Source organism: Vitis vinifera, chromosome 2 (genome assembly GCF_030704535.1).
Source record: "Vitis vinifera cultivar Pinot Noir 40024 chromosome 2, ASM3070453v1".
Classification (NCBI taxonomy): domain Eukaryota; kingdom Viridiplantae; phylum Streptophyta; class Magnoliopsida; order Vitales; family Vitaceae; genus Vitis; species Vitis vinifera.
Window position 1 is genome coordinate 20,429,406 of NC_081806.1, and position 72,089 is coordinate 20,501,494.

At 35.1% G+C, this 72,089-nt stretch overlaps 5 protein-coding genes across 5 annotated transcripts; 1 reads left to right on the top strand and 4 right to left on the bottom strand.

Annotated features, from left to right (window-relative positions):
* Positions 1-21,955: 21,955 nt before the first annotated feature.
* Positions 21,956-26,645, bottom strand: LOC100264895 (uncharacterized). Its single transcript, XM_002270745.4, has 10 exons — positions 26,061-26,645; positions 25,814-25,976; positions 25,281-25,428; positions 24,983-25,060; positions 24,248-24,611; positions 23,786-23,898; positions 23,447-23,611; positions 23,145-23,284; positions 22,393-22,485; positions 21,956-22,283 (listed from the first exon to the last, which is right to left on the bottom strand). Exons 2-10 carry the CDS (start codon positions 25,912-25,914, stop codon positions 22,124-22,126), a joined length of 1,362 nt encoding a protein of 453 aa, XP_002270781.1. The 5' UTR covers positions 25,915-25,976; positions 26,061-26,645; the 3' UTR covers positions 21,956-22,123.
* A 5,556-nt stretch (positions 26,646-32,201) lies between these two features.
* Positions 32,202-35,455, bottom strand: LOC100249480 (upstream activation factor subunit spp27). Its single transcript, XM_002270671.4, has 2 exons — positions 35,002-35,455; positions 32,202-32,411 (listed from the first exon to the last, which is right to left on the bottom strand). Exons 1-2 carry the CDS (start codon positions 35,221-35,223, stop codon positions 32,286-32,288), a joined length of 348 nt encoding a protein of 115 aa, XP_002270707.1. The 5' UTR covers positions 35,224-35,455; the 3' UTR covers positions 32,202-32,285.
* A 3,696-nt stretch (positions 35,456-39,151) lies between these two features.
* On the top strand, positions 39,152-39,779 carry LOC104877579 (uncharacterized). The gene is made up of 3 exons (XM_019226530.2): positions 39,152-39,261; positions 39,351-39,446; positions 39,543-39,779. Exons 1-3 carry the CDS (start codon positions 39,190-39,192, stop codon positions 39,777-39,779), a joined length of 405 nt encoding a protein of 134 aa, XP_019082075.1. The 5' UTR covers positions 39,152-39,189.
* A 7,616-nt stretch (positions 39,780-47,395) lies between these two features.
* Positions 47,396-53,416, bottom strand: LOC100242608 (uncharacterized zinc finger CCHC domain-containing protein At4g19190). The gene is made up of 6 exons (XM_002270643.4): positions 52,934-53,416; positions 50,899-51,041; positions 50,627-50,752; positions 49,651-49,852; positions 48,502-48,616; positions 47,396-48,409 (listed from the first exon to the last, which is right to left on the bottom strand). The coding sequence occupies exons 1-6, from the start codon at positions 53,213-53,215 to the stop codon at positions 47,694-47,696; spliced, it is 1,584 nt and encodes a 527-aa protein (XP_002270679.1). The 5' UTR covers positions 53,216-53,416; the 3' UTR covers positions 47,396-47,693.
* A 4,603-nt stretch (positions 53,417-58,019) lies between these two features.
* Positions 58,020-61,605, bottom strand: LOC100247745 (ABC transporter G family member 14). Its single transcript, XM_002270497.5, has 5 exons — positions 61,185-61,605; positions 60,172-60,964; positions 59,443-59,619; positions 59,101-59,288; positions 58,020-58,883 (listed from the first exon to the last, which is right to left on the bottom strand). The coding sequence occupies exons 1-5, from the start codon at positions 61,347-61,349 to the stop codon at positions 58,233-58,235; spliced, it is 1,974 nt and encodes a 657-aa protein (XP_002270533.2). The 5' UTR covers positions 61,350-61,605; the 3' UTR covers positions 58,020-58,232.
* Positions 61,606-72,089: the final 10,484 nt, after the last annotated feature.

The window sequence follows — 72,089 nt, forward strand, 5'->3', positions numbered from 1 at the left end:
TTCTCTTACCTACTTTAGCATAATGACTCTTCTTGTTGTATGATTATCTTGTTTTCCTAGACATATATATTCTCATTTTGGTATATCTCATTCATCTTGACATGATTGATTCTATTTATTGTATATTATCTTATTTATCTCAACATATTGTTTATTCTTGTTATATTCCTATCTTGCTTATCATATTCTTGCCTAGCTTGTGTGTAGATATGAGTGATATACTTGTTATTTGAATGATTGCTTGGTGCATGACTGCTATTCTTCTATGTGATGCATGTATTGCTTGTCTGTGTGGGACACACATCTATACCCTTACCTCCAACTTCCTAGTCTCGATCAACTTTGTTTCCCTTGATCTCGTATTTGATATGAGACTTGTTACTTTGTTTGCTCTTCGACTAAGCTAGCGGTTAGGAGTAGGGTCTAGCGATGGGCTATATCGATGTGTGGGAGCATTTTAGAGGAGACCGACACATTGATGTTGATTGGAGTCCGATCTTTGAAGACCTGTATAGCCCAGAGCTAGGTTTCATGGATATTTGTGCGACCAATGTGTTTCCTCTTCTATTTTAACTTCATAAGTTTTTCGGATGCACCCACACCGCTCACTACGCACTCTAGTTAACCATTGAGTGTTAAGAGTTTTGAGAGGTTTCACCATAGGAAACCCCCTGGGATGTCGAGGTAGTGCATGTGTGGAGGTGATGACTACCTTGCATGAAAGCATCTCGTCTCTTCAAAGGGGTGCAGAGGGTTGCATACCCCTGGAGGGTATGATCGCTTCTGTTAGGGATCTTTTAAAGTCCACCCATATCCTTTTAGAGCCACCTTGACTTTGTAGGTTGAGTCGTAGATCCTTCGATTAGGACTCCCTCCCTACACGTGGGTGCATCTGAGGGCCTTCAGAGCCTCTGGGGTCACAGTTTGGATTCGATACTTCCTCTTTTAGTCTCCAGTTGAGAGTGCACTGAGATCAGTACGAGTTTGAGTTACGGCCGGACAGTTCATCTACACTTTGATGCCTTGCTCGTTTTAGTTTAGATTAGCATTTCTTCCGTGTTTTCTCTATGTCGTACCCCTATCCCATTTCTCGTATTCCAAGATCGACACTTTGCTCTCAGTCTGGATTTACTATCTTGGGTCAGAGTAGAAGGGAGATTAGTTTGATTTTCAAAGAGATCAGACATGGATCAGTAGGTTGTCACGATTGATCAGTTCACAGCTGCCATGGCTTTTATTCAGGAGGCTTTGGCCAGTCTCAGGCAGGAGATAGGCAATCAACAGAGCAGACTGCCCGTAGTTTAGGATGAGACACCTCATGACTCGTTGCCACCTCCACCACCACCACCTATTCCGATAGTGCCTCAGACCTCACCTTATCTGTTACATGGTCATTTTGAGGTCACCCCACCTACAGTCATTCAGACCATAGTCATTGATGATGCTCATGCACGTATGGACCGTATTGAGCAGCGTATGAGACACTTGAGAGTATCTGATGGTTCAGCTGTTTGGGATGATCTTGAGGGTATGCTAGTGGCCAATTTACCGGTCAAGTTTAGGATGCCTGACATTGAGAGGTACACGGGCATTGGTTGCCATCGAATTCACCTCCGACTCTACAACACAATGATGAGGGCCCACAGATTGGATGAGTCACAGATGATCACTTTATTCCCACTATCTCTGAGTGGAGTGGCCCAACGTTGGTTCACGTCTTTGGAGTCCTCGCGATGCAGGACATGGGATGACTTGGCCTAATAGTTTTTGCGACAGTTTTCATTTAATATTGTCGTAGATGTATCGAGGAGAGAGCTTGAGGCCCTGAGACAGGGATCAGATGAGTTCGTTTCTTCATTCATCTCCCGTTGGTGCAGGAAGATAGCCGAGATTATTGATAGGCCATCATAGAGAAATCAGATAAAGATGGTTCTGAGGAGTCTACAACCTAGGATTGCTAGACATGTGGTCGGGGTACCTTTCACAGGTTTTGGCTCTCTGGTTTTGGCCCTATATGAAGTTGAGGAAAGTATTTCCAAAGGTTTATGGACAGATTCTCCCCCCAGTGATGTTAAGGGGAAGAAACCAATTCGAGAATAGAGGTCAATTGATGTGAGCGCTATCAGTTCTACCAATCAAAGGCCTCTTAGGCGTCATTAGCCAGTTCTATAGCTTCTTGGGACTCACCATTCTTATACACCTCAGCATTACAGGTCACGGGCGTCTCATCATGCTTATGATCAGACCTACATGCCACCTACACTAGCACTGCCTTACCATGCTGTGTAGGGCACAAAAAGACCTCCTGTTTCATATTCTGCCACAGGGCAGCCATGCTATGCGACACAGTTTGCTACGAGACCTACAACATCCTATCCTAGACCCATAGCTCAGCAAACCTCTATTCCTTTTGCTTTGAGGACGCAAAGACAATTTTCCCAGTTGGGTATGCCGTTGAGCTAGGCTCTTCGAAAACTCACAGAGGCTAGATTGTTGACAGCTCTCACACCCAGACCATTACCTCAACCTGTCCCGCCTCAGTTCAGGATAGATCTACATTGTGCATATCATTAGGGGCCAGGGCACGAGACTAACCGTTGTACTACTCTAAGACATGCTATCCAAGATCTGATTGATCAGGGTTTGGTTCACTTGGGTTAGCCAAGTGTAACCACAAAACCCATTACCAACTCACACTACACATGTGGTTCCTCCTCTGGTCGATGGTGTACATTCCATTGACTTTGATGAGCTTGACGATCATATCCACATGTTGAGCTGGGATGATTCAAAGCCAGAGCCCATGGAATCGGATGAGATTTATGAGATAGGCGGAGTGACTTTGGGCCTTCAGATGCCCACACCATTCAAATTGGTGCCTGAGGCGACATCAGTACAGACGGCCACAATCGAACCATTGACTTTCCCACATTACAGTGCTCAGATGCCATTTGTCTTGATTCCAAATGTTGAGGAGGTTCAAACTCCATATGTTGATGATATTCACATTCTTGATATACGGTATGTTATTCATGGGGGTAGGGTGGTACGACAGCAGTCCCCCATAGCTACTAGACCCTTGGAGGGGACATTTACTCTTAAGGAGGTCAGGAAAGAGAATAACGATATTTTGAGATAATTACAGAGCACCCAGGCTAGTATTTCTATTTGGAACTTGCTAGCATCTTCTAGCACTCATAGAGACGCATTGATTCAAGTCTTGAGCCAGATCAAAGTTCAGACTACCACCATGCCGGAGGGTTGATTCACTTGGTAATGGTTGGCACAGCCACCTGTATAGTATTCTCTGATGATGACTTGCCGCCTGATGGTCTGGACCATACACCTCCACTGTATATCTCAATCGATTGTTCAGGCCGTCGAGTCTCATTTGTCCTTTTGGACAATGGTTCGACCCTAAACGTCTGCCATTTAGTTACTACCATCGCCCTCGGCTATGCGTCCTCTGACTTTGGTCCATCCACTCAAACAGTCAGAGCCTATGATAGTACTAGGAGGGAGGTTATGTGCACTTTGGAGATTGAACTGTTGATAGGTTCGACCACTTTTCCCACATTGTTCCAGGTTTTAAGGATTCCTACATCTTTTAACCTATTTTTGGGTCGACCTTGGATTCACAGAGCTGGAGCTATCCCTTCTTCTCTTCATCAGAAGGTGAAGTTCATTCACGATGGCTAGGTCATCACAGTGCAGTCTATGAGAGATATGTTTATTTCTTCTGATCCAGTACTTCAGATCAATCACAGTGATGATGACCTATTTCTAACTGGATACACATTTGATGAGGTGTAGGCCCTGGAGATGGAGGATTTTTGCCGAGACTTCGTGGCTATGTCGTTTGACCAGCATGGCAGCATAGTGGTACTCGACATGATGAGAAACATGTTTTATTTACCTGGCATGGGGTTGGGGCGAAGTCAGCACAGGCCTAGTGAGTTCATGGCTATCCCAAATCACGATGTACCATTCGGACTTAGGTTCATCCCCACTGAGGTCGATTATCGATATATGGCGCGATTGCTCAAGGAGAGGGTGAGGGCCCGATTGACTCACAAACCGTTCGATTATCCTATTCTCCCATACACCATGAGTTTGGCGGACTACTTTGTGAGGGCGTTGGAGCCACAGATGCCTTCAAATGGGATCATTGGGGGACTAAGCATTGTTCAGGAAACCGAGCTTTAGCGTCTTGTCCATCAGCTACAGTTGAGTGATGGAGCCCCTAGCATTTCGGCGTCTGCGTTGGCCACCCCATCATCTCCATATCGTATGAGCCTTATGACTCTCTACTTCCCGGATGAGATCGATGAGCATGAGACATTTGTCGAAATCGAAGACATAGTGGATGGAGCTGTTCCACACGACGAGTACATTGATGAGATGCTCACGATGAGTATGAGCTAGATCGATGGGACAATTCTACCCGAGGTTGCCGAGGAGATCCACACTACTCCTACTTTGGAGTTTTTCAATTGGTGATGTTATAGTTGTTGATGATTTGCTTGATGGCCCAGTTGAGGGAGCGTCCGACTTTATGGACCCACCTCTTTCATTTGATGCTTTATCGGGATTTGTCTCCCATTCTGACAATGTTCATGACTCTTCGTTTATGGATTTGAGCATTTTCGAGTATTAGTCTGTCTCTTGTGATGTTACTTTGTCTGTACCCTCTTCACCCATATCATAGATATTTGATATAGATAATGAGATTGCACAACATGATTCAAATGATGACTCATCTTTTGCTTCCGATCCAAACCCCATTGATCAAAGAGTTTCATCGGTTATAGGAGACATAAAGATTGTTGATTTCGGCACAACAAATTAGCCTAGGGAGTTGAGGATCAGATCAGATTTATCTACAGATGAGAGAGATAGCCTCGTCCAATTGCTCAAATCATATTTGGACGTTTTTGCATGGTCCTATGAGGACATGCCAGGTCTTGATCCATCTATCGTCCAACATCGTTTACCACTTCTGCCCCATGTCAGACCGATTAAGTAGAAGTTGAGACGATTGAACCATCGCTGGAGCTTGCAGGTGAATGAGGAGATTTAGAAGTAGCTTAGTGTAGGATTTTTATTAGTGGTTGAGTACCTTGAGTGGCTGGCCAATGTTGTCCCTACTCCCAAAAAGGATAGCAATGTGAGAGTTTGTGTTGATTTCTGATATCTCAACGAGGCTAGTCCTAAGGATGATTTTCCTCTCTCACACATTGACATGCTAGTTGACAGTACAATAGGTCATTTGATGTTGTCCTTTATGGACGAATTTTTCGGTTGCAATCAGATCCTGATGGCTCTAGAGAACATGGAGAAGACGTCCTTCATTACCAAGTGGGGTACTTATTGCTACCGAGTCATGCCATTCGGGTTGAAGAATGCAGGAGCTACCTATCAGAGAGCAGCGACCACCTTATTCCATGACATGATGCGTCGGGATGTCGAGGTTTATGTAGACGACATGATAGTGAAATCCCGAGGTAGATCAAATCACCTAGCAACTTTGAAGAGATTCTTTGAGAGGATCAGACAGTTTAGATTAAGACTGAATCCAAATAAGTGTACTTTTGGAGTGACTTTTGGGAAGCTCCTGGGATACATGGTTAGTGAGAGGGGCATAAAGGTGGATTCAAATAAGATCAGAGACATCCTTGACATGCTTGAACCGAGGACCGAGAGAGAGGTCAGAGGCTTCTTGCGTAGACTTTAGTACATCAGCAGATTCATTGCCAGATAGACAGACATCTGTGAGCCAATTTTCCGACTCTTGAGGAAGAGTCAACCTACTGTTTGGGATGATTAGTGTCAGCGCACATTTGAGAGGATTAGAGAGTACTTGTTGTCGCCTCCAATCTTGGCGCCTCCTACACTAGGTCATTCTTTACTCCTATACCTATCAGTCTTAGACGTGGCTTTAGGATGCGTGTTAGCTCAACTCAATGATTCGGGCAAGGACTAAGCCATTTATTATATGAGTAAGAGGATGCTAGATTATGATATGAGGCATGTCATGATTGAACGCTACTGCTTGGCATTGGTTTGGGCCGCTCGTAAATTGAGACATTACATGACTGAGTACTCAGTGCACTTGATATCCCGTCTAGATTCTCTGAGATATTCGTTTGATAGGGCCCGCTTTGGTCGATCGCCTCATGAGATGGTTGGTACTTATGACTGAGTTTGACATCCATTATGTTACTCAGAAGTCCATCAGAGGGAGCATTATTGCAGATCACCTAGCCTCATTACCAGTTTCCGATGGTAGAGTTATTGATGATGATTTCCCAAATGAGGATGTTGCTGCTGTGACTAGTTTGTCAGGTTGGCGCATGTACTTTGACGGTGCAGCCAACCATTCTAGATACGGGATAAGTGTCTTGTTGATATCCCCTCATGGTGATCACATTCCTAGATTTGTTCGTTTGGCATTCTCGGATCGACATCCTGCCACAAACAATATTGTTGAGTATGAAGCCTATATCTTAGGTTTAAAGACAACTCTTGAGCTCGGGATTAGACAGATGGAGGTGCTTGGTGACTCCAATCTGGTATTGAAACAGATTCAGGGCGAGTGGAAGACTAGAGATATGAAGTTTAGGTCTTACCACGCATACTTGGAGCTACTGGTTGGGAGATTCGATGATTTGAGATATACACATCTGCCTAGAGTGCAAAACCAGTTTGCTAATGCCTTGGCTACTCTAGCTTCCATATTGATATTCATGTTGATCCCATTGTTCGCCCTTTACTGATCGAGTTGAGATCAGTTCCTGCCTATTGTTGCTTGATTGATGAGGTAGAGTTTGATGATGACTTACCTTGGTACCATGACATATACCAGTTTTTGAGACTTGGCGCATATCCCGAGGCCGCCACGACCAAGAATAAGAGAGCATTGAGACAGTTGGCCGCCCGATTTGTGATATGTGGAGAGACATTGTACAGATGATCAACTGATGGGATGTTGCTATTGTGTTTAGACTATGCCTCTATCATCGAGTGATAAGAAAGGTTCATGCAAGAGTCTGTGGACCACATATGGGAGGACATATGTTAGCCCATAAGGTCATGAGGACTGGCTATTTTTGGTAGACTATGGAGATAGATTGTTGCCAATTTGTTCAGAGATGTCCCGAGTGTCAGATACATGGGGACCTTATTCACGTGCCATGTTTAGAGTTACATGCACTGACTTTGCCATGGCCATTTTCAGTATAGGGCATAGACATTATTGGGAAGATTTCGCCGAAGTCTTCCAATGGTCATGAGTTCATCTTAGTCGCCATCGATTACTTCACCAAGTGGGTGGAGGCTGCTTCGTATGCGAGACTGACATCATCTGGGGTTGCTAGTTTCATCAGATCACACATTATCTGTCACTATGGAGTCCCTTGTGAGTTGATCTCAGACCAATGAGTACATTTCAGAGTAGACGTTGACATTTTATTACAGAGATACGATATCCAGCATCATAGGTCGTCTGCATATAGGTCGCAAACTAATGAGGCAGTAGAGGCCGCAAATAAGAATATTAAAAGGATCTTGCGAAGGATGGTTGAGACTTCTCGAGATTGGTAAGAGAAGTTCCATTTCGCATTGTGGGCTTATCGGACTTCTTTTCGCACTTCTACAAAAGCCACACCTTACTCCTTGGTGTATGGTATGGAGGCAGTGCTACCAGTTGAGATAGAGATGGGTTCATTGAGAGTAGCATTAAAGCAGCAGATTCCAAAGGCAGATTGGGCGCAGGCTCGATTAGACCAGCTCAATCTCCTAGATGAGAGGAGATTGAGGACAGCAGACCATGTTCATGCCTACCAGAGGAAGATGGCCCGTGCTTTTAAGAAGCGGGTTAAGCCTAGACTACTACAGAGAGGTGATTTGGTTCTAAAGGTCATCAGAGGATTGATAAGAGATCCCTGAGGGAAGTTCAGACCTAATTGGAGGGGACCTTACTTTATAAGGGAGCTGACCCCAGATGGCGCTGCATGGTTGATGGATCTAGATGGAAACCGATTCTCAGAGCCGACCAACGTGGATCAGCTAAAGAGGTACTATGTTTGAGACCATGGTCGCAGGATGGGTGGCCATCATTTTGGTTAGCCATATACCTTGTTATTCCCTTTTGACATACAGACCGTTGCTAGCCCATTGAGCCTCGCATGTGCATTATAACATTTCTTTCTTATCGTCTTGCTCACATTTTTTTGCACTGGGATTGGGGCCCTTTGGTGTATGCATGCATTGTTTGGGAGTCTCATGAGTCTTGGACCTACAGGTGCATCTTTCTCTCATTATTTTTCCTATCATCACTCTACTGCATTCCATTGTATCTCATTGGTTGTGTTCTTCATCTCTTTTTCTTTATCCTATCTATTGCTTGTTTTGCTTCATATTCTCTCGACTCTGAGTGGTGATCCTCCTCAGTTCATTACATGGGGGATAGTCATATCATTTCCATTATCGATCCCACAAACATTGATTCAGAGATCCTTAGTTTGAGAAGGTCATCTCGTTAGAGAGAGTTTTTGTTACCTTAGCACTTGAGGGTGTGTCTATCTATTATTGCTATCATATTTAGGGTTTATTTGTTTATGTTCAAGGTATGTGCATCTGTATATATGTAATAAAAAAAAATGAATGAAAAGAAAAGAAAAATAAGCACATGTGTGTATGTGCATAGTATTCTCCATCATTTAGTGTGTATATTGATATTTGAGGGTCATTTTATCGAGTATGTTTGTTGTTGGAAATTCATATGTGAGCTTTTTGAGATCCTATTTTATTTGTATTCACTTTGTCATATTTCTTTGAGAGTGAGATGAGTGACATTCTCGTAGGGATTCTGAGTCATTGTCCTTTCCATCATTACGTTCGTTATTGATGTGACTTCACTCCATGTTTGATTTGAGTTGATCACCACTTTTATTCGTATGTTCATTGTTTTGCTATCATCCTTATCATTGCTTGTGATTTGGCCCATTCGTTTCACCCCCCTTGTCATTTTCTTACACTAGCCTATTCCAAGTTTGATATTTCCCTTGCATCATTCTTGCATATCTCATTATCAGTTTGATTTTGCTTCATCGTCTCATTATTGATATTGTTTTCACATTGGGCACCCTCAGGTCCATGGCTCACGACATTTTTTATACATATTTCATTTTATATATGAGGGCATAGGTTTTTCATCATTGGGTATTTGGGCCTAGTTTCCCTTCAATTCTATTACCTTATCACCCTGGCCTACGTTACATCCCGTGTCTTAAGACCACCTTGAGGCCATGGGATCAGATGTTGCCTTCGATAGTCCCTACTTGGACAGGTATTTAAGATTTGGTTGATATTTAGATATCATCATGCTTCTTCTTCTGGGAGACGCCTCTTTGATGTTTGGACCTGATTCAGTTGTGGATATAGATGACCAAGATTTCACATATGATGATGAATGATTTGATGTTGTTCGATTTTTCGATCTACCATGCATCTGATGCCATACTGGGGCATATTTCCGTTTTGGTTGAGATTTGTAGATCTCCATTGATTTGCATGTTCATCCCCACTTACGAGATACATGCTGGGATGATGACCTGTTTGTTATCTTATCATGATCTCCTAGGAGAGCCTCTCTCGAGCCATTCAGTCAGACCCGCACTTTTTAGCATTTGGATGTCATCATGTTTCTTATTCTGGGAGACATTTCTTTGATCTGATGATCCGATTTAGCTGCAGACATAGATGGCTAGGATTACATACTTGGTGATGGATGATTTGGTGTCATCTGATTTTTTCGATCTACCATGCACTTGATGCCATACTAGGGCATATTTTCGTTTCGGTTGAGATTTACAAATCTTCATTGATTTTCATGATCATCTCTAGTTGTAGGGTGTACGTCGGGCTAATGACTTGATTTCATTTTGTTCTAATTCTCTAGTAGAGCCTTTCTTGAGTCATTCAGTCGGGCTCGTACTTTCTGATACTATCGTGACTCTTAGATGGAGTTACCTCAGATGCACAATCTCTCATATCATCATTTCAGTGGAGTACGTGTCAAATATCTTATACATCCCATGGATCTATTCTCGAGTTATCAAAACAAACTGGATGCCTTAGTTGCTATACTGGGGCATATTTCCCTCCTTTAGCTGTGGAGATGTTTGTTTTCTCGTAGATTTGTTACGGTCTTCATTACTCTGCCAAGGGATGTTTATTTACATTACTGTGTCGTTGTTTCAGTGATTTTTGGTCGAGATGAGCCTCCAGATCAGCACGACCTTTTGGGTTTTGATTGTCCCACTATCCATGACTTTCCAATAGATTTTTGTGTCGAGGACGTTGTAATTACCCCGACGGATTATCCTTTTGTGACTTCCCAGTGAAGTCGTCATTTTGTGGACCCCGCATTTTCGCATGATGCGTTCTCATTTGATGGTGAAACTTGCTTTTATTTATTTGTGAAAATTGACTTTTTTTTATAAAATAAATCAAAATCATTAATTCAAAATAATTTTTAATAAAATCATTTGAAAATTTTTGAAATTTTTTATTTATTTATTTATTTATTTTTATTTAGTTCAATAAATTATTTTGCATAATTCTCTTGTTATTTATTTTATGTATTCTTGTAATTAGATTTCATCATTATTTATATGAATATTGATTTTCATCATGACTTGTATATTGATTATTTTTCTTGGTATTCATAATTAATTAATTAATTACCACAATTCTCTTAATTCGTTTAGTAGAGGTCGTGCGTATACTGGCTTAGAGATGTGCTACGACTCACTACCATACCTTCCCAATAAGTAACCTGACCCTTGGACCCAGACTCGGTTTTTCACAGACATGTTTTTCCTTTAGGAGTCACACTTAGATTTGGTTTTTCACAGACTCGTTTTTCCTTCGGGAGTCACACTTAGAGTTTTTATTTCTTATTTTTTTTCCCTTAAAAAAAAATAAAACAAAAATAAATTGTGACTCCAAGTATTTTTTTTTTTTAAAAAATCATTTTTTCACAAATAAATAAAAGCAAGTTTCACCATCGAGTGAGAACGCATCGTGCTAAAATGCGGGGTCTACACATATATTTTAAAAGTAAAAATAACATTATAAGTAATCCTTACCTACTTGAGCTCATTATAATGGAAAAGTTTGAACCTAAAGAACAATGAGTAGAAATTATCTTACTAATAAATTGTAATCCAAATTAATTGATCATGATTTGGTAAGTAAAATGTAGCTTAACAAGAAATGAACTAAGTAATAACTATTGGAATTAAGGATTAATTAAACTATAATAAATAAAAAACAAAAAAACCATAACAATGACTAAATGCCTGAAAAATATGATAAAATGTGAAGATGCTTAATAAAACACATGAGGTAAATGTTACCAAGATATGAAGTTATTATAAAAAGGCTATGAGCAAGGTGTCTAAATCTAGTTAAGCTCTTTAAAATGATGGAAATCAAATGCATAAGATTGTTAAAAAAAAACAAAAAAACAAAACAGAACAAAACAAATCCATCAGATCAAGCTATCATTACCACAAATAGTCACTTTTCATCCAACAAACAAATCCTAAAATATACAAACAACCTACTTTGTCATGATCAACATCGAACATTTCTATTGAAAATAATTAACTAGTTAGTTCATATGCTAATCAAATCAAACTGAATACTCCAATAAATGATTTATTAGCTTCCATGCTAGTCAAATAAATGTCTATACTCCAATGCAAACAAACAATCATAACAAATAATGACCTATGTCCCAACTTAAATAGATTATTGACTCTTACCGTAAACAAGTAAAGGCTCATGTCCTGGTTTAAGTCCAAGGTCTTCCCAAATTATAATTTTGATGGTAACAAAACAAAGTTAAGTTGCTAATGAGTTTATTAGAATTAAAAATTTTAATTTCTAGAGAAATTAATTATGCCGAGAGAAACAAATGGAATCTTAAGGGCCATAAATTGCATTTATTTTTTTAATGCACCTAACTCATCTAGAATGGTTTTAAATGGTTCTTATTCTTTTTTAAAAAAAAAAATAGATAAAAATTGGTTTCAAGAAAAACCGAAGTCTAACTTGATCAAAATCACCTCAAAAGGGTTTTTTCAAATTTGTCTTAAGGTGTTTAGTTGGTTGTTTCCCAAGGTTTGTGGCTTAAAACTTTTTCTTTTCTTATTTTAACAAATTGGAGGGGTATTGGCCAACTACTTAGGTTAATTGGTTGAGGTGGATTGGTCTCCATTTTGAGTGTCCTTAGCAATGACCATCTATTATGATAAAAGCTCAACTAGTCAAGTTTGTTGCTATTTTAATGACTTCTTGCTACTTTAATGACTTCTTGCTATGCTCCTACCTCTAATGGCTAATTTATTGATTGATTGTTAAAGTTAATTGATCAAGGTAAACTATGCTTAATGACCAGTTTGACCTTCCATCTTCTTCAAAATACCTTATTTGAGTCATTATTGATTAAGAGAAATATGTAATCTTATTGTTCATCATTCTAAAAGTTTTCAACTTCTTGTTAAGTGCATTTGAACAAATAAAATAAAATAAAATTCAATCTTCTAGTGCATCATTGTGAGTTTAAACATATACTAAGATTTTTGTGAGACAATTCTTCTTTGATTACCACTTTGTGATTGAATTGAAGAGTAATGAATCTCTCAAAGATAAACGTAAGAAGGTCTTTTAGAACCAAAAATCCAAATGTAAAGGTTTAAAGTTTGGTTGAAGTCTTGGAAGTTAGTGGAACTCTCACCCAACTTGGAGCTCGAGGAAAAGGAATGTAAGTCAAGTTTGGGGTAAAACCACCATAAATTTTATGTTTGCAAGTGTCATATCTTCTCTCAATTTATTTCATTGCTATTTTTATTGCTTATTGTTGTTAGTATTCTATTACATTCAATTAACTAAAAATTTGTAAAATTAGACTTCACCCAATTAAACTCTCTCCCCCCACTAGATGATTTAACCTAAGTGAATAAGCTTAACTTTACATTAGTAAAATTAGATGAACAACTTTCATTGACATCAAGTAGTGGCTTATGCCCTAGTATAATGGATTACTCTCATAATTATCAACTACAAGTTCATGCCTTAAGAAATGGATAATTAGCTCTTATAACTAACAAATATTGGCTTGCATAAGTGCATAATCAACTTTCATCATGATAACCCATGCTTCAATAAAAATAAATTATCAACTCTCATCACAATTAATTAAGAAAAGGTTTATACCCAATAGAATACCAAAGTTTCATACAAAGGCAAAAGTCACAACCTCCCAAACAAATATTACAAGATATCTAGAAACATGACTAAGCCTACTATATATACTGAAGGGAGATTAGGTATTCACATAGTTTCAAACCATTATAAGAAGAATGCTATTATGCATTAACCTTTCTTTTCTCTTTGCAATGACATATCAACGAGAAACTAAAAATGATAGAAATAACTCATATAAATGTTAACATAACCACAAAAATTCTATTCGCCTGAGGTATCATACCATAGATTTGATTATCATAAAACAAAGGATAATAATTTAATTGTGAGCTTGAATTGTGTTCTACAAGATTATAAATATGAAATGAATATTAAATTCAAGCTAAGGAACAAGACCATGCACCTAGAATAGTTTTAAGTTTTTCTAGGTTTTTATGCATGTAAGAGTAAGGTGTACTAAGTTATGATTGCTTGCATATTTTTAGATCACTTTGTCTTACAATTTTTATAAATTTCTCATCTAATTCGTTTCTTAAATTGCCTTGAAATTTTTAAAATTTGGTGAAGTGTTAGCCCAAGGATTCTCCTAATTGCGTTTTGATGATAACAAACTATGATTAAGTTGCTAATCATTTTAAATTTAAAAAGAATTTCAAGTGTTAGTTTGGAAATTCATCAAAGAGCCCAATGGATGCAAGATAAAAAAAATTGGAAGACCTTTAATTATAGGAAACATATGTAAGATGAATGCATGAGTGCACTTAGGATTTTCATATCTTTTCATGCATCTTTAAAAACTTAGTTGATGCATTAAAGTTACATTTCCATCAAAACCTAAGTTTTATCAAATGAACATTAGGCAAATCATTTCAAAATTGGCATATTAATTTACCTAAAGACCTTGTCTAAGTGTTAGAAATGAAAAGAACAAAAAAAAAAAAAAAAAAGTTTTCGGGCAAAAAATAGTGAATGGGTCAAGGCACTAGCCAACCAACTCAATCGGCTAGGGTACCGATTGACCGGTTATCCCTTCATGGTCGAGGTCCGGTCAAGAAATGCAAAAAATCTTCTCTCTCTTTCAATAGCCTTGCATTCTCAATCGAGGGTTATGTCTTCTCGATTGAGGTTCAATCGAGTACTGGTCAAAACCTAACAATCACTTGCCATGCATTTATTGTCCAACGGCTAGTCAACCAATTAACCCCCATCTCGACGAGTTGAGGCTACTTTTTGGAATTTTGGCTCCCAAGGCTAGAAAACTATAAATTGAGAGTTTCACTTCATTTATGTATAAGAGATCATCTACATTTATTTGTCTACCTACTTGTTCTTGACTCAAAAGTTCTCATTCTTTTCTTGGTGCATTAAATCTCTATTTGCATATTCCTTAGTGCACTTTTATGATTCTTCTTAGCATTTAAGTCGTATTTGAGCCCTTGTTGAATTAGGTTGAGAGATTTAAGCTTGTTATTTGAGTGTTAAAAGCTTCAAGTTTCCCTATTGAGATTAAATTTTATTTTCTCAGTAAGAATGAAAGAAAACCGACCTTTCTTTAATTATATTAAAGCTTAATGGGTCTTCAAAAAAATCATATAGAGACTCATCTAACTAGTCCCTTGATAGTTTAAAGCCTAAAAAACTTGCAAATTTTCAAAATGAAACTAGTCAAGTGGTGATCGATCGACCTCCTAGTTAATTGGTTGAGTTGTAGTCAAGGATGAAAATATCGGTAATCACGGATATATCGGTAACTTGATTTTACGGATATATCGGATATATCGGAGAAATATCGACGGATATTTTAGAAAAAAAATTTTAATAGGCAAAAAATTGATCAAAACTCATAAAAATGTAAAAAAAAAACCTCATAACAATATAATTAGAAGTATAATAGATAATTTAAATTTATTTTGTTGAATAATTTGATATATATATTATATGATTTGCGATATTATATGTAATTATATTATGTGGGTCAATAAAAAATGTGAATTTTGTAATTACGCATTCATTATCAAGCTTCATAAAAAATTTGATTTTATTAAATACAAATAATTTTATATATATTAACTTGATTTTATTAAATACCAATAATTTGTATATATTATCGCATAGCTGTTAGGGTTCACTTTGGATCGTTGGATCACATCCAAATTCACTTTGGACTATCACCATGGAGTCATGATTTGTTTCCATTTTTTTTTTTTTTATCTCTACTAAATTTTTAAAAAATCAAAAGGCCACCCATCCGGAAAGCCCTTTGCTGAAGACCTGCTTCTCTCACTTGGACATCAAAAAGCCCTTGGCTGAAACTGCCCTCCGGACGAGAGAATCGGCCCCAATTTCCTCTTTCACTCTCAATCCTCGCAGGTTCTAATCTAATCATTTATTACTTTTTTTTTTTGGCAACCCCTGTTTGATTCCCAAGAAAATCCATCACCCATTCAATTTCCGAGAAAATCCATCCCCCATTCGATTTCCGGGAAAATTCATCCTCGTTTGATTTCTGAGAAAATTCATCCTCGTTTGATTTCCGAGAAAATCCATGCAAAACCCTCAAGGAAAACCAAAAAAATTGTTTTTTTTTTTTTTTCTCCTTGTGTTTTCTGATCTGTTCTAGGGTCACTTTGCTTTTGTGCCATTGGATTTAAATTTCACGAACCCTAAATCCATGATTTTTGAGTTAGGCTGAAAAACAATCTTTGCCTGCAAGTCATGATCAGATTACCAAGGAACATCTTATGTTTTTTTTAAAAAAAAATAAAAATTGGACAGATTTTGTATCCTGTGCGCGGGCTGGACTGGTAGGAAGTATCAGGAAATTTCCTGAAAAATCGGCGATACAAACCGAAATTTCACCCATTTTTTGCTTGCAGCCATGTTTCGGTGATTTTTTCGCCGATTTTAACAGAAATTTGGCGAAATTTCTCTCGTCGACATTTCGCCCCCCTCTTTTGTATCGCCGACCACCGAAACTCGAAATTTCCGCGAAAAAAATGGAAACTTTCATCCTTGGTTGTAGTCATCAATTACTCAATTGATTGAGGTAAGCCTTGAGTAGTTGATTGATTCTACAACTAGTTTAGTTGTCTTACTCCAACAATCACCTATAATTTCATAATGTCTAGTTGAACAATCTACTAACAAGTTGATCGATTAAGATATAACTTGCATCTAGTAGCTAATGTTAACTTAAAACTCCTATTTAAAACCCTTGAAATTCATTTATGAGCTTATCAAATGTTAAAAATCATTCATATCATTTAGAAAAGAGTAATGATTTAAATTTTTTAGTGCACTTACTCCCAAACTTGCAAAACTCATATAGTGTACCTTTAACATCATTTATCATTTGTATCGTTCTTCACTCAAAAGCTAGAGGTTATATTTTTTTTAGAGAATTTTTTTCTTTACCTTGAGAAAGAAGGTTTGATTAGGTTTAAGGGATCATTTAGAAGATTCTAAGGGTCCGTTGAAACCTTGACTCCAAGCATACAAAGATTAAAAGACTTTGGTTGAAGAAGTCTTTAGTTTAGTGAAGAGCCTCAAGTTTCGGAAGAAAAAGGGAATGAACATAGCAATTGTCAAACTATTATAAAAATTGTGTTACATCTCTTTCTTTTTTTATTTATTTATATTCATTGTTATTGCATTTAATATTGTCATTTGCATTAAAACATCTTAAAAATTAAAATCTTACCAATACCTAAATCACTCTCCCTCCTACAGTTTTTAGATGTATATTTAGGATTGTACTAGTTTTGACGTCATAAATCCAAAATACCAAGACCTAAACATCTGGGTAGTGACTCATCCTTAAAAACTAAATGTAGGATGTTGCATTTTGCAATGACAATAAAGTACCAAAACCTAATGACGGATGACACTTATACACCAATAACACGTTATAGAAAGATGAATCAAAATTAAATAATCAAATCCATAAATAATTGCATATAATTTTGAGAAAACTAGAAGGTAAAGGCCCCACCCATTGAAAATAACACAATAAAAAAGAATTGACACTAATTACTAAACTCACATTAGATAATACAATCACGCAAACCATAATCTTAGAGCAAAGGGTACAACTTTGATGGGTCAGATTGGGTTGGTGGTGAACTTGGGTTCAACAAAATCCATTTAGCTAAAGCCCAGCCTAATGTGAGTTACCCAATCTAAGAATATTTTTCTTTGCTTATATTGAAATTGGGTTAGAATTGTATTAGTAAATATATGTTTGGATTGGTGAAGTTAGTGAGTTACACAAGTTGAGTGTACGAGTAGTCATAAAATTGATAAGGTTAGGTTGGTTTCACGAGTTTTAGGTCAAAATGATCCATTTATACAAAAAAAAAAAAATAGATCTAATCACTTTATCAAACTTATGTTCAAATTGGCCTCTTTAGTGCCACATAAGAGCCATGTCATAGAAATATATTTTTCTTTCAAAATTTTAGTTAAAGCCTTAATTGGCAATTGAGGCTTCAGTTTTTGAACTGAAGTCACAGTTGTCAATTGAGACTTCATTTTTTAATTGACAATTGAGATTTCATTTTTGAACTAAAGTCCCAATTGCCAACTAAGGCTTCAGTTAATTTTTTTTTACTTTAAAATTTAATTAAAAACTATTAAATTATAATTTATTATTGAAATAAAGAAATATATATTTTAATAAAAAATTATTTATATTTAAGCTTAAGAATTTAGTATTACTTCAACAAACATAAATTGATAAATAGAATATATTATAAATGAATATTTCATTTATTAATAAATTAATAATCTTAAAATAATAATTTTATATAACATGTAAATAATATATAAAATTGTATAATTTATTAATTAAAGATATTTTTTTAAGATATTAATTTATTTGTATTATGTCAAATTTATCTATAGGTTCTCTCCTTGTGGAGACATGAGATTATATATGTTTTTTTTTTCCATTGTATAAATGTTTAATGGGTATTTTTTGTGACTTTGATGAAACTACTAAAAATTATATTTTGTAGTAGACTTTTTCTAATTAATTTCTGTTAGAAAAATGAGGCTAATCCAACCTATGGTAATCACCCTAGAGGGGGGGTGAATAGGGTGATAGTCTCTTTTTGCAAATTTAAACTAAGTGAATGTAAGAGACAATTATATACAAGTATATAATAAGCAATATAAAGATAATTGCATATAAATTAAAGAGTAGGGAAGAGAGAATGCAAACACAAGATCTTATAGTGGTTCAGCGCAACCCGGCCTACATCCACTCTCCTCTAGCTTCAATCCCAAGCTTGAGATTCCACTATTTCAAGGCTTCCAAACTAAGCCTTCAAGTAATACAATTGGATTATGGTTCCAATTCACCCTCTTGGACTTTTGGCTCTAAGCACCCTTTACACTTTTCAAGAGATATCTCATTCTTGAAAAACTTCCTCTCAAAGATTTACAAATAAATGATCTCACAAGAATCCTCGCACAAGAACTTTAAGCTCAAATGATACAAGAAAACTAGGATTGAAAGGTGCACTAAGGATATGCAAGTTTTAGAACAATGGTGCACTCAAAAACACTCTTCCAAGGCTCAAATATATTCAAGAAAGGTTTAGAAAGGTTAAGTTATTTAAACAATGAAGATTAGAGTCTTTTTATAGAAGAGAAAAGTCAAACTAGCCGTTTGGGGATTCGACCAGTCGAGCTCGGGGTCGACTGGTTGACTAGCCGTTAGCATTAAATGCTTGGTAGGTGATCGTTGGGCCTCAACTGGACCTCGACCGGTTCTCGACCGAGAAGAGAATCACCTCGACCGGGAAGAGAATCACCTCAACCAGGAAGAGAAAGACACTAGGAGAGAGATAAACTTTTTAGCCTCCCTTGATTGGTCCTCAACCGGTCCTTGACTGGATAAGCACAACCGATCAACCGATTCCTCAATCGGTTGAACCGGCTGAGCCATTTTTTGGCTCAACACCCAACTTTTTCAACTTAAAACCTTTTAAAACAAGTTTAAGAAATATTTAACACAAGGTTTTAGTTGAAAACATGAAATCATCCAATTCTAAAGATATTTAAAAAACAAAATAACTCTTGGATGATTTTGGTGCATAAGTAAAGAATGTAATGCATGAAAGTCCTAGTGCACCAACAACCTTACAAAGAGATCTTATGAAGCTTGGATCTTGAAAAACACTTCTCTTTGAGGTGGTCTTCTTCTTCATGATTTCTCCATGGCTTGATTTGTCTTTGTGATTGCCACTTTGAAAATTGTCTTGCCTAATCACACTTGAAATATAATCATTAGTTCTAAACCTTGTTTTTTTATCATCAAAATCAAGATTAACCAAACCTTGGTTTCACAATTTCATTAACTAATATTGTCAAAAAATCTATATATGGAAACTTAAAAGTATATTATTATTTCGATAAAGATAAATTTGTTATAATACAAATAAATTAATATCTTAAAAAACAACAAATTAAATATATTGAATTAATAAATTATAAAATTTTAAATCTTATTTGTATGTCAAATAATTTTATTATTTTTAAATTATTAATTTATTGATAAATAAAATATTCATTTATTGTATTATATTTATCAATTTATATTTATTGAAGTAATACTAGATTTTTAATTTTAAATATAAATAATTTATTATTAAGTTATATATTTTTAATTTCAATAATAAGTTGTAATTTAATAGTTTTTAATTAAATTTGAAAGTGAAAAAAAAAATATTAACTAAAACCTTAGTTAGCAATTGTGGCTAGGAGTATACTATTATTTCAATAAAGATAAATTTGTTATAATACAAATAAATTAATATCTTAAAATAATAATAAATTAAATATCTTAAATTAATAAATTATACAATTTTATATCTTATTTATATGTTATACAAATTTATTATTTTAAGATTATTAATTTATTAATAAATAAAATATTCATTTATAATATCTTCTATTTATGAATTTATGTTTGTTGAAGTAATACTAGATTCTTAAGCTTAAATATAATAATTTATTATTAAAGTATATATTTTTAATTTCAATAATAAATTATAATTTAATAGTTTTAATTAAATTTTAAAGTAAAAATAACTAAACCTCAGTTGGCAATTGAGATTTCAATTAAAAAATGAAGCCTCTATCGACAACTACGACTTTAGTTTTAAAACTGAAACCTTAGTTGGTAACTGTTAACTTTAGTTCGAAAATAAAGTCTCAGTTGCCAATTGAGGCTTTATTTAAAATTTTAAAATATATATATATATATATTTTTATGGCATGGTTCTTATGTGGCACCAAATAGGCTAATTTGAATATAAGTTTGATAAAGTGGTTAGATCTATTTTTTATTTTATTTTATTTTTGTATAAATGAGCCATTTTTACCCAAAATTCTTGGTTTAACCCTAAAAACAAGTAATTGAATTCTACATCTATCTAACAAGGAAAAAGGAATGAGCCATCAATTAAATTCACATGATATCAACCTGTTATCACTTACATTTTATATACATATAACAATGATTTAACAATCAAATTTCTGAACTCAATCTAAGAATGAATGAGAAAAGTGTATTAAACTCAACATACAAAACTAATAACTATTATGTAAACTTACTATCCATTTCACAAAGTCTTAGCATGGGTCTAACCAAAATTTAATTTTGATTAACATTTTTGTGTATGAGACCCAAATTGCTGCAGGAGTTGTACTGCATGGGCACAAAGCTATCCCAATTTTTTAAGGAATCTCATATTTAAGGAAATAAAATTTTTTTGAGTTGTATGCACCCCAAACATTATAATTTTGGATGTCAAATACTCATTCATTCATTCATCATTCACCATTAAAATACTTCTAAAAAGGAGTTTACACCCCTCTTTGTCATCCCTCATTATCATACCCTCTCTATTTGAAGCTACTCTTTTATTAATATTCTTTTTTTAATTAAAATGATATATATTATATTTAGTATAATTTAATCTACCTTATTTAACAATATATTTTTATTTAGAAAATTTTAGGAGAGTGTTTATAATTTTTAAAGAAATATAAATATTAGAATAAGATATATTTTTCCTTGTACAAATCGAATACTAATAAATAGTAATATAACAAGATATCATTTTTATGCATGTTAAGATGGGCAAAGAGACAGAAAAGGGAATTCCATCATCAGTGTCAGGCTGTCAGCAGTCATTTGTGGAATCTAAGGGATAGGGGATAGGGGTGAAACGACAATAAATCAATGTGTAGGCCCAAGAAGGAATAATAATATCTTATCCCAAAAGGCACAAACAACAGAGGCTGCAGTCCCACTTTGTTGTTGTCCTTAATCCCTAGTGGGATGAGCAATAGCATACATCCTGGCTTATTGGTGCTGCTGGCCCCTCCTTTTTCTCTTTTAGAGTCCTGTACATGTCCCCAAAGTTGGCCTGCTGATTTAGTTGTTTCACCTAACTTGGTTCATTCTGTTGTGGCTAAACTCCTCTCATCACCATCAACAACAAAAATTATTGATAAAAGTGAAATTCTACTTCAGAAATGATAGTTTACTTCCAGGACAACCCTCCACAGGTCATGGTTTCATTCACATTCCTTGTGAAGGAGTGATCCATCCATTACCCCAATCAGCCACTTGATGAAACCACAGAAAATGAACAAAGGACAAAAATTTAAAATAACGCAGTTGCTGAAGACCGCATGCTTGAGAAGGAGGAGCATTCACAAAGTCAGAAACAAGACTCAAAGTTACACACCATGCTTCTTTCAACATGATCTCTATTATAGTAAGGATAGGTTAGAAGAGACGGTAATGAAAATTGGTTATGTACAAGCAGTGTCAAGGTACCGTCACTCGACCTGTATGTCCCAAAGACTCCCATGATGATTCAAGCCGTAACAAATGCAACTTCTCAACAAAGGGTTCTAAAACTTCTGCTTCTTCTTCTGGCGCAAAGGCCATGCAAATGCTAAGCTCTTGGACTGCAGAGCTGTACTCCCTGGTAGTTTACACCAGTTAATTGAACAGAAATACCAAGAACGATCTAATCAACCAAACTAATGAATACAACACCAATTTGGGAAACATAGAGGTTCCAGAATTTGTACCTATTGTAATACAACATCATCCCATGGTCTCTCCTCAGGGCCCAATTATGTGGCTGCAGAATCAGCAATCTCTCTGAAGCCATGATAGCCAACCTTAATTTAAAAATAAAGATAGATATTTTAGCATAGCAATCCGAAATTGAATAAAATCTTCTTCCATTTTCGCACCAATACCAAATATAGAACAACTTGAAATAGTGCTAAACACCTCAGAATTTCAATAATGGAAAACAAAAACTGGATATTGTGCCGCTAAAATAACTACATACAGTTTCTGAGGATTCAACCTCCAAATAACATAGCAAGATTTTTTTTAGGACAAACACGGTGCCCCTATTAACATGTACACTCACATTTTAAATTTTAGTCTGAATGCAAAAGCCAAGTATAAGGGAACACAAATACATATTAGTGTGAAATAAATGACTGGCTTAGCCAATCTAAGGAGGTGCCTTCCCTTCTGCATATATTTATGCTACAACGGTTAATGGTTCAAGAACGTAAATACTATGGCAGTGAGAAGACCCATATTCAGTGCTTCTGTTCCTGATAATCATATAGTCTATATAAAAGATAAGCATCCCAACCATTTGGTACAGAAATAAATAAATAAATAAACGCAAGCTCACTCATGCCGAGGACTGAAACCAAGAAATTGTATTTTCTAAATTTTGTATGAATGTTCATAAACCAACAATGACTGCTTAAAATGTGACCACCATAGTAATGAAAAAGGACCACAACATCATTACCTCAGATCTTGAGGCCGCAACAAATGATCATTGGGGCCATCTATCACACTATGTTTTTCAGTAGCATCATGAACAGGCCTAAGTGGAGAAGTCAGCATCAATCCATGATTCGTTCTTGAAGCACGTTTCCAGTGAAGCCTCTGAAAAGGTTTTAATCATTATTACTAGTTTTATTTTCCTCTGGGTCGAGTCATGGGACCAAACACTAAGGCATGAAAAGTTGGAGTTGACTAGGGTAACAAACAGGAATTTATAGAATAGCATTAGAAAATTATAAATTATTTTTAAGGATTAGAGCTTACGATCAAATTTGCTAAAGCAATGCCAATAATGTCTCTGTTTGTAGCAATATCAAGCCCTAAAAGCGAACTGCTATTTACATCCGAGGCCTTTGATCTAGGGTCCTCCACACACCTTCCATTTACAATTGCAAACAAGTTGTGTCCTGTAGTCACCTTGAAGAGCTCCTACACAGTGACAAAAGTTATAAGATCCTGACTACATAAGATCAACTGAATATGGCAAATGACCATAAAACGCAAAACTATGAAAAGCATGAGACATGAATTAGTAAAAGTAGGTACTGATGCTTATTTTCCATCAAGATAGATTAAACATGTGAGCTTGGAAAATCAACACACCTCAGGGTTCCTTGTTTGAGGCCAAATCAGAAAATCTTCCCCAACTCGAGATCCAACAATGGTTAGACCAAGTCTTCGACACACCTCAATATAGATTATGCTAAGCAAAATTGCTGTCAATGGTGCAATCATATTGTCAGGAGGCACTAAACATCAACATAATGAAAGATACAGTACATAAAGTTATAACAGTGGTGAACGTTTTTACGAGGCACCAGGTATGGGCTCCAAAAGAGCAATGCCCTTAAGAAGAGACATACAAAGTTAGAATGAAATGCTCTCCCAATGCCACAGTCAGAGCTTAGTACTAAATGCAAATATTGTCTGGTGGCAGAAAAAATCCATATAATGAAAGATACAATATATGACAGAGTGGAGAAGATTTTCCAGATCCACAAAGTATGGCCTCAGTGAGGACAAAAAGCTAGCAAGAGAGTTATAAAAGGTAGAATGAAGCTTTACCACTGCCACGGCCAGAGTTTAGTACGGAATGCAAGTATGAACACTTTGAATCAACAAGGACAGTTGATCTTTTAAAGCCTCTTGACTGGAAAAGAACTACATTCACTGCCTCCAAAACTGCAACTAAATGGCAACCTATATCCCTTGAAACTAGCTCTGCTTCCACCTCTTTGGCAATGGCATCCAACTCATGCAGCCATTCAGATATGCTCTTATGAGCCAAAGGCATTGTCTCCAAGCAATCCCACTCCTGGGCATCAGATGGGACAAACGTATCCTTCTGTTCATTTAGACATGAAAGTGCATCCATCTCTCGATTGAAAGCCATGTATGCCTCATCTTCAGCTGCAATATACAACAAAGCCTGCACCAAGAGCATTTTTGGAGCAAACTAAATCTCAGGACAATTTTTAAATATGCCATTACGTGTCAAGACCAACAGAAAGAGGACAATTTAAGTTTGCAGAATCCAAGAATTAGAGCAATGATTAGAAAGATGATAATGGTGAATAATGATAATGGTTCATATCCCACAAGCACAAAAATCCCAATTAGGGGTGTATTAGCATAAGAAAAATGGGTTCACTTTGGAGGGAAAATCATGTTTAACCGAACAAGAAAAGATTTAGCCTTTCTCTGACAGGATGGGCATAAAGTGAGCCAAATCAGTGATGATTATTAGATTGGGATCATCATTTATTTAGAAAGAAACATGGGAACATGAAAGAAAATTACCTTTGCAAGAGAGATGTCCTTGTCCTTGGACTGGAAGGAGATCTCCTGAGTAAACTTTTCCCTTGCAGTCTTAAGAACCTGACAATCATTATTACAAGCCATCCAATGCACAGATAGAAACCATTAAGATCCAAAGGATTAATACAACAAGCAAGGATAAAGTAAATATGTGAAGATATCTGACTAATTGAACTATGCCAGTGGATTTTAATTATACTGGACAGAAAGAGATCCAAGGTATTGCATCATTCTTGCAAGGATTTGCATGGTTGAATGGGTGGTGGGCACACAAACTGACCTCCAGGTAAATATTGGGAGTCGAGGAATCCCTTGTTGTCCTACTCCTTAAAAGCGGGACAGCAGAAGCAGCTGCACCAACAACTGGAGGGGAAAGGCTCTTCCTCCTCTTCCTCTCGTGCAACATTGTTGCTGAATGTTTCCTATTCCTGTTTTCATTGAAACAAGATCAAAGATGTTATCAAAATGGCAATCATAAAGAACAGAGGAATGCTAGATTTTTCATTTTTGCCTCTCTTAAAGGGCTCTCCAGCATGGCATTGTGCCTAAACAAAACCCGAAATTCTACAAAAATTATACAATAAGGCATCATGTGGATGTTGCGTAAACACTAAACACAACTCATAAAGAAAGCCTGAAACTTTTCATAGACCTAAAATCAAACGGATATGATGATTGCCCATCTCCAATTCTTCCTGCACCTCTAATTGTACCACTAATAATACAACAGCCATGAATACACATAAATTCTACTATTTGCAGATGGCAATTATCACCCAAAGTAACAGCAAATTCGGATTTCATAATAATTACCTGATTGTTGGAGAATAAGCCATTGGTGATGCAGCAGTAGTAGTAAGAGTAGCAGTACTAGTCATTGCTAAACCACACAAGAGGGACAGTGAGGCGGCCATCCTCAACAAAGAAAACCCTTTCTTTATTTATTTATATACGGGAGAAGAAAGATGGCGATTATCTGCAATTTGGTCCAATCAGAGTGAATCAAAATTGAAAAAGAAAAAAAAGAAGCAATTAAAAAGAGAAAAGCAGAAAATCATACAAGGACGCAGTGATTTCGGAGCAAGTGCGGTTGATGTGGGATACAGCCATGGAGTTGGGGTCTGGGTAGTCACTTCCAATACCAAAAGACAAGGAAGAAGACGAAGATGATGTGGATGAGGAGGAATAATAACAGGAAAGGGAAGAAGGAGAGGAGCAGCAGATGAAGGGGATGAAGGAGGAGTTTCCAAGATCCATGATACTGATGGACCCACACCCAAAATTGAATCGATGAAGAGGATTCCACAGCATTAACCAACTCTCTGCTTCCCCCACTTCTCCTTCTCTCCTCTATTTCAGGCCTCCTTCAAATTTATCCCTAAAAGGAGGGAGCAGTGATTTCATACATAGAAAGATTGCGACGGATTTGGAAAATAGGAACCCAAAACGCGTGTGTGTGGAAGTGGCTCATGGTATCTCCCCGTGACCCATCCTCTACTCTGCTATGTCATCATCCACTCCCCACTCTCTCTCTCTAGTCTCTGCCAGCTGGTCATCCACAGGACCACAAGGGAGGTGGGGTTCTGTGGCTCCGCCTTTTTTCGTATTTCTAAATTTGCCCCGTAGCTACTCTGTTCTTGAATTTTTGTTATCTCTCATTCTTTCCTATATTTGGTTCATATTTATTCATCATTTCATTTAGTTGTGTCATGATTCATAGGTTTCAACAATCAAAATTATGATAGGCAGCGATTTCATAACCAATATAATTTGAATTAAATCCCAAACTAAATTTTTTAATCTATTTTAGCAAAAATTACATATAAATATGAATAAAATCAATAGCATGAGTGAACAATAAATATACTGTAAAAAAAAAATAAAAAATCATACACTATTAAATGTAAAAAATCACAAATAATAAATAATACATTAATTACAAGAAAATATACATAATGTTATCATACCTTGTAATTCCTTTTGCATATCCCGATGCATCACTCCCTTGTGTTATTCTCACATTTATTAAAACTAAAAGTTATTAATGATTTTGAAAAAAGCATCAAGCTTTTTCCAAACAGCTTTGATTTCTTAATATTCATAAAAGTAGATGTTTATTTATATTAATAATTATTTTTGTTAGAGTTTCGAAGATTTCCTAATTCTAAGATATTTCAAATATCTTTTTTAGATTCAAATCCCCATTTAAAAATTAACATAATTTTAAAACTTACTAAACAAAATTTTTAGACTCAAACACGAATTTAAAAACCAACACAATTTTAAAATTTACCATAAACAATTTTTGAAATTAAAAAAGTAATATAAACCATATTTGGAAATATAACTTTTTTTTTCTAATTCTTTATATTAGTCATTTCAAAAAATTTACCAACCATATATACATATTTATCATTAATTTTATAACCCTGAATTTGAATTTAATAAAGTTTAAAGTTCACTTTATATGAATATATCTTTTACAAAAATAAATTTAAATTTTAAAATTGTTTTTTACAAGATAATTTCAAAATTGAGTATCTAACTCTTCGTAAATTATGATAGATTTGAGGGTAATTTTCGAACATTTTATATATATAGAGATATTTTCAAAATCCCTGTTTCCAATTGGGTTTCTAGGTCTTATCCCAGGATCTGTACCCTTGGGGCTCCACCAAGGAGTAAGGGTCAAAGTAGTAATAAGCATGCATGCCATCATGCGTCATCACATTTAGATGGCCCCAAACCCAATCATGTCCCCAATACTTGCAACCACTCCATTACTGGTAGAAAAACCAATATAAAATTGAAGGGATAAGCTCTTTTGGTGGAGCTACCTTTTGAGTTTTGAGATAGAGGATGCTTTAATCAACTAGCCTTCATACCTATTCATGGTGGTATTTTTTAACTTTTCAAATGGGAAAATTGTACTCTCCCACTTAGTTATATGCAATTTTCCTTTATTTTTAAAAATTATGTTTCTTTTAGGAATGATGAATGAGGTTACATACGGTTTTCTTGATTCCATTCTATGCTTTAAAACCCAAAATGTGTTTTTGGAAATTCATATATGTTCAAGCTAATATATATATATATTTTTTTTCTTTTTAATTTATAAGTTTATTATGCTGTCTCACATCGAATAAAATTCATAACACCATATATATAAAGATTCATTTTAATTATGCGGATAAATTTTAAAGTTGTAAGAACCTGTGATCCATCCTAAAAAGGTTAGGGTAGACATACAAACCCACTTTGAAAATTTGGGGGCAAAAATTTCATTCATTCTTATAAAATAAAATATGGTCCTTTATCTTTCCGGGAGAAAAATATTAGGACTTAAAAGAATATTTATAGGTAGTGACCAAACCCTTTGGAATAGGAAACTAATTTTTAATTGAAAAAGATTAGATTTGAGTTAGGAACTTATCAACATAATACGTGGATCCATTGACTTATGTTGAAACCGAATTGGTAGACAAACACATGATTAAATGACCATAAGGCCTCATTCGGGACGAAATTTCTATGCTATAATCATAATCTTGCCGCCCAAAGCATGATATTTCAACGAAACTTTCATCAAGTACTCACCCCTTGACTCCTTTCCCTATTAGTACATGGTTTGAACACCACCCTCTCCCCTGGGTCATATGCGATCATTTTTCATTCTTGGACACTAAAAAATTATGGACAACATTAAATCATGTGCTTATACATGTTAAATAGCCAACTTGTTTGAAAGGTATTTGATTCAGATTTATCAAGTCACTACGTCTCTAGTAACGTGTTGGACAGTTGCAGCCAGGACCATCTTTCCGATGCGGCAGCTCCACATTGAGAACAGTCTGCAGTGCCTACTTGATGGTGCCATATTTCCGTAGGTCACCCATTCGCTAAATTGTTACTGAATAATGCTCAGTGGATGCACCTCGCCTTTAGCATAGCATAGTTGAAGCCCGAAGGATACCTGATTAAAGGCCTCTAACGGGACACGCACCAGTGGCCTCCGTTCATGTGGTGCAGCTTTATTTGAATATTTCATTCATTTGCTATTGTTGATGAAGCACACGAGGAAACTGTTCACGTAGATACATTGCAAGGCTACAGAATGGGCGCGAGACCTTTTCAGGTGACATGTGGAGTGAAATTGACGCACGGTCTTCTTGTATTGCCATCTGCCGTCTCCCTCTGTCGCAACGTCTAGCCAAAATCAAAGATCTGGAAGTGTTTGTTTGTTTTAGCGCCACCAAGAGAGGACCAGAGCTCATTCCTCTGTTACCTACTTCATGGCTTTCATGGCCACCTTCTGGAGTACCCTTTACAAGCACCCTTTCCAGATACAATTCCTTGGTTTTGTGGAATGACACTCAAGTCGGAAATGAGTACAATGTCCTGGTTAATAAGCATTATGACCTTGTTACCAACTCCTATGTGTTTGAATGGGAAGAGTCCTTCATTCTTCGCCTAGATGGAAAGGTCGCTTTGGGTGAATACAAACTCAACAGTCCCTACAGGTGGGCATACAAAGTTTACTGATTCAAGCTCCAAAAATTCCAAGGTTCATCAGAAACCTCCTCAGTCTTTCCCTTCTTAGCTGCCACGGACATTGAGGATGCTATGAATAAGGGGAAAGGAAAAAGTCATTACCACTACACCTCAAGAGAATGATTTCAAAAATCCGGAAGCTTCTGCATCTCTTGCTAAGAATGTGCTCATTTCGAAGCTTTCAAAGGATTCTCTTGATATATTCTTCATCCAATAGTGTTCCACTCCGAAAGGATGCTAAAGTTAGTGGCTACAGGATTTCCCCCTCAAAGAGGTCCTACTGTGTACTGCATTACCAGAATGTTCCACCATCTTCTTCACAGGTTTCTTCCATATTACAGAAATTCCAAAAAGGAAAAAGAAATTAATGGTGAATAGATGCATAAGCTAGCAACCCGGGCAAAACCAATTTTTTGGTGGCAGTTTGTGTTCACCCTACAGAGGTAAGAAGAAGGGCTTCATCAGCAAGAACATGTAACTGAGAAAAACGAGGTTGGATGGTCAGGAGAAGACTTTGAAACTGGTTCAGAATCTCAATCTGATGAATCTGATTTCTCCAATTTTAGTCCAGATGAGCTTCTACAGTTAATTGGTGACACATCAGTTATGAGAAGGTTCTTCATCAACTAACTCTTCACCCTCATGAGAATCCATCATGATTCTCGGCACTTGTCTATTTTTCTGACACGTATCTAGCGGAGACTGGTCTGAAGAGAGACAGGGGAATAATTCTGTTTTAGTCACGAAGAATATGGGCAGCAACAGAAATCAGTTCATACCAAAAAAGAAAGCCTTCTAATTGGAATTACTGATTCTTCTTCGACCAGTGGAAATGCCTTGGCTGTCATTAAAGGAGATTATCATATGGCTGACAAAAAGGGTGCATTCAAAAGAATCTGAAGACACGATGGAAAATCAGGTTGGGACCACAGCATATAGAAAGTGTCTCATAGGCTGAAAAAGGGGAACTACGGAGGAATGGGGAAGCTCCCAACGAATCGGTACTCCTGCTTCACAAAACAAATAAGACGCAGATATGAAATGAATCATCTACCACTGCAAAGATCACACCCCCAAAGACGGAAGATGCTGCTCCAGACTCCGTTTCTGCACACTGGAAGTCCTGAATCACATTTTGCACTCAACAGGACCGCTCTTGTGAATCTTGCTAAGCATGCTCATGGGAAACTTTTGTGAATCATTATGCTATGCCAGCAACCAGAATATGGATTTCTACCGAGCCTGAAGAGAGAAGGATTTGATTCTTACATCCCAAGGAGATAGGAAAAAAAACTACAAATGAAATAGAGCTTCCAGATTGCAGAATGGTTTTCAAACACTGGGATTCTGCAGTAGCAAAAGTCTTTGGGCAGTCCCCTCAACCCTTTCATCAACTTCAATTACAGCAACAATTTCCTCAAGCACAACAAAACTTGTCAAACTAAAATGCTTAGAAGGAGACTCAAAATTTTTTTATTTGGGTACGAAAGAGGGCAGAATGCAGTCAAGGACCCAGTGCAGTCACAATGCCCCTACCGGACCTCACTCCAACATTGACTACCTCAGTGCACACTTTCCTTCTAATTTGGTCTTTCTTTTCTTTTCTTTGTGATCTTACTAGTTTTGATTCAAGTGTTCAAAATCTTTTTCACCGGAATAATTCCCAATTTTCAAATTTCATTCTCAGTTATCTAGGCATCAAATCCAGATTTTTAACAAACTCTATATTGTCATTTCCCTTCTAGCATGCATTTTCACTATTTTCAACTAATTTTCACGGTTTTCTCGTTTTTTTCAACAAGCATGAACAAACTTCATGGTTCCAAATAATGGAATTCATTGAACTAACTCATGCAAAAGTAATTTGAGTATTGGTGGGGGGCCAACATCCACGACACCTTTGATATTGATTCAAGCTAGGTGTTTGTTTGACATTTGATTGATATTGATCCTCTTTGTGATGCATGAGATTGTTTTGCACCTATTATTGAGCTAACCTTGTTTCCCATTGAAGCGCTTAGTGGGTCATCTAGGTACGCTCTCTATCACCCATTTTCCAAAATCCAACAATATGTAAGGCATTGTGAGCTATATCTATGATTGATGTTGTCCTTGATTGCCATGACGCATCGTTTGATTGTTTTTGATAAAAATGCATGTTGTGTGCCAATATTCCTGAACTAACTTTGACTATCTTATGAAAGCACTTGAGAAGTGGTTTAAGTGCACACCCTAACTCTCCTTTATGATTGTGATTTGACTTTTTCTTATTTGGCATGCTAGTATTAATAAAATCTCGAAATCACTTTAGTCTACCTAGGTACCTTCAAATCAATCGATTAATTGTCATATTTCCCTTGACTAGGCCAGTAGAGACCTCTTTAGGGCTTAGAGGGGTGCTCCCTCCTTGAGGTACCTTCCCAATAAGTAACCTAATTCCCGGATCTAAACTCGGGCTTTTCAAAGACACGTTTTTCTTAAAATATGAAGTCATTTCTTTAGGATTTTTCTTTCTTGTTTTATTTTTATTTTTTAAATAAAATAAAATAAATGGCGACTTTGACTTTTCCAAAACTAATTTTTCACCAACAAAAGCAAGTCTCGCTGATTGAGTGGGAATGCACGTGAAAAATACAGGTCCACACAAGGGTTACCCAAAGAAAAAAGAAGTTTTTCAAATACAATTCTCATAGTCCAAATAGATCATAAGAGTTCAAAAAAGGCAAGTCTAATATCAACCAATTTTCACAAAATGGGGAGACAGCAATTTCGCGATCTCTAGAAACCCAACCTTGTCTTTCCCATCAAATATGGTCTTCAACTTCTCATCACAACAAATCTCTTTCTTATTTGTAGGATTCTGCAAACATCATAGTTAGGTCATGCCAAGTAAATGAGAAGGATAAACAACATTGTCCCAAGAAAAATGAGAGAAATGGAAGGCATGCAAGTCTTTTAACTAGTTATCAGTTTGGAGGATCAACATGGGTTATTGCTGGCTGGTAACTTAAGAACAAAGAAAAATGGAGAATGATGAAGTTCTGAAAAATTCTGCTGTTTTAGGTATTTGAAATTTACAAGAAATCATTTTTCAAAACTACATGTCTTCAACCCTCTAATCAAAACAGGTCTTAAATTACTTCAGAAGGAAACAGTAAAAAAAATTTTGGGGCAGATTAATGTCCGAGGAAAATGAACTCTGTCTTTGAATGACTCAAATAGTTTTTTCGAAAACATTTTCCAAAACTAACATGTCTTCAACCCTCTAATCAAACAGGTCTCAAAATACTTCAGAAGGAAACAGTAAAAAAAATTTAGGGCCAGATTAATGTCCAAGGAAAATGAACTCTGTTTTTGAACGACCCAAATAGTTTTTTCTTAAACTTGTACCCTGAGCTTTCAGAAGATTCATCAAACAATTATTTTATTTTTTATTATGGTGAAAGCCAATGTATTGAAATACAAACTTTTCTGATAAAATGCAACATAAAACATTATAGGCAGATCCAGCTCATGGGACTAAAGCTAATTATAATGTTGTTTTTGTATGTTATTGATTCATTGGGTCCTGCAATCAGATACTGGGATTACACCTTTCTCTAGCAACAAAATGCTATTTATTCTATTTATAAGTAAAGTGAGTATTAATAGAAAAACATCACAGGAATGTAACCTAGGTGCATAAGATGCATACATGGAACACAAAACCTAAAAGGAAACAAACAAAAGGAAAGAGAGGGAGGGAGTATTTTTTTGTGTACCCTCTTTCCTATTTTTTGTTTTGTGCTCTTTGTATATGACCCAAGTACTCTTGTGCGCTTTTAGCATTTATTAATACACTCTCTTACTCATCAAAAAAAAAAAAGGAAAAAGATAATAAAACTATCACCTTTCTATCTCTCACCAACCCCTGTATAACTCATGCTGCCAATAAACACATGAAAAAGCAACTAAAGGAAAGTCATCCATGCTAATACCCTCATTCAGGCATCTATAAGGACAAATATGACATTCCGGTTAAAGGGTGTCCTACTGGCTTTTAATAGCTGAGGCAACCTCAGTAGGACAACCCCTTACCCCTTTGTTATTTAGGTGATGAAGAGAGGAGGTGAGGACAAGGCAGCATAGCACTTACTGTATATGGGTGACATTATAGCCTTATCTGGGGCATAGAGAAAACACTTCAGGCAATGAAGGGGCATCCTGATTAGTTTTGAGGGAGTCTAGGATCATAATTGATTTGGATAAGAGCACACTGATTGGATCAGTTAGTTAAATAAGTAGCGGGGCCTGAAGGAAAATTGACATGCTTTCCGGTTGTTTGCTAACTTCTTATTTATGACTTTGGTTCCTCCCTCCAAAGCAAAAGCCATGTGGAGTTTGAAAATGAGAGATTTAGGAGACAGGAGGGTGGATGGAAACAAACAGTGCTTATCCAAGGGAGCTAACCTAACTGACAAGGAGCAAACTCTCCACTCTCCAGCCTTGTCATGTATTCAAAAATTTAATATGAAGATTTTGAGGAATATAACTACTCTTTGAAATTTCTTAGCAATTAAACTTGTCCTACCCCATCATTCAAGAGAACCAAATTTATTGTCAAGCTGTATATAAATTGATCCTAATGTTGGTAAGGAGGGGCCAGATAATGTTTAGAAGAACTTCCCCTGAGGAGGGGTTTGGATGAGAAGAAGAAACATCATTGATGGGCTGGAATGCAAGTTGACCCTTAGTTGAGGAGGAGACTGGGAACAATTGGATAAGAAAATGGCTTTGGAGGCTGTTGGCTTGTGATGAGCAAGTTTGCGAGAGTAGCACATAGCAGGGCAAGTTGGCATTCATCAAACTCTAAAGTGAGCATATAGAAGAGGGATTGTGATAAAGCTCACCCCATTTTCAGTTGGGGTGGCAGATGGTTTCCTTTGGCATAGTACATGAGGCATAATGTGTGTACAAAAGGCAAGAAAAGAGGGCATTTTTTAGGGCAAGGAACTTCTCTTTCTCAACCCAAGGAGATTATGCTGAGCTCCTTTAGTTTATTTGGGCCTCATTAGGTGCCTTGCTGGTAAATTTTCATTATGCATCCAAAAATGAGAGGTTCAACTCAAGAATAGAAGTGTGAACATTCTTCTTTCTATAATCGCCATTTATAAGAGCAAACCCCATTTCGGAGATAGGTTCCAATATTGGTTTTGAACATTATAGCTTGGCAGAGTCGAACCCCATTTGAACATAAGCAAGTGATTTGCGGTGACTATAGGAATAGTTGATTCATGAACTGGGGAGTTGAGAAAATTGCTTTGAATGTAACGTCATGGAAATCAAGAAAGAATAGATAACAGAAGAAGCTACCCACTGAACATAACATGACATTTACATGATAATAACATAATGAAGAAGAAGAAGAAGAAGAAGAAGAAGAAGAAGAAAGAGGAATGGTAGGGGAGAACCTGGAGATTGTGGAGTTTGATGTGTTCCCAGACTTTCTTGATAGCAAGGGAGCGAGAAGCTTGAGGAACGCCTCCTAGAAACTTCCCCAGTTGAGGGGATACTGGAACCGGCTTGGTTATGCCACCGCCCTGCCTTATCACTTTGGTGTTGGTGTTGGCATTGGCATTAGCCTTGGCCGCTTCCATCAGAGCTCTGCATCCACCCAAAACCCTTGACCCCATTTTTCCTCCTTTGCTCTAAAACTAAAACCCCACACTCCCAGACATCAATATGCCTCAGCAGTAGGCCCCTATATTTTTTATGCTACTCAGTAGGGAGTAGGGGCTTGGGTGGGGGTTTCCCTCCATCCACTAATTTCAAACATCCAACTGCTGCCGTTCACTTCACGCTCTAATGCTTAGGGTTTCATTGTCGGCGTTTTTCCAAAATAGGTCTTAAAAGTAGAAAAGAAATGAGGGCGTTTGGAAACTGTTTTTAGTTTTGAACGAACTCTTAACAAAAATAATTTTTAAAAATCTATTTTGAAAATACGCTATTTTTTAAGAATATACTTTAATTATTATGGACTCTTTAAAAAAGTAATTTTATAAATATAAAAAATGATTTAAAATAAATTGTTACAAATAAAAATTATTTTAAAAGTTTTTTATAATACAAAAAATTTGTTAAGAATATTCCAAAATTTGAAATATACTTTTATTCCATTATGAAAACTATTCTTAAATCTTAATAACTAATTTATACCAGTTATTTTTAAAAAGTGTTTTACAACAAGTCCTAAGTTTTCTTTTGTATATATATTAGAAAATAATAGTAAGTTTGATATAAGAAACAAAAATTCTTAAAATCTCACATTAGAAAAATAATGATTTTAAAAATTGTTTCAAAAAATTAAATATAAAAAAGTTCTACTATCGGTAAATCTATGCTTTTTATGCAACATATTCTACTTTTAGTCTTTTACACAGAATTTAAAAAAAAATTTAAATAAAAAATAGCAAGTGTATCCAAGTCACCACTAAATTTTTGACTTTTTAAAATTAAGGGGAATTTATGTAACTATACACCAAGGGGCAAAATTTTGCCTTTAGAAACTTTACTTTTTACTTTTCAAATTCAATAGATTTTGTGGAAAATAAACGACCTTTCATACACCATAAGAGACCTTTCCAAAAATACCCTCGTGTACTATGACATAATTAGTTGCTCGAAAAAGGCAGGTCCAAATCAATTGTCCACTTAAGCCAATGACATGACTCATTTACATGTCACCGGCCAACTAAACACTACACGTGGCAATATTTAAAAAAAAAATATTTATTAAAATATAACAAAATGGATAGTGAGATTTACCCGAAATCCCTTCCTCTATCTTGAACCAAACCCCTAAATCCCTTTTTCTCTTTTTGAACCAAACCCCCCAAATCCCTTTTTCTCTTTTTGAACCAAACCCCCCAAATCCCTTATTCTCTCTTGAACCGAACCAAACCCCCAAATCCCTTCTTCTCTCTTAAACCAAACCCCAAATACCTTTTTCTCTCTTGAACCAAACCCTAACTCCAAAAACCCATATTTTTTCACACCCGCAATTCGCGAGGGGAGCTTGCACTGAAAACAGAGAGAGGTGGCCCAAGCTGAGAGGAGCTTTCCTAGGTATGAATGTAATGGATTTATGAGTTTGTTTGGGTTCTTATTGTTGCTTGTTGAGATCGGATCTAGCATTTCTCATTTCTGTAACTATCAGTTTAGTACTTGAGACCAAGGATTGAAAAGTCGAAAAATTTCGGCGATATTTCGGAGTAATATCGCTTATTGGCTAACTCCAACACAATATTCGTCACCGATTATCGATCGACAGAAATTTGGGTAATTTTTAAAAAATATCGTCAAGATTTCGATATTTATCGATATTTTTACCCATTTTTCGAAAATTTCCCGATATTTCCTACCAGTCCAGCCCGCGCACAAGATACAAAATCCAGGAAATTTATCGATGTTATTTGGTAATTTGAACATGATTTGTAGGTAAAGGTTGCGTTTTTCAGCCTGGCTCAAAAATCGTGGATTTAGGGTTTATGAAATTTAAATCCAATGGCACAAAAGCAAAGAGACCCCTAGAGCAGATCCAAAAAACACAGGGAGCAAAAAAAATAAAAGCATTTTTTTTTTCGTTGGGAGTTTTGCATGGATTTTCTTGGAAATCAAACGAGGATGAATTTTCCCGAAAATCGAATGGGGGATGGATTTTCTTAGGAATCAAATGGGGGTTGAAAAAAAAAATAATAAGGCATTTTTGGTTAAATCCAGTTTTTATGAGTGATATTTTAAAAATTAAAATTAATTTGATAAGATAAATTATTAATAATTTTAATTATTTAAATAAATTAATGTTAATAGAAAAATTTGTTACCACATATTTTTAATAAAATTTTAGAAATTAAATCTCAAAGAAAATATTTTATATAAATTAATTTGTTTTTTTGGTCTAAATTGAGAATTAACTTTTTAAGTTGTTCCCATTTCAGGGACTGTGTTCTTCAAACATTGTTTTAAACATTTAAAAATAAAAATTAATTTGATAAGATAAATTATTAATAATTTTAATTATTTAAATAAATTAATGCTAATAGAAAAATTTGTTACCACATATTTTTAATAAAATTTTAGAAATTAAATTTCAAAGAAAATATTTTATATAAATTAATTTGTTCTTTGGTCTAAATTGAGAATTAACCTTTTAAGTTGTTCCTATTTCAGGGAGTTTGTTCTTCAAACATTGTTTTAAAATTTAAAACAATATGGCTTTTATTTATCAATATAAAAAAACATTATATTTTAATTTACAAAAAAAATAAAAATTTACATGAACTGTTATATATATATATAACCTTTTCAATGCTATACAAAATGTACTACTACTTTATAATTTTAATAATAAATATAAGAAATTATATCCAAGACACTAAATAATTATAAATAATGAATAAAAAGAATCTTTGTATTGATTTGGTTTCCACTTTAATACTCATTAGTTTTTACTTTTGACTATTATTTCTATATTATAATACTGTAAACTATATTGATTTGGTTAGATGAGTACGAAAATTTGAGGCATACCATTTGTTTAATTGGCTAACCCTCTGAAATGCACATTGTGTGTTTTTATTTGGGCAATGGGTATCATAGTGGGTGACCCTATATATAACAATTTCACCCTTATTGATAACCATATTATTGAGAGGTTGGGGGAAACCGATCTCAATGATTTTCATTTACATGATGTAACAAAATGTTTCCCATTTCTTTGTTAATATATGTTATATTTGTGTAATAATTATGATGAACGTATATAGGAACACTATATTCACGTTCACATGTCTTTAACATTTGATTAATTTATTAATGAATTATGGTTGTTTAATGCAATGATAATATGAACATAAGGTGTCGTTGTTCTGGCCGTAGATTCCTCTCTGGAATCCATTTGCTCTCAGAAGTGAAAAAAGATGTAATAAGAGAACTTGGTTTTGGTGGGCTATTGCAATTAGGTTGTAAGGAGGTTAATTTAGATTTATGTTTTTGGTTGATAAAAAACACAAATATTGCTTATTCCCAACTCGAGTTATTTGGGGGTAAGAAGGTCTCTTTGACATGTCATGATGTTGGGATGACGATGGGCATTCCACATAGTGGAAGAAAGTTAATTGTTGACAAGGAAACTATTAAAGCTAGTCAAATGCCGAGTTTGCAGGATATAGAGTCAATGATGGTTGGCATCGATGATATTGAGGAATTTAAGCGGGTCTTCTTGATTTTTGCTTGTGCAACCTTATTAGCACCCACATCTCGTTTGGAAGGTAGTCACTCGTTATGGTATATACCCCGAGAGCAGTTACTTGGGAACATAAATTGGGGAGAATATGTCTTAGAATTTTTTATTCAAGCTATACATGAACATAGGAGGAAGGAAATTATTTGGATTAAAGGGTGTTTGATGTTTCTACAAGTAACTTTTTGTCTTATTTATAAGTATGTGTTCAAGTATTAGATATTTAATAATGATTATACACTATGTTGGCCATGATGTTACCACTAATTATGTCTTATATAATGCAATAGTTATTATACTTTTTAATTTCTAATTTTCTAGCCATGTATGTGGAACTTTCCACTCCTCGCATTGCTGCATGGAACGATTTTTTGGTCAAGCAACACATAAAGTTGGAGTTGGAAATGCCTGGAGGATTGGCAAAGTTGAGGTATAATTAGCTTTTAGTTATATTAAGATAGTTGATTACCATTGTAATTAGATTATTGGGATGACAATTTACATGTTTTGTAATGATAGTTGGTTAGCACATCGGAGGAGCAAGATGAAACAAAAAAAAATAAGGCTCATGCAGTTGATGACCCAGTTGACCCAGATGAGAATGAAGACTTTGATGTAATCCTTCATACCTAATGACTATGAATAGTAGCTTATATTAAGGCTTAGTTTAAATATATGTCACTTAATGTTCCTTCATTATATTTGACTTAGGTTATTTGTGCTCGCATGGAGGCAACACAACGTCAAATCACCGATGCACAAAGTCGTCTTAATAGTCTTATTGCATCATACAACCGTGAGATGAAAGTGTTGAGGACTTGTTTCACCTCTTCACATTATCGCACAAATGAAGGCCAACGGTCGAATTGTCATGAACATGTTAATGAAAGTGATGCACCATTTTATACAAATAATCCACAACATTCACCTGTTCATTCTGGTGGTTAAAGAAAATCTTTTGAAGATGTCCTTGGATGTACAAATGAAGGGGTGTCAGAAAGACCCAGCGTGGAAGAGGGTGTGTTCTTTGCAAACGAGGATCCCCTTTACCCTGGGCCACACAATATGTTGGTGTTAGTACAATTGTGCATGGACAACAATGCGGATGTAACACCACAAGCCTTAGAAGAAATACGACCACAAAGAGTAAAAATGAAAGCACGTCGTCATAGGCAACGAGCACCTGCGTGTAAGTCACCTTTTGTACAATTATGTGTATCAAAATACAAAAGATTGACAGAGGAAGAGACACATGTTGCCGACTATATGTTTGACGAGTCAAAAGATCCTAGGTTAGTATATTTAAGAGATTTATTTTAAAATTAAAAAAATACTTTTATTAAAACATATTTTATTACATTTTAAATAAAAACTAAATTGATTTACATAAAATATTTGATTTGAGATATGATTTCTAAAAATTTATTACAAATATGTGGTGACAATTTTTCTATTAATATTAATTTCTTTAAATAATTAAAATTATTAATAATTTATCTAATCAAATTAATTTTAAGTTATAAAATATTAGGACTTCATTATTTTTTTTTATATTGTAGCAAATTCTGAGTAAAACTATATTTTTAATATTTAAAAATACAAAATTTTGAAATTAAATAAAAGTAAACAGATAAATAAAAATAATTAATAATGAAGTGATAGTATTTTTTTGTAAAATAGCAGTAATGAGCTAAATAAAAAAAAATTAAAAATAAAATGATAATATAAATTTAAAATAAAAAATAAATTAAAAATTGAACAATTAAAATTTTTTTAAAATGATAAATATTTTAAAAAAAAATCTATGATTTTAAATCAACAATGAATCATTTCCATCGCTTATTTCATATGAACGTTAGATGCCAACCTTTCAAGCTATCAGCATGCATCCATTTGCCTTACTGCCCAACCCACACCTCAACTCTAATCATCCTAAAGGCATGCCTCTGATAGAGAGTCATTTATTTCTTTCTCCTACTGCAAGTAGCTTAACAAAAAGAAGTTTTTCACCCACATTCATGCGTCTTCCATCAAGGTTGTGCTCTTAGGTTGACTACTGCACATAGTCTACCAATATAATGGTTTTAGCAATAGGCATGCCTCTAAAATCATGGGTGTGCCCCTAGTTTGCATACTGCATGTAGAATTTCCCAATAATGTTATCATACCCATGGACATACCTATGCAACGAAAGGTGCACCCCTGCTTTGCCTTCTACATGTAGCATAGTTATATAATGTCATTAACACATAGCCATGCCTTTCAAATGGAAGGTGCCCCCTAGATTGCCTTTTACACATAACATACCAAACTAATGTTCGAATGCCTTTCCATGGTGTTAATGGGTCAACCTCTCTTTTACAGACTCCTCACATAACACGAAACCAAATTTAAAGAAGAAAAACGATAGGGTTGCCTATGATCTAATAGACACACCCTTATTTTGGCTACTGCCCATTTCACACAAAACTAAATAATATACTTAAGGGTCATCAGCCAAAAAACGGCAATCCCTACATGTAAAGGTTGGCCACGATTATGCCCACTAGTTAACAATCTTTTTTTTTTTTTTGCCAAGGACGCCATGTGAATCTATGTCACTTCAATGCCATCTTTGAACAATCATGACCAAGGTACAGATTTTGCTATTACAATTACATTATCATGTAACATATCTCATAATATTGAATAACAACATACAATCACAATATATGTACACCAAACACTTCAAATCCAATAAATTACTCATTGCTTATAATAAAGGAAACAACAACGAAGATTACCAAATTATTTCATACTAATACAAAGTCGATCTTACATTATGAAGTTTAATAAAAAAAAAACTTACAACAATGGATTGTTACATGTCGCACGATTATGCCCATGCTGATTACAATGAGAGCAATAAACCATTTTTTTGACATGAATTGAGACTTGATTCGACGTTTCCTAGGTTTTCCAAGAGGTTGCTTTGTGGTTGGAGGATTAAGAAAGGGATAAGTATGACCCAAGGCATCACAAACGGTTCCATCCTCATCAATCATTGGCATGTCATGCATTACCAAAGTATGCATGCTTCCAGAGTATATCTTCTCTTGCAAATTGTACTTATACCAGTCATCAACATAATCAGATACATCAAACCCCATTTGCCGTATAGTTGCACAAGTGTGATCACATGGGATTCCAGACATTTGCCATGCTTTACATGTGCAAGTTCGCTCCATTAAGTCCTCTTCCAAGAATGTTTTTCCATTGGATACTTTCATCGAACTACCCAAGTGTAAATAAGTGATATAATTTTCACCATTTCCAATGTTCAATGCAATCTTTTCTTCTGTTTTAGGACCAATACACCCATTCCATTTTACAAGTCCATTTTTGTGCTCGACTAAAAGAGATCATAACTTATCCATATGCTCGATGAAGAAAACACAAATGTTATGGTGTCGTTCATGTCTTAACCAAGAATTGAAAGACTTGGCCAAATTACTTGTCATTTTATCCCAATGCATCTTCTTAAATTTAGAGATTGGCCAATGTTGAGAGTTATTTTCTTCAACCCACTTCGCCAAATCATGATTAAATGTCCTTAAAGTATCCATTGCAACCTCATAATCACAATCTAACCTAGCATAGGCGATAAAATCAAGCATTTGCAAAGCATTTTCCTTCCCTTTCCTCTCTTTAGTGTTCAGCTTTGTTAGAAAGCTACTGAAGTTTTCTTTAATGTGACGATAGCAATGTGCATGGTTTTCACTGCCAAATATCTCTGAAACACTACGGATAATCCCTTGGTGCCTATTAGAGATTATTATAACCTCTCTGTCACCTATGACCATCTTCAATTTCTCTAAGAACCAAAGCCAATCCTCGTAATTCTCAGAGCTAAATAAGTTATAAGCAAGTGGAAACATGTCATCGTCAACATCATACGAAGAAACTGAAAATAAAGCACCCTTGTATGGCCCACTCATGTGGGATGAATCTATTGATATAATAGGCCGACATCCCATTTTAAACCCATGTATTGACACTGAAAGGGCAACAAACAATTGCATAAAATGACCATCATCCGAACATCTATATTCAGCAATCGTCCCTGGATTTGTTTAAATAAGCCTTGTACATAACCAAGGTAACAACTTATATGAACATTGCGGCACACCATGAATTCGTTCTTTAGCCTTCTCTTTCAAGTTCCATGCTTGACAATAATTCAATTGTATTATGTATTGTTGACGAAAGTATTTACATATTTGACAGGGCAAGTAATCTGGATTTGAACAAATAACATCATCAATCATAGTTGTGGCTCGATTACAACGAATTGTTGATTCGGAAATTGACACATCTTCTAAAGAGCGGTTATGTTCATTTCTAAATGTATGCACTTGAACTATTTTTGTTCTCCCAACAACACGAGCAGTTACTTTCCAAGGGCATGCTTCAACAACACATACTACAGTCATATGCTTAAGACAATTCCTCTTAAACTTATATCTAAAACGGTCTCCTATTGACATGAGATATATTGCATCTCGAAAGTCATTTGTAGTTGAGAAGGTATGCCCACTACCCAATATTGCACTCTCAAAATGACTTGACTCTAGTGGACCAACATGTGATTCAACACATCTTTGATGAAATCCTCGTGATTGCATTCTAATATCAATATCTCTTGCTGAATATGGGACCGGTGAGTTAGACCCTACGATTGTTTTGTTCAAGCTGCATTATAACATCTAATGAACAAACATAAATATTAAAAAATAAATAAATACACAGAATCATTTAAGATTAGATATTCTTTTGATATAACTTACCCTTGTCCTCCATTCTCAATCGTTTCATCGTCTTCAACTGTTGATGCTAAACATATATATACACGTGCAAATCGATCACTAAATTGAAACATGTTTGTCAAGTCTTCATCATTTTTCAATGGTTGAAGTGCATATTAATCAAACGGGAGAGTATATGAAAATGTGGGTCCCACTATATTGATGTTCATTTTCCCACAAATCCTTGAAACAAAATCATTATATGTCATTGATCGTTCTAAACTTAGACCCTCTCGTCTCTCACCCATATATTCCACATTGCCATGTTCATCCCTTACTAGCTCTCCTCCAATGTGCAAATAACAATAAATTGTATTACTTTGATCCATTTAAATGCTACTCAATCATGTGCAGCCCTTGTTTAGAAGTATGAACCTTTAGTCAAGCTGAAACAATTAACTAATTTCTTAATAACACTGCCTAAACCAACTTACTTATAAGAAAACTGATTATCACGCCTATGACCATCATATATTAATACATCGTTTATCCTTGAAACTTTATAAATGAGCTTCATTTACATTTCATGGTCTACAATTAATGGTGTAAATATAGACATGCATAGTGTATACTTAACATTAAGCAATGCAATTATTCTATTTTACTTGGTGGTAATTTGCTATGTTATATAAGTTAGGGAGTGAACCTCTCAATTCATGGGCCAACCATTGTTTTGGTAACTCTTCAAGCCAAATTATGCTAATGTCACTCTCTTCGAGCCACTCCCTCAAACAATGGGTCAATCTTTATTTTGCCCACTGCCCAGATTAAACCACAACAATGTTTACAACCAAGGGCCGACCTCCAAACAAATGGGTCAGCCTTTATTTTCCTCACTGCCTAGATTAAACCCCAACAATGTTTACAACCAATGGTCGACCTCCAAACAATTGGGCCAGCCTTTATTTTTCCAACTACCCAGATTAAACCACAACAATGTTTACAACCAAGGGCCGACCTCCAAACAAATGGGTCAACCTTTATTTTGCCCACTGCCTAGATTAAACCACAACAATGTTTACAACCAAGGGCCGATCTCCAAACAAATGGGTCAACCTTTATTTTATACTACCCAGATTAAACCACAACAATGTTTACAACCAATGACCTACCTCCAAACAAATGGGTCAGCCTTTAATTCACTTACTACAACCTCTTACGAAAACAATAATTTCATCCAAATGTCATTAACTGAATTACGACCAACCCCTTCATCCAAAGGTAGACCTTTACTATGACCACTATACATATAAACAAAACAAATTTCATATTTGTGGTTGTGACCATCAATTTTGAACCTAAGGCTCCACTATTATTTTTCCTAATTCCCACATAAATTCATGCCCGCTTTACTAAATTTGTTTTATTTTCTTCTTAAATTCAACCCTCATTCATTACAAATTCAAAACTTTTATTAAGAGATTTATTCAAACTTTAATCCCAATCATTTTTAAAATTTATACTCATCTACTCATGACTAAACATGAATTCTTTTCCCATGCATTAGATTCACTAATTAACAACTATAAAAAATCACTCAAATTACTCATTTTGGAATCCCATATAAACAACATTAAACAACAAAACATCTCAAATCTCATATAAACAACATTAAACAACAAATTGTTTGAACATTCCTAAAAATTGTATTCCCTTCACATGAAATACTCATATTTTTCTTCTCTTTTTCGTATTCTTCCCAACAACCACATACAACACAAACACAACAATTCAGAAAATAAAAAAAAATCAATATAGCTTACCACCATCTCATTTTCCCATCTTTTATCAAATTTTAAGCCATATTTCATTTCAAATAAACCCTAAATAAATTAAAATATAAGTTTAGATACAATATTAATGGACATTGAACATGTAGAAATATGCAATGTAATCAAGTTTAAATCACAAAATTGCACAAATCACATAACTATGACATTATTCAAATATCAAAGAATCAAAATGACAAATCAAAATATAAAGTTATTACAAAATTTAATAACATATATATAACACCTGGAAAAACCTTTGCTTTAAAAGTTAAATGCAATTACAATATTTTTATTCTTCGTTCTCTTGTTCTCTCAATTGTTTTCTTTCTCCTTTTTCGATGTAAAACAAAATATGAAGTACAACAAGGAGAAAAATGACTGTCGGTCCTGAAATAAGAAGAAGGAAATGAGTTTTTTGTCTACCTAGCCTTTGTTAGGGGGTTCACACTTGGACTTTTGTTTTCAGATTGATGTTTGGTGGGAAAATGAAGATGTTGTCTTCCTTATGGTGATGGAGGAGAAACAAAATAAGAGATCAAGTTTGGAGGTTCGTTTAGGGTTGATGGGTTATTGCAATTTGAGAACCTACCAGATTTTTTATGGATCCTTTCGCTTTGTGATGGGTTGTGCTTGTGAACGAATAAGAAAGAACATGAATTTTTGGTGTTAGGGTTTGGTTGAAGAAAGAAGAAGACATTTGAGGGTAAATATTTTTTTAAAAATCAATCCATGTGGAGTGTCTAGTTGGTCGGTGACATGTAAATGAGCCATGTCATTGGCTTAAGCGGACAACTGATTTGGACCTTACTTATGTGGCTTTTCCAAGCAACTTATCCAACTAAGAGAGATGTCAAACTATAGGAGGGTATTTTTGGAAGGGCCTTAACATCACTATTACAGTGTATGAAAGGTTGTTTATTTTCCACAAAATCCATTGAATTTGAAAAGTAAAAAGTAAAGTTTCTAAAAGACAAAATTTTGCCCCTTGGTGTATGGTTACATAAATTCCCCTAAAATTAACTCCTATTTATTTATTTATTTTTAAATTATTTAAGAAGTCAAATGTAAAATATAATTATGTTGACTTATTCTACGTTAAAGGGGAGTATTCTTCGTATTTTTAATTGTTAATTAGAACATTCTATAACAGATATTTGAAAATAGCTTGAATTTATTTTTAGATTTAAAAACACAAATTCTCAATACTTTATTTTTTCTTAAAAATTTGTGAATGTGAAAACTATTATCTCTTATAAAGAATATAAAACTATTTTTTTCAAGAACAATTTTTTATAAACAAAAAATTCTCCCATCTTCCCTTTTATATGCATATAATGAAATAAATTTCTTTCAAAAAGTTGAAATGGAAATGTAGGGTTGGCAAAGTTTGGTTGCTAGAAAATTTGAGGAAAAATTTAAGGGAAAGAAAATAAAGAAAAATAAAAAATAAATAAAATTATTTTTATAAGCTAATTCAAACTCATTTTAATTATTTTAATTCTTCAAAATAAAAATGAAATATTTGAAAATGTATAAATTTTTAACTAATTTTAATTATATTTAATTTTTTTAATTAATTATAATTATATTTGATTTTCTTTGATATTTTTTATATAACAATCAAACATGAAAAAAAAATCATTTTTTCTTTCCTTGTACATTCCACAAAATGAAAGTCACCTTATTCCCCTTCACCTTAGGCCATGACATTAAAAATGGGTGGGTCCATTTTTGTTTTCCTTTTTCCATTCTTGTGGTACTTGACTTTGAAGTAATCTACTTTGCAAGTAGGGCAGCATTTCAACCGGATGCCACCAAAGTTCTTGGACGCCAAATAGGCACAACCCAATGTGTGTTTGCCCATCATGCATACCTACATAAAAAATACTACTCAAGATAAGCACACTGTGAAACATGATCTCCTCAATCAAGGACATGACCCATCAAATACAAAAACTACTTTTCATGAAAACATCAAGCAAATACAGCATATGATCCACAAACAGCTGCATGAACGGTTAACATCAGATTCTATGGGGTGACATATATGGGAAATGCTCCTGTTTTTGTGTGTAATTGTATCAGGGTACAAAACACCCCACAACATTCAATCCAGCAACTGTTTTCTCTGGTTTCCCCTCATCATCGCTTGCTCACTTCCATATTGGAAAAATTCATCAGAATGCTTCATTACTGGCTTTCAACTGTAAGGTTTAAGTAGGATGGGCACCTGTTCTGATGAAGAATCAGTGATGATGGGAATGATGATGGCGATGATGGTGTTTACTTCTATAATGCCTATCAGGGTCAATATTTTGAGATGAATTCCTGTCAGAATGCTTGTTTCTGCTCTTTTTGTGATGCCTATCAAACTGTGAGTTGTCTGATGAACTGGAGTAGTCGCTATTTCTCTTCTTCCTATAATTGTAAACCTTATTTGACCTCTTCCCATCATCCCCTGGATTATCTGAACTGGATTCAGAATGATTTCGCCTCTTCCTATATTTGTCATCTTTCTTTGGCCTCCTCTTCTCATTGTCATCAGAATTGTCTGATGAACAGGGTTCAGAACGATTTTGTATTCGCTTCTTGTTCTTATATATGTTATCTTTCTTTGACCTCCTCTCTCTATCATCCTCTGAATTGTCTGACAAACTGGATTCAGAATCATTCTGCTTCTTCTTCCTATATTTGTTATCCTTCTTTGACCTCCTCCCCCCATAATCCTCTGAATCATCATCTGATGAACTAGATTCAGAATGATTTCGTTTCTTCTTCCTATGTTTGTTATCCTTCCTTGACCTTCTCTCTGCTTCATCCTGCTGAGGATCCTTTGGCTGACTGCTGGTTGGTGATGATGGCCTCTTGTGCTTACCTTTTTTTGAGGACTTCCTCTTCTTAGGTTTGCTTGATGAGAAGTTGGTCAGCAACTCAGGAATGATATTCTCCCCACTAAGGAACCCTAGAAATCAAATGGAAATAATGGTCAGTGACCGTCCAAAAGATTAAATGCAAATCAAAGAGAAAATTACCGCAATAGGAAAAGTTTTTTACCTCCATACTCATCAAATATATCCTCGGAAACTATTTGCTGGTTGGGATCATCTGGTTTAAAACCTCCACGGGGAGGACTAATTCCTGGTTTTTGCTTCAGCTCCCATTTCAGAGGCTGCAAAAGAAACCAAAAAGCAGCCAATGTGACAGCAATAAATATTATTGTCAAATCATGATGGTTGGGGCCCCTAATTGCATCAAGTGTACACCAGTACATTCTGAATCTGTCAGTGATCCCATTATCATAAACAAAAGATGAAAAGAAACTAGCAAGATGCTTGTGTGCTATATATAACACTAAAGTACTAAATTAAAAAAAATAATAATTATTAGATGTCATAGGCACAAATGCAAGATCAAATAAGAAATTAAAATAGTAATGTATAAGGGTAATTGTAAAAGGTGCGGAGATAAAAGATGTCACTTCAAATGGAGGATAAGCATCCATGACGTAGGGAAGAAACAAATCTGACTGGCCAAACCAAGAATACGGAGGAAGTTAAAATTAGAAAATTAATGAAAATTGATAGGACTTTAACACTGAAGTGGGAATTTTATACACTCAGTAAGTCAGGGGCTTTGGCCCCAAAAAAATTGTTTCTCTTTGATGGAAATTGTGGATAACAAGCTCTAAATTAAAGCTAATATATATATATATATATGAAGGAGTTTTGAATAAAAATTTGATAGGCAAGTTAAAAATAAAATAAAATAAAACTAAACTAATACAATTTTGTTTGTCCATGTAAATAATTTCAGCAATTACAGAAGAAAACGATCACCCTAAACAAGAAAATCAAGTCCAATAAGAAAGAAAGGAGAAGGAACTCCTGCTCTTCCCACAACATAACTAGCTATTTATCATATTCCTTGTATAAGACTGCTTTCTCATATATTTATAAATGTTCTCATTTTATTACTATTTTAATTATTTGAAATATCTAAACTAAAAATCAAGTAGTTTAAAATCCATGTCACAAGACATAAGCCAAACCTTCCCTAGGAACAGGTTCAAATACCTTATCTACCAATTCCATTAACGATACAAGGGATCCAACAAAGGTTTGAATTAAATTTTTTATGGAGAAATGTGAGTTGTAACACCCCATTAATTTCACTTCCATAATACCAGCACAATATAGCACCAACCTCACTAGTATCTGTATGAGCAAGGATAGCAGTTAAAGGGTCATCTCTTTTCAATCGACTCTCTTCATTGGGCATAATAACATCCTTCAATGGACATTCACGATCACCGCTTTGGTGACCATAATTTCCACATCTTACACATTTCACATTGCGCACTTCAACCCCAAATGGTTTAACCCTTGCAGGAACACCTGTCTCCAGTCTGAAACACATTATCATTATCAAAACCACAAGCATGTGAGTGTTTGCTACCATATGAGAGTATTTCCAAAATATCTATGAAAATAGTAGTAATTAAATATAACCCTAAACCACTATAACTAAAGAGAAGCAGAAAGTTGAAGCTTTCAAAGTCCAGAAATCTGAGGAAGATTCGTAAAATGTATCAATAATCACCCTCAAGGTTTTAGTATAGCATTTTTCACCACCACTCAGCATGTTCTAGTACTTTCAATTCTTGAAATAGAGTCCAAATCATGAGGTAACAACTAAATCAGATTTGTTATTTTCAACCTCGTAAGATGACTGATTTCATAGGTAGTATTAGTATGTTGCATATCAAAAGTCAAACATTTCAGATTGTAAAAAACACAGGGAGTTTAAAAATCAGAAAAGTTTCCTCTGATATTTCACCCATTTTGGAAAACCTCAATATCATGGATATCAATGGCCAGGTATGCAAGGACAAGCAATTTGCATGACAAATCCTTCATAAATTCATTAATGATGCAGCTGATGCAATAGCTGTTTTTGCTCCATTTCTGGCTCATAGACCTAATATTTCTTGAGTTCCAGAGAGCATGGTAGTCAATCCAATTAGGTTTCTATTTCAACGGCTCAGAATTATGTTATTCATCTTGATTCTAGAAGTTACAAATGTCAACAATCTGTTCATGCCTTAAACCATTATAAGTATGCAACATGAAAAGGGCACCTAATACTTTTACAAATGAACAATAGAATCATTTGGACACACCTTGGTGCATTTTTGAGGACTTCAAATTCTTCTTCAGTTGGCAGAGGACGACCAAACACATCTTTGGGCCGTGGTTTCTTCCTCTCTTCTCCAGGATGATTTCTACCAGCCACGGATTTGGCTAGCCTACGGGAAGAAGCACAAGTATTACTTTTAGTTTAACCAGCTTTTGGAGTGATAACAAAAAACATCATTCCTTTTTTCTTAATCGGGGAAGTCATTCACTTCCACAAAAAAATAAAGTTAAAAGAAGATGGTATGTGTATTGGTACATTGCAGTGGAAGGGCCATCATGGGAGGGGCTATCCTGCTCTAGCCTTCTCCTCTCATCAGCAATTTCAGCAGCTTTAGCACTTTCTGCATTAAAACCAGGTGGGCGAACATACATGAAACTAACAGCCTTCATCATCTCCACCTGTATATATGAAAAAAGTAATTAAATTGACACTAGTATAACATTATTTGATACTTGAAAGAAGCATGTTTTGCTATAATTCATGGGATCATATTCAGACACAATTTTTTATTTTTTATTTATTTTTTATTTTTTATTTTTATTTTTTTTATAAATAAGAGAATATATTAAAAGCGTCAAAAGAACTAGCGCACAAGAGTACACTAGACATATACAATGAGGGCCAAGAAAAGATCAACCAAAAAAAATATTCAAGCATCATTTACAGGATGTTTATTTTCTAGATAGTTAACAGTCAATAATTTTCCTAAACCCATTCAAGAATTCTCCTACCTGATCTTCCTCATTGTCAATTTGGTTATGTGCTGAGAAGAGATCAACCAAAAAAACAAATTCAGACATAATTTGCAGGATGTTTGTTTTCTAGATAGTTATCAGTCAATATTTTTCCTAAACCCATTCAAGTATTCTCCTTGAACAGGTTTAATACCTCATCTTCCTCATTGTCAACTTGACCAATCCATCCAAACTGACACAATGGAAGATTTCTTCCTCATTTATCATTCTAATGACGCTACAGTTGTTTTGTTGTGCACTTTCTCTCAAATGACTGCTACTGGACTTGGTTTTGTGTAATTATAATGGATTACAAGAGAAAAACAAATTGCATTTCATTGAAGGAACCATCATAAAACCTGAATCCTAATCAAAATTCCATCAATGATAGAGATATAATGATTTGGTTACTCCATGGATAACTCACTCAATTTCTAGTGACTCAGTCAATAACATCTTATATGCTGAAAAAGTTAATGAAATTTGGTCAGATCTATTAAAAAAAAATAAAATTAGCTAGCTGCACCGCCCTTAGAAATTGAAGCAAAATACACATGCATGTAGACAACACAAGTCTTCTGTCAGTGTATTTCACCAAACTTAAATGTTTTGGAATGACTTTTTTTTCACCAGCATCCAACCTTGATATGCTGGGCATAGTAAAGCTGCCACTGAACTTGAACAGCAAAACCATGTTACGGACTTTCTCCACAGTCTCCATAACCAATATTCCTCTCTTAAAAGTCAGATCTTCCTGTGGATCCTTTCACCCCATGGACAAAATCTAATCTTTAGTGCATCAAGAGAGAAGCAATAAGTACTTCACAAGTCTGGTTCTTTCTTACCAAATGTCATAGCTCTCACTGCCTTCAAGAATTTCAGCCCAAAAGGTGGCAATAGGATAATAATACTGATAATCAAAGGAAAGACAAATTTTTTGTAACCACAATAGACATATTAAAGCAAATTAATACAAATTACGTGCGATTTTCCTAAAAAACCGGATGCCAGACCTAGACATCAAGGCAGCATTCAGCACCCGCAAAGCAAAGGCTTTCCTGGTTTCTCCACGCACAACCATTTCACTTTTGGGCAATAAAACAGTTCCATCACCACTTATTACTTAGAAGCAATGTAAGAAATCAACATGGCACACAATTTTCTTACAAAATGGTTGATTTTTCACACTGCACTTGGGTGTAAGTTTTAACTTTTAAGTACTAAATTGATAGAAAATCCTTTACCATTATTCTTTGCACAGTTAGAACTCTATACGATTGTTGATAATGGTATTAGGTTTTTTAAGAATGAATCCAAGAAAGTTTTCAAATAACTTTTTAGGCTGAATGTGTTCTCCCTAGTACACGTTTGACAAATAAACCCCAACATACATTCTATAAGGTAAATCCCCTTCCAATTAAAGCCAAGTAATTCAAATTTGTGTGTAGCTGTTTAGTTGAAGAGATTATGTTTGCTGGGGTTAGGGCTGCATCAGATTGATTGATGAAAGAAAAAAAAATTACACCAGAAATATAATAATAAAAGGGGTAATTTACCTTTTCCTTTTCTTTCTTGGAGATAAGAGCGGTCTGGCGGAAGAATTCTTGCTCCTGAGCAAACTCTCTGGCCACTTCCTGGGCACGACGGTCCCGCTGGGCGTGGGTCTGCTCTGCGATCCACTTGCGGCGTTGGTTTGGGTAGGAGAGTGGGTGCCATGGCTTCTGGTTGAGGTAGGAATGGCTCCACGCAGTGCCCGCCTTGTCCTTGTAATCAACTTCACCCCCCTTGTCGGACAGCCTCTTGCTCAACCTGATTCCTCCTCCCTCCTCCTCCTCCATCTCTCTTGCTCCTCTATTTTCTTGTTTATTTAACTTTTGGACATCTGATTCTGGCCCTCGACTGCTCGACCCATTCGATTTAGATTCACTATTTGGTTAATGCTCCTTTCTCTTTTTTTTTTTTAATTCAACCACCCTTTTTTCAGGTCCTTGCGAAATTGCGAATTTAGGGCTAAGGAGAGTTTTAATTAATAAATAGTAAATACACCGTCATAGGGTATTATTATATACTACTGTAAAACCTCTGGGTGGTCTATATAACTTTCTTATCTTTCGTTTTTAAAAATAAAAAATAGCTTAATTTTTAAACATTTTTTAAAACCTATTATCTTTTAAATTGGAGCTTTTATATTTTAAATAGGATTTCATATCATTTTTTATTTTTAATAATACAAAACAAAAAATATGTCCAAATAATACCTAATGATCATAAAATTTATGGAAAGGTTCTCCTTAGCCTTAATTAGGGGTGCAACTTGGACTCATTAGTACGACTTAACCCTAACCTAACCCAACACAATATTTGTCCATGTTTGGTCAAACATTTTCATTACTTAGATTAAGTTTGGGTTAAGTTTTTTTAACTTTAACTCAATTTGGGTTGGGTTTAAGTCAAGATTTGGACGACTCGAGTCTAATCCACACCCAATTTAATATTTTTTTTATAATATTTATAATGTTTATTATCCTATATAATAACATTTATTTTCATTTTAGATTTTAAAGAAAAAAATATCATATTATAATTATATCATTTAAAAAAAAATATAATTCTATTTTAAATTTTTTATTGTTATTTTGAAATTTTTTTTATATTTATTATTTAAAATTTGGTATATATATGTAGAAAAAAAAGTTTTTAAAAAATCACTTGGGTGAATTTTGAATTTTGCAACCTAATCAACCCAACCAACCTATGTCTAACCCAATCAACTTAAGTTTAACTCGACCAACTTGAGTTTAGAAAAAAAAAAAAATTGAGTTAAGCTTGAGTTGAGTACCTAAAAGACGTCGAGTTAGGTTGTACTTGAGTTGATTATTTCTTAATTTGAGTTGAGCTTAGGTTAGCTATCAATCCAATCAACCCACCCAAGTTACAACCCCAACCTTAATATATAAATAATTTTTGAAAATTTTAAAAAATGATTCATTTTATCTTATTGTATTTTTCTTAAATTAAAGAAAATGACATTTAGATTTATAAAAGTCAAACTTGAATATTGCAAATATAAAAACACTAGTTACATGTTTAGTTGACAAAATAAGGATTTAAGTACAAGGATATTTGAAGACACAAAATTTCTTTGATAGGATTAGAAAAGATGAATGAAAGATCCATCAATAGATAACAAGTAAAAAAGAGGCATGTGAATATTTCTTTTTTCTTCTTTGCCACCTTTTATCTAAATTTATAGATACATAATTTTCACGAACTCTAACTATACAAACCTGGTTATCTAAACCCCCTTCTTTGCTTATTTTGTTACATGCTTCTTTAACTATACAAACCTGGAATATTTTTTGAAATGTCTTTACAAACAGCTAATGTAACTTATCTTTTGCTACTTTTATATTTCTCTTTCTATATTAATTGAAATTTGATTTTTGTTCCTTGTTTCCAAAGTTGCTTTTCCAGGTGGTGACACCACGTACCTTGACTTTTTATACAAGTAGTCCATGCTCTCTAATTCGAGATGTGGCATCCTTAGATTCCTTTGATTCGATCCATCTTTAGAGAGAAAATAAGATGCCTACTACTTCATTCATTAGGGACTTTAGGTCAAGTTACTCCCCAGGTTTTTTACCTCTAGAAGAGGGCATGCACTTCCACCTAAGCCTTCACTTTTTCTAGATGGAGGACTTAGACTTCTCTTTTTCCTCGAGAAACAACATCAAATAGTGAAAGCGGTTAGCAACGATTGCTTTTGTGTTGGAAAAAGTGAACTAGGCTCAAACAAAGCACATTATCAACTCCACCCACAAGCAAAAGAGAAAGAAGAGGAAGGTCTATGGTATCCCTTCCAAAAAGTGGAACTTTCGGCCTATTCAAATAGGAAAAAATTGAAATGGAAGCTTTAATAATGGGTGGGGAGTTTAGAGAAAGAGACAAGGAATAGGAAATAACTTAACGTGGATCCTCATTCCCTCGGAAAAACTCCCATGTTGATGGTACCAATGGGCCGAGCAACTAGACTTAACATAAGAAGGGCTAAATTTGCACTAATTGGTGAAACAAGTTATTTTAGAATTAATTTTGCACCATTTTCTAGAGGCTATAACAATCCAAACAATTCCATTCATTCCTTTATTAGTAAAGGGGCAATGGATGTTCATGTAGTTCGTCGCCTTTCATACTACCACAAGATTAGTTATTCTTTGGTGAATCTTGCTCTTAAAAACAAGGAAAAGGGGAAGGGCCTATGATATATATCAAAAGAGAACCTTAATTACCATCTATTTTATGAATGGTTTGCAAGATATAGGATCCTTGTAATAGGTTAGATCAATGGAAACTCTTACTCAACAATGAGTGGCTTCTTAGCTTCTATGTTACAACACCTTAGGAGACTAATATAAGAAAAGAAAAAATTCTTCCTTTCCCAAAACTTTTGGGTTTGTAGCTAAGCAACTACTATTTAATTTCTAGCTATTCTTTGGCTTGTTTTAAAATTATGATTGCACTTTTCTTCCTCCAAACATCTCTTCGCAAGGACCTATATGTGATATCCCACATAGAATATAAGAAAAGTTATTAACATTTATACATGTATGAGCTATTTTTAATTGTAAAAACTTGTTTTTAAAGTTATAAAAAACCCATTAAGCTTAAAATGAATTATATTTACTCTTATTAAGAATCAATCATTACAAATGATATTAAAGTTCATTCTTAACTCAATGAAAGAGTTTATTTAGCTTATAAGAAATATTTATTTATTTAATCTTGTAATTTTATGAGACACGATGAAAAATGTCATATTTGTATTAAAGGTGACATATTTATAATGTCTCATATTAATTAGATAATGTTTTAATACTATATATATATATACACGTTTTTTAAGTTATAGGGGTTGATAGATGTATATTTAGATGATTGAAAGTGGGTTATTTTTATTATGTCGTGAGTGATCCCTTACTCTTCTTTTCTTCTTCCATTGGAACTCGTCCCCAATGTCGGCACTAATAAGATATGGTAATTCATCTTTCCATCACTTCTAAATAAGGTTTGATATTCGAAGAAAGGGAAAAAAAAAGGGTAATATAGAAGACGACATTCCTATCTTTATTTGGCTTATTGAATTGACAAGTGGCCACGTAAAATGAAAGTTCATGAACTAGTACCCCCAGTTGTCATTACTCTTTCTATATGCTTTCATGCTTTACCAGAATAATTTTCTTGGAAGCGGGTATGTGAACCTTTTTATACAATTCAATATTTAAATTTTTTTTCAAATATGAAAAATCATTCAAAAAGTTACTTTGAAAATTTCAAAATTTGTTTTTTTGCGAAGCTGTTTCAACGTGACTTAAAACTTAAAAGTCCTCACATGTTCATTATGATTATTGAATCTTCCCCTGGAGGGTAGATGCTAGAGGCTAGAGTAGTAGATCTTACGCGGCCCGCATAAGCTGAAGAGTTCGGTGAGCCCATTTCTTGTGCCCTAAATTGCTGCCAATTGGGCCTTGTATTTGGTGCAATCAGGAGAGAATGGAATCAGCTTCCTGAAAACAACAAACTATGCTTCACACTGTCCAAGGAACATAGGCCAACCCCTTTCCTTTCAATCAAATCCAAGCAGGCCATGCATGGACAAACTGCACCCACCCCGACCCTTTAGCAACCCACTCAACTGTCATCCCACTTTTGGATTTGAATCACCGTACCCTCCTCAAACCCATTTTTCTTTTCTTGTCTGACACTAAATATGCACTGGTTTTCAATTTAATTACTAGATGCTAGGCCTAGCATGACAGAGAAGTGGGAAAATGTTAGGCTTTCTTCTGCATGTTACCATGTTCTAAGTTCTGATATGCATTGTTCACAATTTTTCTGGTTTCTATCAACCAGATGAAATTGAAATTAATTTATTTATTAACTTAGGGACTAGTACTACTAGTTGGTCTGTTTAGGCTCAAGCTTCAAAGCCGTGGTGTTCTGAGGTTTCTACTTCTTTATTCTCAAATGAGAACCACATCTCTTATAAATTAAAGAAGGAAAGGACATGCTGGTATGCAGCCTTCTTGTCCTTTGTATCATATGTCACAGAGAAAAAGTTTGGTGCGGATGGAGCGTGCACTATGCTGAGAGTTAAGTAGAAAATGACAGGGATTTTGAGTGTCACTGATCTTTACTCTTTAGTGTGCCACACATCACGTGGGCCTCCCTATTCCATCGGTTTGCACAAGCTTCAGAAATTGCTTTAGGATAATTTTTCCTAATGGAATATTTGTTGGTTGTGCAGTCTTCTTCTTCACTAGCATCACACGTTCTCTTTTGCTTTTCTAACTACGGAATACGATTAGAAAGTGAGATCTAAGCAAGACCCATTATTGAAAGGAAAAGAGTTTATTCTGTTATAAATTATACCCATTTGACTTTTGTGCGTTGATAAAGCTATTATCTGTCGGTGCATCTTATGCTTTTTTCCTGCAATTTATCTTATCTTCTTCCTCATTCTTTGCTTAATGCTCTAGGATCAAGAATTTCACGTGGTTGAGATCAATGTCCATGGCTGTACATCTCTTTATCTTTTGAATCCTAGCCTCACATACATTGATAAGGCTCGAGTTGTCGATGGAGTAGCAGTAGAATTTTTTACTATTGTCTATACTGTCACGGATAGAAAGGCCAGTAGTACATATCCAAGTCTTCTGAGTGAAAATGGTGGAAATGGAACATGATTTCCATCTAAAATCTAACATTATTCCTCAGTTGAAGAAGGAGAAAACTCTTCGAACTGCCTTGTTTGATGTAATGGGTAAAGGGTGATGAGTGATGGGTACTCTGCTAGACTCACCTCAACTGTACCCGATGCAATGCCAGATAAGCAACAAGTCGATACCCCACCAACATCAGGGCCATAATGCACACATCAATCCACAAATGGTTGAGCCCCACGGATTTGACTGCAGGAAAATCTACAACCCGACAAAACACCCCCTTGGAGCACTCGTAGTAGTCATCCTCGCTGTACTGTATCCCGAGGAGAAGCTTATAGCAGTAGTAGCTATAGCTCAAGTACTTTAGCCAGACAATGAAGGGAGGGATTTGTTGCACATAGTATCCGCCCGCGATCAGGAACACTAGGGTTGTAACAGAGGCTAAAGTAGTTGCTTGTTTTATGTCCATCAGTATTGCGCCAATGGCTAAGCCCAGACTTTGGGAGACAAGGACATTGTAGAGAACGACAAGAAGAGAAAGGATGAAAGTGATGGGATCAGGTTTTAGTCCACCCATCCAGTAGATTATGATGACAAAGGCTGTTGGGAGAGCAAGCTCAAGTGGCAGGTCTCCAAAAGTTCTGGCTAGAAAGTATGATGAAAGGCGGTACATGCCAGATGATCGTTCCTTGATCAGCATTCTTCTTTCTTGGGGAAATGTAAAGACTGCATTGTAGAGTGGGTAGAACCCCCAGAACACAGAGAAGAAGAAGAGCAGGGCTATCTGCATTCAAGAAGCAAACCTTTGTTAGCATCTCTAGGAAAGCTCAAACCACCTTCTTCTTAAAGCCGATTTGGGTTTTTCTTAAAACATCACAACTTTAGTATGGGTGAAGATTGAAATTCCAGAATGTAAAGATTGTATAAGTTAGAGCAGAGTTGGAAACAACTCGATATTAAAATAGTAGTAGAATTATTGTACAAGTAGAGGGAATTCTTACTCGATCCTCAATGTGGGATGTTGGGGTGTGCCACCATAGAAGACCGCCTAGCACAGCGACACTTATGACTTGGAAGATTCTTAGCCTGTTGAAGGCTTCGTACCTCCTTTCCCTTAGTCCCCTCTGAAGCAGCACCATGAACTGATGCCACCAGCTTGTGCACCATTGATCTGCCTTGAAGTTATTTCCTGCATCATTCCAGCACCCCCGAAACACTTGAGATCAGAAGAGGAGTTTGGGTGACATTTGAAAGTAATGGATGATCATGTCGATTGTTTTGAGGGGCCAACAAGGGATAGAAGCAGGCTTATACCAATCAGGGGGAAATGGGGGAAGACTTACTTGCACGACCGTCCTTTGTATAATTGTAGTTATTGACATCCACACTGCAGAGCTCGGCTTTCAGCCTAGTAGAAATGTTCTTTTCATAGGCGGAGATGAGAGCTTCTCTCACTGACTTCTGCTCTTGTTCCATGTTCTCACTTTGCTCCGCTGCTTGCTTGGAATCAGGGCTAATTCCTGCATTATTTTGGTTCCCAAAGTTGTGATTAGGTTGCTAATTTTCGCTTTTATTTTGCGCTTATTCCGGAGACTATACAAATTTGCAATACCTTGGCCTCTACAGTATGCTACCATTCCAAGTCCCTACAGAACTTGATTAGTGGGTTTATGTGTGAGTATGTGTGCGGATATGTTATTTGAAATTCATTTTAAAGGGCAGTCCTAGCTGAAAATGGTGGGGATGAATTGGAGTGAAATTCCCCATAATAAGCCAAACATGACATGGGGCAGTTGGGGGAGTGGGGTCTCATTATACTGCATTCATATGAAGGTACAATTATAAGCCACTACTTTGAGTAGGCCAAGTGATATCTCTATCTCATGTGAAAGAAAAAGGAAATGGAAGAAATGATGACCGGAAGGCAGCTTCACCTCCCGATCATATGGCCTCTTCAGTCGGAAAATTTCTCGAACAGAATGAACATAAAAGAAAAAGAAAAAAAAAGAGAAAAGAAAAGGAAAATGATCTGCTAGAAGAAGGAAAACTTAGAAACAGAATTTTAAAATTACCGTTAGCAAGATCGAGTAAGAGATCAGCTGGATTGACAGTCACGCATGTGGAGAAACCAACTGAGGAGAAGTATTCCATGGCAGTTGATGCAGGACCATTGTAGATGGGGCAGCCCTCAGAAAGCAAGATTACCTTATCAAACATGTGGTAGAGGCGGCTTGAGGGCTGGTGAATAGTGGTGACCACGGTTCTACCCCCACTAGCCAGTCGTTTAATGGTGGTTAGGATCCGTTGAGCAGTGGTCGAGTCCAAACCTGAGGTGGGCTCATCTAGCAACAGCAAGCTTGGGTTGATTAGCATTTCTTGGCCTATGCTCACCCTCTTCTTCTCCCCACCTGATATGCCCCTAAAGAGAGGTCCCCCAATCATGCTGTTCCGACACCGTGTTAATCCCAACTCAGAGATGACCCTCTCCACATGCTGGGCTTTCTCATTTCGTGCCAAGCTTTTTGGCAGCCTTAGCAGTGCAGTGAATAGGAGGGTTTCAGTTACAGTAAGATGCGGGTAGAGAACATCGTCCTGTGCAACAAATCCTGTTCTTCGTTTGACAGCGCCAGAGAAAGGCTGACCATTGTACGTGATCTTGCCTGATAACTTACCATTGAGACGGCCTCCAAGGGCTGTAAGGAGTGTGGTTTTGCCGCTCCCAGATGGCCCTAACATCGCTAGTATCTCTCCTGGACAAACCATGCCTGTTATTCCATTCAGTATTGTCTTGTCTCTGGTGCTCCATGCACCCCCCCAGCAAAACCCTTTCTGCTCTAATTTAACTTTGTAAACGACCTCTTCAAACTGCGAGAAAACACAGGAAATTAAGGATATCGGAAAAATAAATGCCCAACTTCATTATAAACAGCAGAAAATTGATTAAACCAACAACAACCACAACAAAACTATAACAAATTAAGTGAAGTTTGAATATTTGTATCATGTATGCTAGCTACAAGTTAACCATGTTATAGTGAGTAAATATTATATATGGGACTGGCCCTAGTATAAACAGGAGACAGACCTTGAGATTTATGGAGTACAAGGTGTGTTGTAGAATAGATTGTGAATTGGTTTGCATGGGGTAGGTAAGGACGGCTGAGTTGTCGGATTCAGATGTCCTGGACAAACCTTCCATGGGGATGTTGCCTTGATTTTCCGGTTTTGGGGCTATGCAGTTGAGGGGCATGGCCAAGATGAGCTGGGGTTGCTGTTTTTTGGTGGTGGTGGTGGCGGTAGTTGTTGGTGGTGGTGATTATGGCCGGGGAAAGGAGAAGTTAAGGAGTTTTTGTCCCTTTAACTTGGTTTCCCAAAGTGAACTGGGCAACACATAAATATACAAAACGCAGTAGCAGAAACGAGGATGTCTCCTGCGCGCTAAGGCTGTGTATGATGTAGGCCAAGCTCCCGTATGGTGGGATCCCACCTTCTTTTTCTCTTAAATTATTCCAACACTACCTCTAAACCATTATTTATACTAATCTCTTTCTCAGTTTCTCCTCCTTTTTTCCCTTTCTTTTTTCAGATTGGCATCCCCCTTCTCTCTCCACGGTCTGATGCTTGTGCTTCCCTGTTCATTTCTTTTTGACCGAGCCTCTTAACTTCACCCACGGGTTTATGCATCATCATGCACCTCACATGAATGGTGACAATTGGAAATTGAGACATGGTAGCTTCAGATAACCAAGATTATTTTAATTAGTTCAAGGCTAGCCATGTATACCCACTACCAAGTACCTACAGATCATGAAGCAAATGAAAGCACCGTAGAGGAATATGTGTGTATAATACATCCCTCATTCTGGGTGGGTCTAGGTTAAATTCTGTGCGTTGGGTTTTTATTTCTTCTTAGTTTGTTATTAGTCTTTAGATCTTCTCTAAATTAATGCGATGCATTATACAAACGCATGTATGGTGTGCTAACATATGGAGGATTGAATTATAGGCAAGGGTACTCCCAATGGACAATGATGATGCCTCCCACCTTTTTCACACCAAACGGGCTAATTAATTTTATGTATTATTGCTAAATGTTTTTACTATTTTATTTAATTTTCTCGTAGGGTACCCACCTCTTACTACTTTATTCCATATCCACTATTATTGCCATTTTTTTTTTGGTGTTTTCGAAATATTTCATGTCCCTTTGTCGGTTTGTTGGAGAGTTTATGAAGCCTAATCAGAATGAGAGCTTGCTGTATAGAGTGCACCGCTACGCCAAATGGCGATCATCATCTACAAGAATGAGTTAGAAAATCAATTCCTAATAATAATAGTGCGGACACTGACCACCGGTCAGTTGGAGTACGCAATTTCCAAAATCCTTGTTGCTCAACTGTAGCTCGGACTAATGGATCGTAGGATCGTGGGATCACTGATCATAGGATCAATTTATAAAAAATCAAGCCTCTGAGAGACAAGGAGAAATGGCACATGTAGTAGCCATTTTAATCTAGGAGGCTATATATGTTTTTAGTGCGCTTGGGAGATCTAACAATCAAAGCTTGCCTCGTTTCTTTCTCGCTAGGACAAGGTTTCGATCCGAATCAACGATGGAATGTCCAAGTGGTCCAAAACGCAATCAAAATTATTATTTTTCAAATTTGTTGAAGAGCAAATCAACCTGCTATAAGATATTATAATAGCTAGGTATGACTATGTGAGTCAAGAAAGAAATTGGCACATCTCAATAACTCTTGCCACCATAGCATTAATGAAAATGATGATAAATACTTTCATGCTAGCTTAGGAGTCACTACTCAGATGGCAAATGACATAGGTAGGTTAACCTTCACTCGTTCTTATACTAGAAGAGATGTCATATGTATTGGAAATGGTAAAAAAAAATTATCCATTACACACATTGGCACAACACCATAACGAAATATCTCATGGAAATTTAGAATTGAAGTCATGGTAGTTCCTAAGCTTAAAAAGAATCTAATTTTTGTTAGTTTACTTCAGATATTGCATGCGCCTTTGAGTTTGACTCCTCTAGTTTCGTGAAGGGTCCAAACAAAAAAGATTCTAGCCAGGGGTCATAAGAAAAGCCATCACCAAAGCTATAAGAGGCACTTGCTGCAGTAAAACTGGTTCTACACTCACTAAAGATTTAGGCATCCCTACTCAAAGTTTTTATAGAGTTTAAAAATATTGTTATCACAATTTCAAATTAGATTTGCAAGAAAACCATTTGTACTAGTTGCTAGTTGGGTGGATGATGCAAACACCCCTTTAATTTTTCTAGATATATTTGATCAAAGGCCCCTTTAGACAAAATCTATTACAATTTATGGGAACCAATCACTGTTATATCGATCCCCTCATGGAAATAATCAGAGTTCTATGATTATTTTATTAAATTTTGGAAAATGGTGAAAAATCAGTTCACTCAAAAACATCAACTGTCTTCAAAGTGACGAATTTACTTTTGTTTCTTTTACCAACTAGTTAACTGATTTGGCCTAGTTCTAGTATCCTAGAATACTATATCAAAATCGAGCTTCAGAAAGGAAACACATGCTTGGTAGTGGAAATAAGGCTTACACTCATGTTTGATGCAACTTTACCTCTTATTTTGGGTGCATGGATGCCTTCCTCATATCTATTGGGCTAGTGGAAGCTCTAACACAAAGTTGTTATTTGAAGAACACAAAAATAAACAATCTACACATTAAGGTATATAAGGTTTTAACATAATTTGGTCAACCATGCCTACCTTCATGGATGAAAGATAATATTTCATTGTACGATAGAAAATATTACAAAAGATAGAAATAAATACAACTATTGGGTCTCAAAACATCTCGCATTTTTCCTCTCTTTGCATCAACCTAAACCACAAATCTTTTTATTCTACTAGGTGTCTTTATTACATTTCCTAATTCTATAAGGAATCTAATTATAATCACATATGAACTTAAGAAATGATATTTATACAAAAAGAAATATATTCCAATTAGAAATTTGAGATGCTTCATAACAATATAAACTTTTTTAATAAAAAGGTTGTTATGTTCTTCTCACCACGTGAAAATGCCATATTTTAAACTCTCTGGAAAAAATCCCGATTATTTGTAGTTTAAAGATTTTCAATTGTAAATGTTTTCCTAATTTGAAAAACAAAATGGCAACAAATTTGAAAAGAAAATTTTCCATGTGTTGTTATTAGCTATAGCCTTGTGCATAAAGGTTATAGGTGCCTTACAACCAGAAACTATATGTGTCTACATTTCAACACATGTTTTTTATGAAAGCTCTTTTCCATAGTCTAACAATCTCTTCCAAGCATTGAACATAGTAGGATTTTCCAATGATAAGCTTTCTAGAAGAAAATGAATGGTATCTTTGATCTCAAGAAAGCACAAAAGTTGACCAAGAAGAATGTTGAACCACCAAGCTCTCCTACTACTATAGAATCAAGAATTGACATTACTTATTCCATGATAGCAAGAAGGAAGTTAAGAAATAATATTGAACTAGGGAATAAAATAGTCTTTGTAGCAAAAAAAAAAAAAAAAAAACAACCTAACAACAACAACTAAAGACTACTTTGAAGCTCAAAATTTAAGTTGAAGCAATGAAGGAAGAACTTAAGGCCTTTTATGAGAATAATACTTGGACTCTTGTACCTTACCTATAAATGATGTTAACATAGAAGTTTTGAAATTGGTTTTCAAGACAAAAGACAAGAAGATGGTATAGTAGAAAATTTTAAGGCAACATTAATTAGTGGCTAAAGGCTCCATTCAAGTCTTTGGTTTGGATTATGATGAAAGCTTTAGTCTAACTGTTAAAACTACTGCTTTTCTATGATAGCATGTTTAAATTGGCTAATAAAGTAGCTAAGTGTGAATAATGTTTTTCTTCATGAATGATTAAGGGAAAAGATCTATATGAAACAACCATCAAGTTTTTCTAATCCAAAGTTTCAACATTATGTTTGTTACTTAATAAACTAGTCATCTCTTGATGGTTTGAAACAATCACCAAGTGCCTGATTGGGTAGATTTTCACAATGATTGCTAGCCCTAGGATTTGTGTGCAGTAAGACATTAATAACTCATTATTTTAAAAAAATTCCAATGATTAATATTCGTTTTAGTATACGTTAATGATGTGATCATAACAAGAGCTAATGGTAGCTACATTGAAGTCCTAATAAACAAATGAAGTTAAGAATTTGCTCTCAAAGATTTGGGAACTCTACACTATTATGTAGGCATAGAATTCAAGCATTTTAGTGGTGGTTTCTTTCTCATTCAAGCTAAGTATATAAAAGAACCCCCATTGTTGTTAAAACTAGAACTCTACATGTTGATAAACAACTTGTTAATGCAACTCAATATAGGAGGCTTGTAGGGCCTACAATATCTTACCTTTACTCGTCCAAATATACAATAAATAAAGTATGGAAACATTTTCAAAGTTGAACATAAGCTAATTTAAGGGAAATGAAATACATTCTTTGTTGTTTAAATGACACATTTAGGTATGAAATTTGATTCTTAATTTTACTCACTTTTGTGATGCAAATTGAGTAGAATGTACTCTTACTAGGAGAAATACTGCATGCTATTGCGTTTTTCTCGGATCTAATTGCATATCTTGGGTTTCAGAGAAACAACCAACTATTTTTAGATCAAATGCCGAAAATGAATATAGATTCCTTGCTTCCACTACACTAGAAATAACATGGCTAACTTTTCTCCTTCAAGAAACTAGAATTCCTCTTTCAAAACACCAAACTTCTAAATGACAATCAAATTGTGTTATATATGACTCAAATTGCAATCTTTCATGCACGTTTTAAACATATGAAATTGGATTATCATTTTACCAAGGAGAAGGTATTAGCAAAAGCATTCATCACCAAACATCTCTCTACTCAATTACAAAGAGTAGATATTTGTATCATGTCATTATCAAGGAAGTCCTTTGAGAAATGTAAGTTCAAGTTAGGAGTTTAGTTTATGCCATTAAAATGATAATTCAAAAGCTTAAAGAAAATCAAATCTGTTAAAGCTTATGCAAGCAAATTCAATGGCCTTAATATCATCAATCCAAGTTCAACAATGGTCAATCATTCCATAAAGAGAGAAATGTAGCTATAAGCCATTAGGGATAACAATAGAGCGGGTTTGGGGCTAGCCGTCCCCATCCCGACCTTACCCCATTTATTTATATCAATTCTCATCCCTACCAAAAAAAAAAAAAAAAAAAAAAAATTCTCATACCTACCATGCCTGTCCTGTCTTGCCCTGTTAAACCTTTTTATTTTTATTTTTATTTTTTCAAGTTTTTATTTTTTTACTTTTAAAATGTATTAAAAATAAATAAAATTTTTAAATATTATAAACATTATAAATATTTACAATTTTTAAAGAAAAGTAATATTTTATATATGTTAAAAAGTTGAAAAATGAAAAAATTTAATTAAAATATTTTTATTTAATATTATATATAGTTGTGGTGGGTTGAGGTTAAGAGATAAAGTCAAATTTGCACATGCCTTGTTGAATCCATTTATATTTATTTCAAACCTATCCCGGTAGGGGGCGGAACAAATGAGAACTAGGAACCTTTACTATCCTTCTTAGGTGATGTTTGTTTTTTGGTTGAATAGAAAAAACCAAAATATTTTACTTTTTCTATTCAACTAAAAGCACCTTATTGATATTAACCAACATAACTAAAGTGAATTTGTTATCAACAAATTTAGTTTAGTTATGTTGGTTGATGTCAATGAGTTACTTTTAGTTGAATGAAAAAAGTCAAATATTTTGATTTTTTCTATTTAGCCAAAAGACAAACACCACCTTAGTCATTACAATCAAAATCTACCGTTCAATTTTGGCAATAGCCAATCATTCCTTAAAGAGAGAAATGTAACAATTGGAGCCAAGCTTTGTAATTTAAAGCTAATGTGATTAGCTACATAACTCTTGCTAAATTTTTATATTTCACTTGTTTCTTTCTTCTAAGATTGTATATATAAGATTGTAAACTATTCTTTATAGGTAAGAATTTGAAGTCTCATTGAATTATTCAAATCTCATATTTTGAACCTCTTTATATAGGTAAAAGATAAAAGGAGTGATAAGAAGAGTTAATTAAAGTCATGCAAAATAGAAGAAAACAACTAAAACCTTATCGATTCTTCAATGTGATGTTTACTAGCTTTATATGGAATTGAGTTCTAAAGATTAGCACCAATTAAAAAGATTAAGGTTTTACGTCCAAGAAGGCCTAAGGAATGACTCTATTTGAAAACACCTTTAGAAAAAAAAAAAAAACATGTTTAACAAAATTTTGACAAAAAAAGGGTTTTTTAATAGGTTTTTGAGAACAAATTTTAGATATTTTCAGTTATTTTCTGTAAGTGTTTTGAGTGCTAATTTAAAATATAAAGAATGATTTAGAAACCTTTTACATTATATGTAAGTTTGTAGTACATTGATTAAGAATAAGTCTATAGTACATAGTTTCTTGAAATTAATTAAGAATTTTTTTCAAAAACCATTTTGAAGATATTCTCAAATAGACCTACAAGATTGCTAATTAGAAATTAAAAAATTAGAAAAAAAAGGAACCAATCCTCTTATTTGCATCAATAAACAAAATGGAGGATCTGCTTTCATGAGTAATAGAGCTCATTGTTACAATTATTGGCATCATCTATGAGAATCACTTGGAAAATCAATTCCCAACCATAATGTAGTACTAACTGTTAGGACAATGAGTCTTTATTGTAAGTTGAGAATTTTGTTCTAATTTATTTTTTGGCTTATAAAACCTTTTAGATAGTGAGCTAGTTACTCTCCATTGAAGATTCAAGGTTGTTGCGCTTTCAACCAAAAGTCATAAGTGAGTTTAAAAAGGTTTAGACAATGGCAAGTTAGGTGTTCAATGGGTTGAAAGTGGATTGATATTTTTTTATTGAACTAAAAAACTTAAATTAGTATTTTGAAAAAGCTAGGGCTGCTTGAGTGGTAGAAACAACGCTCAAGCACTAGGATCGCTCAAGCACTACTAGGACCGTTCAAGCTCTTAACCAACACTTAAGCACCTTAAATGGTTGAGTGATGGGTAAGTACGCTCAAGCACCTCTGCAAAATTTGCTAGAATATGGCAGAATATTTTTTGGATAATCATGCAAATCAAGTTTGGAAACTTTAGGATACTAATCCCTTAGGGCTTGGATGCCTATATAAACCTTCTTATAACCCTTTTAAGGTTGGATACTTAGAAAGATTCATTAAAAGGTTTAGCCTAATTTGCCATACCATTCTCAATCTCTCAAAAAAGGATTCAAACTTTGAATCTTTGGGTTGTTGGAAGATTTGCATCCCTTCATCGAGGTTGAGGCGTATTCACTTGAGCAATTTGAGATTGTTGTGTCATATACATGGATCAAGTTGTAGGTTTTAGAGAATAAATCTTTAGGGTAAACCAACCATATAAATATGTGTGACTTGATCTCATATAGTAGATTTAGATTTAAGGTCTTAAACCTTTTGATTTTTTATAGCTACAGTTAGTGTGAAGGTTTTCCACATAAAATTTCCCATGTCTTGTGCATACTTATTTGTTTTTTTTGAGTATTTTGATTATATTGATTATTCTTGAAATTTTGTAGTTATTTTGGGTCAGAAATTCAACTATCTATTCAATAATTTTGAAATTACATTCATTCACCCTTCTCTAGGTGTTACCCTATTGGACATTTGTTTTTTAATTGGTATCAAAGTAGGATAAAAATCAAATTTTTATTGATCCTACAAGTCTAGTATGGAACAACCAAGATTTGAGGTTCCTCTAAATTGTCCATCATACTTTGATGATAGTAATTATCCCCACTGGAAAGCCTGAATTAAATTTTTTCTAAATAAGTTAATTGCATGAATTTAGAAAGAAAAAATGACCCAGGTGCATGGATTTGTGCAATGAATAAAAGAATTGGAAGCTAGCCAAAGAAACTAATCTCTATGGGCATAGCTAGGAGAAGCTCAAAGGGATGTAGCACCTTGAGCTAAGGAGTAATGAAGATAAGGTCATGGATGATGCAAAGAGGGAGACTTGTTGGTCCCCTAATATGTTGTTTGGAAACTTTATGCAAGATTGAGCTTTTGAGATTATTGGTCATATGAAAGCTAAAGTTCAAGGTTGAAAAGAATCAATATAGAAAGTTTGAAATAGTTTGTGACAATAGTTTTAGCCTTTGTGACAATAAGATAATAAGAGAAAGACTATTAAAGCACTTCACTATACCTAAGTTCCACTTATTTAAGGTTACTAAAGGCCCTTTAGACAACTATCATGTATTCTATGGCAAAAAAGTGATCTAAACAATTGAGGTTAAGAAAAAAGAAAAAAGAAAAAAGAAATGAGTTATAAATTTGCCCCCAAATAAATGCTCTATTAGAAATTTTGGCACTTCTGTCCAAATCATGGTTATTCACATAGTTAGGGCTAGTTGTTATAGTGTAGTTATTGATTGTGTTTGCATGCTAAGAGAAGTTCTTAGTTGTACTTAACACCAATTACTTAAGCAAGTAGGTTGAAGTAGAAGCTTATGCAAATATACAAGATGGAGCTAAGAAGGTTTGCTTGGAAAATTGTCATTTGTAAGTTGAACAAGACTCATCAAAATTTCATACCACTCATCAAAAATTTGAGATAGCATTCAGCTAGCACTCATGAAGTTTGGTCTTAGAAAATGACAAACTAATCAAAGGAAAAATAAGTCATGAAATTCCACCCTAAAATGGGCTAGGAAGTAGCTTACAAATAGATGTTAGATAAATCCTATTATTCATCTCAAGGCTTGAACTTCAAACGGCCTTTTATAAATATTATACTAGTGTTTTAATTGCCCTTACATCTTCAAGAATCAAGAGCTTAGCCTCATGTCATGGACTCAAGTGTTTCCTAAGCTCACGTTCAATATTGAGACAATTCAAGATATTTGTAGTTGTTAAGTTAGTTCAAACTTTGTTTGCTAGGCTAAGTAACACCGTACAATTCTAAAGTTAGAGATAAATAAAGAAAGTAACATTTGTAGGATTTGACAAAATGAAAGCTTTATTAATCGAAGAAACTTTACAATGCTTACAAGTTTTCAAGTGCTTGGTCATTTGGCTAAATAGGTTGTCACTTATTTATAGGTACTAATTAGGAAACTCTCTAAAAACTTTATGATCCCCACAAATCTAGAATTGTTCAGTGACTACTATGTATAAAGCTATATACGGTATATGTACAAGAGTTCTCAAAGACTCTCTAAAATTCTTTTTATGTACAAGAGTTTTTAAGAACTCTCCAAAATTCTCTATAGACTTCCACTATCTCTCATTTATTTGTATAAATGTATAGATGACACTATCAAGTGAGATCATTTGAATAGGTTGTGATACTCAACTAAAAATCCATGTCCATATAAGTGGTAGAGTTGGTAGCTATATCATAGGTTTATAAGACTATTATTTGATAGAGGTGTTATAAATTAGATTAAGTAAAAATCTTGATGGGAAGTCACAAACTAAATATTGACAAAAGAGGCCCAAACAAGTCTTGTTAGGAAATAACCGTTTCTCTCCAATGGCCTCCATGCCAATTTTAGCCGAACCATTTTAGATTTGAAATAAGCATTCTCTTCAACATACTCATAATTGTTGTCATGTTTCCCTTTAGGACATAACCTTTTCTAGTTTTCAGATATGCGACTTTCTTAATTTGAATTATATACGGCAGGACTTCCAACACCTAAAAATATCTTTGTGTCCACCTAGTGTCCAAGAGTGCTTCAATGCTACCACATTGGCGCATGTATGTAGATTTTCAATTATTATTACTATCATATGGCTAAGTACTTGGCTGAAATTGGTGAGCAACTTAATTGGCCAAGATGGACTAACATCTAATCATAAAACTGTAATTGATTAAGGTGATTGAAATGATGCAAACCTGCAGATCTCTTGACTAATTTAGTGATTAGAAATGCTATTCTTTTTTTGGTCAATTCAATGAAAAATATTGATTGAAAAACATGACACAATACTCTGGATCTGCGCTTAGAAACGCCAATAAATCAGCATTTGAGTTGATTTAGTGGGATTGACCAAAAAAACGCATTCCTTGGAACTGTTTTTAAATCATACCCTGTAGCTTACATGATCGATCCATACATATATACCAATTCTAATACTAGTAATTAATTTAATTTAATTGGTAGATTTACATATACCCGTACGTGGTTAATTACTAAAAGGTGGTACCGATCAGGGTACATAACAAGGATTGACACCAGTCCCATCTCGCATGCCTTTTCTCCTCAGTCCTCTCTCTGTGGCATGTGGGCAAGGGGACCCGGATCTTATGAAAAATCCCATTAAAATGACAGTCCCTATTACTTTTTCTTTTTCTCCTCTTTATCCGCATATCTCATCATCAAAGCTAGGTTCTAGATATGTTCTATAGGTCGAGGTGTCTTTATCAGGATGATCAGAATTTATTACTAGAAATTCTGAATTAATAGTTGACCAGAATGGATGAAATTATTAGTGGACTACATGTGGTCAAATGAATACGTACATATCAATGTAGTCAGTGCATGAACCGCTATGTAGCTCTTTTTTTTTTTTTTTCCTTTTTCCTGGGTAAGGCTGTAACTGTAAGCTACGTAAGAATAATCCGAGAATACAGAAAGCGGAAAGAAGGGCGGGGCCTGGAACAAATTAAAGCTGAGGTGATCGAATTTGAATTGTTAATTTAGAAGAATTTAATTTGGAGAAAGAAAGAAAAAAGCCGAAAGCAATGGTGCTTTTCCTTATAAAGCCATGCATGTGATTCTTATATTCCTCCAACTTCTAGTTAATAGCTATTGTAGTGCACGGTAGTTTTCAACATTCGTATCACCGAAATTCGATAT

Coding starts and splice junctions, on each gene's coding strand:
- LOC100264895 (XM_002270745.4), bottom strand. CDS start 25,914: ATGGCCGCCTCACTGTCCCTCTTGTGTGGTTTAGCAATGACTAGTACT. Junction 25,061..25,280: donor CTCCCAATATTTACCTGGAG/GTCAGTTTGTGT, acceptor AATGATTGTCAG/GTTCTTAAGACTGCAAGGGA. Junction 23,285..23,446: donor TTGCTTTAGCAAATTTGATC/GTAAGCTCTAAT, acceptor AAACCTTTTCAG/AGGCTTCACTGGAAACGTGC.
- LOC100249480 (XM_002270671.4), bottom strand. CDS start 35,223: ATGGGGTCAAGGGTTTTGGGTGGATGCAGAGCTCTGATGGAAGCGGCC. Junction 32,412..35,001: donor TCAAACTCCACAATCTCCAG/GTTCTCCCCTAC, acceptor TGATGTTTGCAG/AATCCTACAAATAAGAAAGA.
- LOC104877579 (XM_019226530.2), top strand. CDS start 39,190: ATGGAACGATTTTTTGGTCAAGCAACACATAAAGTTGGAGTTGGAAAT. Junction 39,262..39,350: donor GGAGGATTGGCAAAGTTGAG/GTATAATTAGCT, acceptor TTGTAATGATAG/TTGGTTAGCACATCGGAGGA. Junction 39,447..39,542: donor ATGAGAATGAAGACTTTGAT/GTAATCCTTCAT, acceptor TATTTGACTTAG/GTTATTTGTGCTCGCATGGA.
- LOC100242608 (XM_002270643.4), bottom strand. CDS start 53,215: ATGGAGGAGGAGGAGGGAGGAGGAATCAGGTTGAGCAAGAGGCTGTCC. Junction 51,042..52,933: donor CCAAGAAAGAAAAGGAAAAG/GTAAATTACCCC, acceptor TCATATATACAG/GTGGAGATGATGAAGGCTGT. Junction 49,853..50,626: donor GTCCTCAAAAATGCACCAAG/GTGTGTCCAAAT, acceptor AATGTGTTTCAG/ACTGGAGACAGGTGTTCCTG.
- LOC100247745 (XM_002270497.5), bottom strand. CDS start 61,349: ATGCCCCTCAACTGCATAGCCCCAAAACCGGAAAATCAAGGCAACATC. Junction 59,620..60,171: donor CTTACTCGATCTTGCTAACG/GTAATTTTAAAA, acceptor AAAATAATGCAG/GAATTAGCCCTGATTCCAAG. Junction 58,884..59,100: donor CATCCCACATTGAGGATCGA/GTAAGAATTCCC, acceptor TCTTGAATGCAG/ATAGCCCTGCTCTTCTTCTT.